This window comes from Ylistrum balloti, unplaced genomic scaffold (genome assembly GCF_031769215.1).
Source record: "Ylistrum balloti isolate Yb309-2 unplaced genomic scaffold, AGI_CSIRO_Ybal_v1 Utg369772, whole genome shotgun sequence".
Taxonomy (NCBI): domain Eukaryota; kingdom Metazoa; phylum Mollusca; class Bivalvia; order Pectinida; family Pectinidae; genus Ylistrum; species Ylistrum balloti.
In genome coordinates, this window is record NW_026781965.1 from 3678466 (window position 1) to 3733451 (window position 54986).

The 54986-nt window shown below is 36.9% G+C and overlaps 7 protein-coding genes across 7 annotated transcripts; 1 reads left to right on the forward strand and 6 right to left on the reverse strand.

Annotated features, from left to right (window-relative positions):
• Positions 1-3488: 3488 nt before the first annotated feature.
• On the forward strand, positions 3489-4643 carry LOC132543999 (neuronal acetylcholine receptor subunit beta-3-like). Its single transcript, XM_060207557.1, has one exon. It carries the CDS (start codon positions 3489-3491, stop codon positions 4641-4643), a length of 1155 nt encoding a protein of 384 aa, XP_060063540.1.
• Positions 4644-18505: 13862 nt separating this feature from the next.
• On the reverse strand, positions 18506-20224 carry LOC132544000 (neuronal acetylcholine receptor subunit alpha-9-like; the record flags this gene model as incomplete). Its single annotated transcript, XM_060207558.1, has 2 exons — positions 18506-19243; positions 19667-20224. Coding segments are annotated over 2 exons (1296 nt in total), but the record flags the coding sequence as incomplete, so codon positions are not given.
• A 3634-nt stretch (positions 20225-23858) lies between these two features.
• On the reverse strand, positions 23859-26240 carry LOC132544001 (neuronal acetylcholine receptor subunit alpha-9-like). The gene is made up of 2 exons (XM_060207560.1): positions 25692-26240; positions 23859-24650 (listed from the first exon to the last, which is right to left on the reverse strand). Exons 1-2 carry the CDS (start codon positions 26238-26240, stop codon positions 23859-23861), a joined length of 1341 nt encoding a protein of 446 aa, XP_060063543.1.
• Positions 26241-27981: 1741 nt separating this feature from the next.
• LOC132544002 (neuronal acetylcholine receptor subunit beta-2-like) lies at positions 27982-29019 on the reverse strand. The gene has a single exon (XM_060207561.1). The coding sequence runs from the start codon at positions 29017-29019 to the stop codon at positions 27982-27984; it is 1038 nt and encodes a 345-aa protein (XP_060063544.1).
• Positions 29020-33483: 4464 nt separating this feature from the next.
• On the reverse strand, positions 33484-34974 carry LOC132544003 (neuronal acetylcholine receptor subunit alpha-10-like). Its single transcript, XM_060207562.1, has one exon. The coding sequence runs from the start codon at positions 34972-34974 to the stop codon at positions 33484-33486; it is 1491 nt and encodes a 496-aa protein (XP_060063545.1).
• Positions 34975-39631: 4657 nt separating this feature from the next.
• LOC132544004 (acetylcholine receptor subunit beta-like) lies at positions 39632-40984 on the reverse strand. Its single transcript, XM_060207563.1, has one exon. It carries the CDS (start codon positions 40982-40984, stop codon positions 39632-39634), a length of 1353 nt encoding a protein of 450 aa, XP_060063546.1.
• A 2833-nt stretch (positions 40985-43817) lies between these two features.
• Positions 43818-45194, reverse strand: LOC132544005 (neuronal acetylcholine receptor subunit beta-3-like). Its single transcript, XM_060207564.1, has one exon. The coding sequence runs from the start codon at positions 45192-45194 to the stop codon at positions 43818-43820; it is 1377 nt and encodes a 458-aa protein (XP_060063547.1).
• Positions 45195-54986: the final 9792 nt, after the last annotated feature.

Consider the following 54986-nt stretch of genomic DNA (forward strand, 5'->3'; position numbering starts at 1 on the left):
AAAAAAACGCGGACGCTGTGGGGTGTCTAATACTGACTTATTTATAAAAAAAAACACGCGGACGCTGTGGGGTGTTGAATACTTACTTATTTATAAAAAAAACGCGGACGCTGTGGGGTGTTGAATACTGACTTATTTATAAAAAACGCGGACGCTGAGGGGTGTCGGATACTGACTTATTTATAAAAAAAACATGGACGATGTGGGGTGTCGAATACTGACTTATTTATAAAAAAAAAACGCGGACGCTGTGGGGTGTCGAATACTGACTTATTTATAAAAAAACATGGACGCTGTGGGGTGTCGAATACTGACTTATTTATAAAAAAACACGAACGCTGTGGGGTGTCGAATACTGATTTATTTATAAAAAAAAACACGGACGCTGTGGGGTGTCGAATACTGACTTATTTATAAAAAAAAAAACATGCGGACGCTGTGGGGTGTCGAATACTGACTTATTTATAAAAAAAACGCGGACGCTGTGGGGTGTCGAATACTGACTTATTTATAAAAAAAAACACGAGGACACTGTGGGGTGTCGAATACTGACTTATTTATAAAAAAAACATGGACGCTGTTGGGTGTCGAATACTATTTATTTATACTGACTTATTTATAAAAAAAGGGTCTCTGTGGTGTGTCTGATTCTGACTTATTTATAAAAAAACATGGACGCTGTGGGGTGTCGAATACTGACTTATTTATAAAAAAAAACACGCGGACGCTGTGGGGTGTCTAATACTGACTTATTTATAAAAAAAACGCGGACGCTGTGGGGTGTCGAATACTGACTTTTTTCTAAAAAAACGCGGACGCTGTGGGGTGTCTAATACTGACTTTTTTCTAAAAAAACGCGGACGCTGTGGGGTGTCTAATACTGACTTATTTATAAAAAAACACGCGGACGCTGTGTGGTGTCGAATACTGATTTATTGATAAAAAAAACCACGGACGCTGTGGGGTGTTGAATACTGACTTATTTATAAAAACACGCGGACGCTGTGGGGTGTCGAATATTGACTTTTTTCTAAAAAAACGCGGACGCTGTGGGGTGTCTAATACTGACTTATTGATAAAAAAAACACGCGGACGCTGTGGGGTGTCGAATACTGACTTATTTATAAAAAAAAACACGCGGACGCTGTGGGGTGTCGAATACTGACTTATTTATAAAAAAAAACACGCGGACGCTGTGGGGTGTCGAATACTGACTTATTTATAAAAAAAAAAACACGCGGACGCTGTGGGGTGTCGAATACTGACTTATTTATAAAAAAAACGCGGACGCTGTGGGGTGTCTAATACTTATTTATTTGGGGTGTCGAATTGACTTATTTATAAAAAAACACGGACGCTGTGGGGTGTCGAATACTGACTTATTTATAAAAAAAAACGCGGACGCTGTGGGGTGTCGAATACTGACTTATTTCTAAAAAAAACGCGGACGCTGTGGGGTGTCTAATACTGACTTATTTATAAAAAAAACCACGGACGCGGTGGGGTGTTGAATACTGACTTATTTATAAAAACACGCGGACGCTGTGGGGTGTCTAATACTGACTTATTTATAAAAAAAAACACGCGGACGCTGTGGGGTGTCGAATACTGACTTATTTATAAAAAAAAACATGGACGCTGTGGGGTGTCGAATACTGACTTATTTATAAAAAAAACACGCGGACGCTGTGGGGTGTCGAATACTGACTTATTTATAAAAAAAAACACACGGACGCTGTGGGGTGTCGAATACTGACTTATTTATAAAAAAAACGCGGACGCTGTGGGGTGTCGAATACTGACTTATTTCTAAAAAAAACGCGGACGCTGTGGGGTGTCTAATACTGACTTATTTATAAAAAAAATGGACGCTGTGGGGTGTCGAATACTGACTTATTTATAAAAAAACATGGACGCTGTGGGGTGTCGAATACTGACTTATTTATAAAAAAAAAACACGGACGCTGTGGGGTGTCGAATACTGACTTATTTATAAAAAAAACGCGGACGCTGTGGGGTGTCTAATACTGACTTATTTATAAAAAAAACACGCGGACGCTGTGGGGTGTCGAATACTGACTTATTTATAAAAAAAAACACGCGGACGCTGTGGGGTGTCGAATACTGACTTATTTATAAAAAAAAACGCGGACGCTGTGGGGTGTCGAATACTGACTTACGCTGTGGGGTGTCTAATACTGACTTATTTATAAAAAAAAACACGAACGCTGTGGGGTGTCGAATACTGATTTATTGATAAAAAAAAACACGGACGCGGTGGGGTGTTGAATACTGACTTATTTATAAAAACACGCGGACGCTGTGGGGTGTCTAATACTGACTTATTTATAAAAAAAAAACGCGGACGCTGTGGGGTGTCGAATACTGATTTATTTATAAAAAAAAACACGGACGCTGTGGGGTGTCGAATACTGACTTATTTATAAAAAAAAACACGAACGCTGTGGGGTGTCGAATACTGATTTATTGATAAAAAAACACGGACGCGGTGGGGTGTTGAATACTGACTTATTTATAAAAAAAAATGGACGCTGTGGGGTGTCGAATACTGACTTGCTCATCGAAAAACCATAAATGATGACTGTTTAGAATTCTTGTTTATTTAATTAAATGATAAACGCGGACGTGTTTTTTTCGAAAGCTAATTTAATATGACCACTGACTAACTTTTGTAGTACACATACACTTTTCTCATAAACAACATCAGCAACCAACTTTTTTCGCAGATTGATTCACACAGCCTGTCGTTTATGATGACTTCTACAGAATTTAATCACTTATGTCAACAATACACTAAGCTAACTTGGAGACAATTGCTGTATTTCCGACTATGATCAGGGCATAGTGTCATGTATTGATATAGTTATTTTATTGATAAAGATGGGGATTGGATAACGGGTGTCAACTTTGTCAATGCTCTCCTGAATATTGTGTATTGACAATCTGTCTCTTTGGCAAACAGAAGTAATATATTGCCGCTTGTGTTTTACACATTAAAGCATCCTGAGGCAAAGTTCGAATTATATCTGTCCAGAAAAACAACATATTGCATCTGAAGGCAAATGTGGGAGGGCAGCATAAGCTGTAGGTCTTCTATCTGGGAAAGACAGTCAGCGATTGAATGAGTCACGCTGATGATGTGAGACCAACAGCAGGTTGAGGAGTCAATTGATGGAAGTTTTATCGCTATCTGATTACCAGAGGACATACTGTACATTTCGTTCTCCTCCAGTCGGACGGTCCATTGATGCTCTTCATTGGCTGTTGAAGCTAAAGTTTTTTTCAACGACTCAACAATGCACGGAAAGCTCACTTGTTTTGTATACTTATTTTGGCTTGCTGGAAGAAATGTGACTTCTGTTATGCTTCCAGAAACACAAAAGCTGTACAAACAGTTGTTTCGGAACTACACCGTGGAGCTCCGGCCAGTTCTTAACCAGAGTAAACCCGTGGAGGTCCGAGTTTCAATGGGAATAATGTCAATCAACGACTTGGATGAACTGTCAGGTACAATTACTCTGACTGTGATATTCCATTCAATATGGAAAGAAGAAAGATTTACGTGGAATCCTGAACTATTGGGCGGTCTGAAATCACTAACCCTTCCTCAGGAATCCGTGTGGTTGCCGGAAATGGTTCTCACCACTGCAGCAGACGACACAGTGCATATCTCTACAAAGGGCAATTTCAAGGTGCGCGTGGATTTCACGGGTCTTATGAACTGGTGGAGGATTGGAATCATCAAGTCAGCATGTGTAGCGGATGTGACGTATTTTCCGTACGATTTCCAAAAGTGCCATGTAGTTCTGTCGCCTTTTGGGTACCAGACGGAAGAGATAAGCATAGTTGCCATAAGGGATACGATTTCGTTTGATCACTTCTCTAACAATGGTCAATGGAAAGTAAAATCGTCGTCGGTCAAGGTCAATTCCCTACCCATGACGAAGGACAAGATAGAAGACAGTGTAGTATTTGCTAACTTTACGCTAGAAATTGAGAGAAAGTCGTTGTACTTTGTCGTGTCCGTGATAATCCCAATAGCATTACTTGCTCTACTCAACCCATGTGTGTTCGCTCTCCCTATAGAATCTGGCGAACGGGTATCCTTCGCTATAACCGTATTGTTGTCATTCGCGGTATTTGAGTCTATGGTCAGCGATTACATGCCTCAGGGGTCGGACCCAATGTCGTTGCTCTCTCTATTCTTGGTAATAACACTGTTGAACAGCACACTTATCACAATAACAACCATCCTGCTTCATGCTATGTACCACAAGGATGATACCGACGCCGTACCGGAATGGTTGGTTCAAATGCATCTTTTTATTCGACAATGTACACCATCACGAAAAATAAATCCAGCGTACCCGAGACCTGAAGACAAGGAAACCATCTCCGAAATGTCCGACTCGGACAGAAAGTCACAATACGGGCACACGGAAAAATCAGAATCCAAAATGGCTACCAGTATCAACGACGTGGACACGGGTATGAGGTCAGCCTCCGAAGATTCGGCTATAAATTGGAGACAAATAACGGAAACGTTTGATCGTATATTCCTTGTAGTGTTTCTCTTGTTCAATTTTCTTTTTTGTTTAGTGTTTTTCTTGTATATATCTTAGAAATACAAATTGTTCAATATATCAGACGACGATGAAATTTCAAAGATGTGAAACAAAGCCTTTTGTGGAACATATTTCAGATTTCGGATAGTGCCCTTGTTGTGTGTGAAGACTAACGTTTTCGTGAACGTCGTAGTTTTATACAAAGCACACCATCTGTAGACGTTTGTAAACTGTCATTAAAAAAGTAAGTGTATGCGAACGAAATGAAATGTACTATCAGTGACTTTGATGTTTTTGCTACTGGATGTTTTGTAAATATCCCGTTAAAGACAAACGATCTTATAGGAGACAGGTGTACATTCATCAACTCAAAGACATAATGATTAGCAGTGTTCCTTGGAATAATGGTCTCCATAACCTAAGATATATTAGTGAAGTGTGTAAATACTTTAATGATAAATTCTGTGAGGCTGTCAAGAAATGTTTCCCACCCAATGAAATGTTAGTGCGATAAGGTGACAAACCCTGGAGGATTGGAATTGATATTAAACACGGAGAGAGGCTTTAAAAAAGACGGTGTTAATTACAAAATCCTTTAATTACTTTCAAATTCCCGTCTTATTATCAATCATATTTAATCATTTTTGTATATATCATGATTGTTAGAGAATTACCCATGTTATGTCTGTATTAAAACATAGAGATGCAAGTACTTCCTCAGGTTTTATTTTTAAACTGTGGGCTATTGACCACGTGATTTAAAAGCACGTGCATACTTCTTTTGTTGAGAATGGATTTATTAATAAATATCAGACAGTGTTTTTATCGAATCATTCTACTGTTTATCTTATTGAAGTTCACCATTCAATAATGACTGTGGGAAAATATGAGCTTAATATTGTAACATTCTGTGATTTCTCAAATGCATTTTATCTTGCGTGGCATAAAAGTCTTCTCCACAAACTGGAGAATGACGTCATTACAAACACGGAATGTCTTACCACGTCATATCGTATGATTTGTTGATTGTGTCCATTTGACACTAGTACGTCGAAGTTAAATTGGCATTCATTGAAAGAAAAATCTGGGTAAAATGGAGACACTTGTTGGAGACGTCCTGTTATTTTAGTTTATTAAATAGAAACAATTTCAGTATTCGACAAGTTTTTCTTGGTCAAAGCAGCCGACGTTTTTGAAAATGTTCATTTTTCTATCCATTTTCCTTCATTTATTTCTTTTCCTCCACCACCAGTTCACGAGGACCTGTACCGCCAGACGTCGTGTTTTCTTTTTAGGTATTACTACACAGAGGTAGGTCAACTTTGTTTTGAAAAGAATAATATATATGTAAATTTAGCCACACTACATATATATATACTGTAAATAATAACGAAATCGTGACATATGCTATTTGATAACAATTTCTTTTCTGAGGTATACAGTTGTTTTGACATTAAACCGTCAGATCGTTTAACCACAGGTGATTAAAGGTACACACATATAGTATAAAAATAGATGTATCCTTACTGTCTCGTTCATCACACGGTTACCTCGCCTTATCCGTGTGTCACAGAAGTGGAACTATGGTTTTAAATTGTTAACAACATACGACCTCTAGCTCTTGACGTAATAAAGGGCAAATATTTGCGGGTAAATTAAGGATATCGTGGTGTTTTGCGTGCCATAATGAGGACAAAATGACAAAATTAATTGTTAGGGGACCGCTTAAATGACAGAGATGTGTCGTCAGAAGAATCACTTAATTGATTTTTTTAGTCGTTTTATGAACATCAACTGAAATTAGAAACATCGTTTTTACAGCATAGACCTATAACGTACAACTAAACAAGAAAACCGTGTTCTACTCTGTATTAATCCATACAAAATTTCTTCTAGGAGATTCGATTCACTTCAGGTTTTGTGGATTTATTTTAACGTGAATTCTAACACCACCTCAAAACATGGATTTTATGTTGATTGTACTTGATTGATCTCTATAATTAAGATATTATCTTCACAAAATCATGCTTAAATCATAACACAAATATATTTTTCGCTGCCCCATGGTCTGGAATTTGTCCAATTTGACAACGGATTGGTGTAGTTTACGCCGACCCTGAGTTTGATGATTACATGTATTCTAAATCAAAATGCGTCATTAGTAACTTACTGGTTTGATGTTTTTAAATGTCACGTTCAGATTCAAGATTTAAGTTCAAATCACAATGGTCATGTGGAGATAGTATCTAACGGTTGGGCACGGCAAATTCAGAGTCCAGATATGTCATTGTTTCCACGGTACAAAACCATTAACAATAACCGAGGTTAAACAAACTTTCCGGATTTGGGTCCAACATTTGTTTTGAATTCTGATCCCAATTAAAGTCAGTTATCTTGGCATCTAGGGCGACACGTAGAGGTAGCCCTAAACCATGTTTATAACGTTAATTGTACTTAGTGGCGCAGTAGGTCAGTGGTTGTTTCCAGAATATAAGATAAGTGTCTTCAGTATATGAGATACACTATGTGTAAATAACCAAAAAGGGCGTTTTCAAATATGTACAAAAGACCGAAATGATTTGAACTCAGATATTAATTCATGCACATTTACGTCAGAACTGGTATTAGGCGAGGTGAAATAGTTTATACATACGGCCAATCTGTCTTTGATGTTGATGATAGACATTTTTCACTGCACATCTTATCGTCCATATCTGTAGTATTCTAGTCAAAATCGTGACCCAACTTCAAGTTCTTTATTACATAAAGTCGACTGACTCATCAGATACAGGAAAGTAACAACATAATACATAACAATATACAAACACATGACTACAGACACAATATATATATAACAATATACAAACACATGACTACAGACACAATATATATATAACAATATACAAACACATTATTACAGACACAATATATATATATAGCAATATACAAACACATGACTACAGACACAATATATATATATATATAACAATATACAAACACATTATTACTGACACAATATATATATATAACAATATACAAACACATTATTACAGACACAATACTTATATATAACAATATACAAACACATTATTACAGACACAATACTTATATATAACAATATACAAACACATTATTACAGACACAATATATATATATAACAATATACAAACACATGACTACAGACACAATATATATATAACAATATACAAACACATGACTACAGACACAATATATATATAACAATATACAAACACATGACTACAGACACAATATATATATATAACAATATACAAACACATTATTACAGACACAATATATATATATAACAATATACAAACACATTATTACAGACACAATATATATATATAACAATATACAAACACATGACACAATATATATATAACAATATACAGACACAATATATATATATAACAATATACAAACACATTACAGACACAATATATATATATAACAATATACAAACACATGACTACAGACACAATATATATATATATAACACATGACTACAGACACAATATATATATATATACAAACACATTATTACAGACACAATATATATATATAACAATATACAAACACATTATTACAGACACAATATATATATATAACAATATACAAACACATTATTACAGACACAATATATATATATATAACAATATACAAACACATTATTACAGACACAATACATATATAACAATATACAAACACATTACTGACACAATATATATATAACAATATACAAACACATGACTACAGACACAATATATATATATAACAATATAAAAACACATTATTACAGACACAATATATATATATACAATATACAAACACATTACTGACACATATATATATATAACAATATACAAACACATTACTACAGACACAATATATATATAACAATATACAAACACATTATTACAGACACAATATATATATATATATAACAATATACAAACACATTATTACAGACACATATATATATATATAACAATATACAACACATATGACTACAGACACATATATATATATATATAACAATATACAAACACATTATTACAGACACAATATATATATAACAATATACAAACACATTATTACAGACACAATATATATATATATAACAATATACAAACACATTATTACAGACACAATATATATATATATATATATATATATAACAATATACAAACACATATATTACAGACACAATATATATATATATATATAACAATATACATATAACAATATACACACATATTACAGACACAATATATATATATATAACACATATACAAACAATATATATACATACAAACACATACAGACACAATATATATATAACAATATACAAACACATGACTACAGACACAATATATATATATAACAATATACAAACACATGACTACAGACACAATATATATATATAACAATATACAAACACATCATTATAGCCACAATATATATATATAACAATATATATATATACAAACACATGACTACAGACACATATATATATATAACAATATACAAACACATGACTACAGACACATATATATATATATAACAATATATATATAAACATATACAAACACATTACAGACACAATATATATATAACAATATACAAACATATCATTACAGACACAATATATATATAACACATATACAAACATATATATAACAATATACAGACACAATATATATATATAACAATATACAAACACATTATTACAGACACATATATATATATATAACAATATACAAACACATTATTACAGACACAATATATATATAACAATATAAAAACACATTACAGACACAATATATATATAACAATATACAAACACATGACTACAGACACAATATATATATATAACAATATACAAACACATATATATATAGACACAATATATATATATATAACACATTATATATATATATAACAATATACAAACACATATTACAGACACAATATATATATATAACAATATATATATATACACAATATATATATATATAACAATATACAAACACATTATTACAGACACATATATATATATATAACAATATACAAACACATTATTACAGACGATATATATATATATATAACACATATACAAACACAATATATATATAACAATATACTGACACAATATATATATAACAATATACAAACACATGACTACAGACACAATATATATATATAACAATATACAAACACATTATTACAGACACAATATATATATAACAATATACAAACACATTACTGACACAATATATATATATATATAACACATATACAAACACAATATATATATGATATACAGACACAATATATATATAACAATATACAAACACATTATTACAGACACAATATATATATATAACAATATACAAACAATATATATATATATACAGACACAATATATATATATAACAATATACAAACACATGACTACAGACACATATATATATATATATATATAACAATATATATATATATACAAACACATAATTACAGACACATATATATATATAATATATACAAACACATATATATACAAACACAATATATATATATATATAACAATATACAAACACATTATTACAGACACAATATATATATATATATATATATATATAACAATATACAAACACATGATTACAGACACAATATATATATAACAATATACAAACACATTACTGACACAATATATATATAACAATATACAAACACATGACTACAGACACAAGATATATATAACAATATACAAACACATGACTACAGACACAATATATATATAACAATATACAAACACATGACTACAGACACAAGATATATATAACAATATACAAACACATCATTACAGACACATATATATATATAACAATATACAAACACATGACTACAGACACAATATATATATATATATATATATATAACAATATACAAACAATATATATATATATATGACTACAGACACATATATATATATAACAATATACAAACATATCATTACAGACACAATATATATATAACAATATACAAACATATCATTACAGACACAATACATATATAACAATATACAAACACATGACTACAGACACAATATATATATATAACAATATACAAACACATTATTACAGACACAATACATATATATAACAATATACAAACACATCATTACAAACACAATATATATATAACAATATAAAAACACATTATTACAGACACAATATATATATATATATATATAACAATATACAAACACATGACTACAGACACAATATATATATATAACAATATACAAACACATTATTACAGACACAATATATATATATATAACAATATACAAACACATTATTACAGACACAATACATATATAACAATATACAAACACATCATTACAGACACAATACATATATAACAATATACAAACACATCATTACAGACACAATACATATATAACAATATACAAACACCTGTTTACAGACACAATTCAGACCCGGAGAGAACAAACTATTGTCTCTACTGATCTCTTAAAACGTAAGCAGCCTTTATATTGAAAGGTTCTACTAGTTAAAATAGTACCTTATCAAAAACTTCTTTCCCAGGTCCATGTAACAAGGACATTTCAATATAAGATGAAAATCATCTTCTGTATCATTTAAATCACAAATGGTACGTACTCGTAAACTTCTCGGTATATATCTATATCGGCCCTTTTCGACTTTTGATTTTTGGGATGAAAGTCTTATTTTTGTAATTTCTTTCAAATATTCCTTAGGTATTGCTTTTTTCAGATAGTCTTATAAATCGGGGTCATGATGAAGATGGGTATAAATATGTCCTTTCGATGAAGTTCTAATTTTCTCTTTCCAGTCTTGTCTAAATATTTTACTGTGTATCTACATTGTTTTCTGAATATAGCCTAAACCTAGTTGATACAATTCGTTTTTAATGTTTAAAACCCATTTATCATTTTTCTCCAACATATCATCATAGCATGATTGTACAGGCTTTTTTGTACAGCTTACGATTCCGTAGCACCTGGTCTTCATTATCTGATATCTTACTTCTTTGAGGTTGTATGATAAGTCTGGACAGATATTACAATTGACGTGGTTCATTCAGTAATCATTTACTTACTATTTCCAATTGTTTTCGGATTCGATAATCAAGTAACAAGTGCGATGAATTAGGAAAAAAACAGCCGAGAAATCCTAATTTAATTGGAAGATCTTTAATAGAAAGAGATCGTTTAAAATCAAAGAGATCAAAAAGATTAAAATAAAATTCATAACATTCAAAATGAATTCAACCTTTGGGGTGAACATCTATTACACGATACACATATGCAAATAACATACTGAAATGTCTATTGGTGGCTGGGAACAGCGATCACAAGAGACAGAAATCTGGAGAGGGAAATGAGGAAGAGAGAAAGAAGACGACAAGAGGAACTACATCAACGGGAAAGAGGAAACCGATGAGAGGCATGACGTCAAATGACAAATGACTAGAGGCATGACGTGAAAAGACAAGAGAAAGACAAAAAGGCGATGACGACAGACATGACGTCAAAAGGAAAGACAAAGGGTCGTGACGAAAGAGAGAAAGAGAGACTAGTAAGCGCTTGCCCCCAAGAGGGAATATACTCAGTAAAGGCAATGGCTAGAAGTGTGACGTCAAGAGAAAATGTGATGACTAGAGGCGCGACATGAAGAAAGAGATAGGCGATGAGTAAAGATGTGACGTCAAGGGAAAGGCGGTAACTAGAGGGGCGACATGAAGAAAGAGATAGGCGATGAGTAAAGATGTGACGTCAAGGGAAAGGCGGTAACTAGAGGCGCGACATGAAGAAAGAGATAGGCGACGAATAAAGATGTGACGTCAAGCGAAAGGCGATGACTAGAGGCGCGGCATCAAAGAGAAAGAAAGGCGACGAATAAAGATGTGACGTCAAGCAAAAGGCGATGACTAGAGGCGTGACATCAAAAAAAAAAAAAAAAAAAAAGGCGATGAGTAAAGATGTGACGTCAAGCGAAAGGCGATGACTAGAGGCACGACATCAAAGAAAAAGAAAGGCAACGAATATAGATGTGGCGTCGAAAGAAAGGCGATGACTAGAGGCGTATCACCAGGAGAAATATTTGAATTACATTACTTTCGTGTACATAAAAAATTTGCTATAAGAAACTTGGCGTCCATAGACAGAGAAGAGTGATGACAAGTGATGTGACGCCAAGAAAAAGAGAAAGGCGATGATTATAGGCGTGCCGCTAACGGAAAAAGGAAAAAAGTAGAAACAAGTACGTTTACAACGAGAAAAGATAACATGAATATTTTGTCTAATATCAACGAAACCTTCTTCCATGTCACCGGTTTATTCTTCCGGTCCTGATCTTTACTGTTTATTTTTTTCTTGTTAGGCTGGACAGCTTTCTGTATTTGACAAAGACCGGGCTTTTCTATTGTGATGTCTGGTATCACTACAGAGTTGTGCACATGTTTGTTTCGGTGCTGACTTTCAGAACGAAACTTGATACTAGATGTCTGCCATTGTTTATCATTAGTTAAACCATTGACCTCGTTTTTTAATTTATTACCGTTGCTTGGTTTGCTCCAGTGGCCATTCAGTTGACTGGACCTACCCCCGTCACTGGCGTTTGATATTTTCCTTACACTTTCATCTAGCTTGAAAGAGTCGTTTTCCAATTTTACTTTACACATATCTATAGGATTGTCCTCACAAAGAAGTACAGGGGAAACCTTCCTTCCGCGTTTTACATTTGAGTTGTTCGAAGAGACTAAGGAACAGCTTGTCTGCCTCTCTATAACCACAGATTGACTCTCAATAATTTGTTCTGAATCCTCCTTTGTGATTTCCGATTTGAGGGAAAGTTGGCGGTTAATTTCCGGATACATATACCTTATCTCTGAAGCATTGCTGTCTGGACAAGAAGGACTCCTTTGGGGGTCAATGACTACGTTAGTACTAGACACCGACATCTTGTCTGGGGGAACCACCGTTATATGTCTTATATGTTGAGTTTGTTTCTTTCTCTTGGTTTTGTTCACAAAACATGATGTAAGCTTTTGTAAAAATATTGGAATGTTTTTGTTATCAGACCTGAAATAGAGAAATATTGAGAAAATAGCGGAGATAGAGACTAGTACACTGTATATCATCTGCCACATGAAGAAGTACCCGAGATAAGTCATTCTGTCCGAGGCCTTCGGTAGAAACGATATGGAATGGATGAAGTAAAACGATAAGGTTATGAATCCTATGGAGACTAATTGTCCGCGACCTTCCTCAGCAGGAAGCATAAAAGAACACGTGATCAGTATCGTTATCAGTAGGACAGGAAGGAGCAGGTTGATGACGAAATACACAGGTTTACGTGACATCGTTATCTCAAAATGTACATTTGAACTTTGACTCGAAAACGTACCGTATACATTTGACTGGTCGACGTTCCATTCTGTGTTTGTGTTTAGGGAACTGATGTCAATATTTTTTCCGCTTTCCATGATACCAAGTTTTACTTCACTTGGACTGTATCCCACAATACCAAACGAAACATTACATATTTGGACGTCAAAGGGAAAATATTGAACGTTTGTCCTGCATAAAGATTGTATCGTTATCCTTGGCTTCCAAATGATGTCACCGCTATTGTTAATCAGAATAATATCACTGCCGGTATGTATCCCACTTATATCATCAAATGGGTTAGCGACAACGACCGGTGGTACCCACACGTCTGAAGCACGCATGCGAACAGTCTTTGTGTCCTTAAAAATATCTGAATAGTTTTTCCAAGATAAAAGTTGGTCCGTCCATCTGACTTCTAAATTACCGACGGTATGAAGGACGCCTAATACACAGTCCAGTTTTGCGATGGAGCGAAGAGTTAAACTTGCTCGTACGTCCACTCTATCTTCTAAATGTCTGACCGGACGAATATATTTACTATAGTTCAAAAAAATATCAGAATCAAATAGCATTTGCATGGTTTGGCTTGTCACTGTTGTGAGATTTCCGACAGAAATGTATGTACTGAGGACAAAACATGTCAACAGCATTGGCGAGTACAGCACAGAAGGCATCGGGGGCCCGTGTAGTTCTCCTCCAAAACTCAGCATGCTATTATGGCAAAACATTTAGAGGACACCCATAGGGTGACGTCATTTCAAATTCCGTCTTCGATATGATTACATGAGCATTGAGATTGTTCTTTGTAAATAAAAAGGTCGGACAGAAGTTCGAAGCCATAATTGCCGGCTATCAATGGTGTCCGTTACAGGTGTAAGACCCAACACCCTACTGATCCTCCGTGTTTACAAAACTCCAGGCATATACTATTATGTGACGTCACATTAACACCTTTCTCCTGCTGCGTCCTACCGTTAAACCTGCCAGGTGAGGCGTGCGTAATGTCTCCTGATCTACAGGTAGGTATTGTTGATAAAAACCTACCGGGTCAACAAAGGTCGATAAAAATGAAAGATACGGAGTTATCATTTCATCACCGGGCGTTTCGGGTATAATTAATGCATTTTTGATCCCAGAGAAAAATCTAGATCTCCGTTATGATACGCATTTTGACGCATTACACACAAATATGTACGGCTGAACAATGAAAGGAGAAAATCGAACACGAAGCTTGAACCATTCAATATGCTTTTCTTAAACCACGGAGTACACTAAGAGACAACTCCTAATAAAAAGATAGTTTGACATATCGATTTACATATTCATGAATAAATGAAATAATGGTGTTATGTAGACTAATGGTGATATATAGACTAATGGCGATATATAGACTAATATTGATGTGTAGACTAATGGTGATATGTCGACTAATATTGATGTGTAGACTAATGGTGATATGTCGACTAATGGTGATGTGTAGACTAATGGTGATATGTAGACTAATGGTGATGTGTAGACTAATGGTGATGTGTAGACTAATGGTGATGTGTGGACTAATGGTGATATGTCGACTAATATTGATGTGTAGACTAATGGTGATATGTCGACTAATGGTGATGTGTAGACTAATGATGATATGTAGACTAATGTTGATATGTAGACTAATGGTGATGTGTAGACTAATGGTGATATGTAGACTAATGGTGATATGTAGACTAATGGTGATGTGTAGACTAATGGTGATGTGTAGACTAATGGTGATGTGTAGACTAATGGTGATATATAGACTAATGGTGATATGTAGACTAATGGTGATGTGTAGACTAATGGTGATGTGTAGACTAATGGTGATATATAGACTAATGTTGATATGTAGACTAATGGTGATGTGTAGACTAATGTTGATGTGTAGACTAATGGTGATATATAGACTAATGGTGATATGTAGACTAATGGTGATGTGTAGACTAATGGTGATATATAGACTAATGGTGATATATAGACTAATGGTGATATATAGACTAATGGTGATGTGTAGACTAATGGTGATGTGTAGACTAATGGTGATATATAGACTAATGGTGATGTGTAGACTAATGGTGATATATAGACTAATGGTGATATATAGACTAATGGTGATGTGTAGACTAATGGTGATATGTAGACTAATGGTGATAAATAGACTAATGGTGATGTGTGGACTAATGGTGATATATAGACTAATGGTGATATATAGACTAATGTTGATATGTAGACTAATGGTGATGTGTAGACTAATGGTGATGTGTAGACTAATGGTGATATGTAGACTAATGGTGATATGTAGATAATGTAGACTAATGGTGATGTGATATATAGACTAATGGTGATATATAGACTAATGGTGATGACTAATGGTGATATATAGACTAATGGTGATATGTAGACTAATGGTGATGTGTAGACTAATGGTGATATATAGACTAATGGTGATATATAGACTAATGGTGATATATAGACTAACTTTTATATGTAGACTAATGGTGATGTGTAGACTAATGGTGATATGTAGACTAATGGTGATATATAGACTAATGGTGATGTGTAGACTAATGGTGATATGTAGACTAATGGTGACTAATGGTGATATAGACTATAGACTAATGGTGATATATAGACTAATGGTGATATGTAGACTAATGTGATATATGATATGATATATAGACTAATGTTGATATATAGACTAATGTTGATATGTAGACTAATGTTGATATATAGACTAATGGTGATGTGTAGACTAATGGTGATATATAGACTAATGGTGATATATAGACTAATGGTGATATATAGACTAATGGTGATATGTAGACTAATGGTGATGTGTAGACTAATGGTGATATATAGACTAATGGTGATATGTAGACTAATGGTGATATGTAGACTAATGGTGATGTGTAGACTAATGGTGATGTGTAGACTAATGATATGATATATGGTGATATGTAGACTAATGGTGATATATAGACTAATGGTGATATGTAGACTATATGGTGATATATAGACTAATGTGTGGTGATATATAGACTAATGGTGATATATAGACTAATGGTGATATGTAGACTAATGGTGATATGTAGACTAATGGTGATATATAGACTAATGTTGATATATAGACTAATGTTGATATGTAGACTAATGTTGATATATAGACTAATGGTGATGTGTAGACTAATGATGTGTAGACTAATGGTGATATATAGACTAATGGTGATATATAGACTAATGGTGATATATAGACTAATGGTGATATGTAGACTAATGGTGATATGTAGACTAATGGTGATATATAGACTAATGGTGATATGTAGACTAATGGTGATATATAGACTAATGGTGATATGTAGACTAATGGTGATATATAGACTAATGGTGATGTGTAGACTAATGGTGATATATAGACTAATGGTGATATGTAGACTAATGGTGATATGTAGACAAATGGTGATATGTCGACTAATGGTGATATATAGACTAATGGTGATGTGTAGACTAATGGTGATATATAGACTAATGGTGATATATAGACTAATGGTGATGTGTAGACTAATTGTGATATGTAGACTAATATATAGACTAATGATATATAGACTAATGGTGATATGTAGACTAATGGGTGACTAATGGTGATATATGGTGATATATAGACTAATGGTGATATGTAGACTAATTTGATATGTAGACTATGTGTAGACTAATGATATGTAGACTAATGGTGATACTAATAGACTAATGGTGATATGTAGACTAATGGTGATGTGTAGACTAATGGTGATATGTAGACTAATGGTGATGTGTAGACTAATGGTGATATATAGACTAATGGTGATATGTAGACTAATGGTGATGTGTAGACTAATGGTGATATGTAGACTAATGGTGATGTGTTGTCTTCTGTCCCTATTGATATACATATACAGACCTTCACTTTTCCTCATGTCCTCTGCTTTCCTGCTTGACTATACACATTAAATTGTTATTGATATAGCTATAAGGACGGCTTTGATGAAGATGTCATGTATAATCAGGACAAATAACCACCACAAGGAAGACTTTTACACATTTATTTAATCAATAACGTACCGCGGCATGTACAGGTTGAATGACACGACGGTATTGTAGTGTAACAGGAGGCGGGGGATAGTCTAAAGTCTCTCTCTGGTGACAATTCAAGCTGATATCCGGGAACACGATTCATACTTTTCAGTTCGAAACATTAATTCTGTAAAATATTCATAAGATATCTTTAGATTCTAAGTTAGCTTGCTAGCATGGAACGAGTCCTTCCGGAAAACGTAATCAGATAAGTAAAGTCTTTGATATTGATCTTCCCACCTCCAAGATGTACCAGAGGTTGTTCTCAAAATATCACGTCTGTGTTCGATATGTTACAGAGCACTACACACAGATGTTTGTACTTCTAACCCTCTAGTCCGGCTACAACAAGCGGGTACATGAAGAAAACCGTGATACCCAGCGACAGGAAGAAAAAGAATATAAAAGAGAATCCGTCCAAAGCCCCGCCCACCATCCTCCATGTAATTCCTCTAATGTCTCTATCATCTACTGGCGCCTGGATACTGTCAACTTCGGCGTCGCTGTTGTCATCCTCATCGTCGTTATCGATAATGTCTGTCACTGCGTTCCTACTCGCCTTCTTTTTGCTGCACCATTTTTTACATTTTCGGCATGTCATGAATGCAACGAGATGACGTACTCCCTCTGGGGGTGTGGCCTCCTCGTCCTGATGGTAAACTCTTAATATCAGAATCGTTGCTATTGTAATGAGGGAACTGACGAATAACATCAGAGTGAGGAAGTAACAGAGCAGCGACATTGGTTCAGAGGCTTTGGGCAAGTTTTCTGCCACCATCGTCAGAAACACAGCGAAAGTCAAGAACGCCGTAATGGCGTAACCGACACGTTCGCCACAGTCAGCCGGAAGTAGAAATACCAAACCATTGAGGAGTCCAATAATAAGGATTGGAATGATCATGTTGACTAGGAAATAACCCGGCTTCCGGGAGAGATTTAGAGTGAAGACGACATACGACACGTCCGCGATAACGGTACTCATCACAGAAGTCGTATCCAAGCTCCATTCAACATTCTCCATGTAAAGGGACATGTCAATTTCGTTTGATGAATTCAGGACAATCTAAACAAAAAAAGGTAGTAATAACAATGTAAACCAGCGCAATAAGTTAGCATCAACAGAAACTCGTCATCCGAGTATAAATTATTTCATATCCGTGGAGAAATTAACCAAATGATTATCGTTCTTTATTGAACAGTTTTATCGTCTACTTTTAAAATGACGAGGGAGATGAAGTATGCCGTTAATGATAACTGTGATTGGTTGAGATCTTACCTCGGGCTTGGGGTTGATATTGTGTTCTAACCTTACACTGACCAGTTGTTAGATGGAAATATGTTACAAGGAAATTTAATGTAATCTCATTCTTACAGTTCATCCAGAAAGAGGCCAAATGTCAAAAACGTAGGATTAAGAACCCCCCAGTTAATTGGCCAGATTTATTTGGCCCTTTCTATGGAGGGATATGACGTAACTGTCTTTTACCTGATCCTTCACGTAGCCCAGCGCCGCAAATGTGACATTGCATGACTGTTTGTCGAAAGGATAGAGTGTGACGTCAACGCCACATGACGTTCGTGCGACTAAGCCGACATTCCAGATAGCATTACCCTCATAGTCGATCCGAATTTTGTATGCTGAGTCCCCAAGTTCCGTTAGGGAGTCGACAGAGTTGGTGAGAGTGACCGGGGGTTTCCAGAATGTTTCCTGCGGTAACAACAGGTTCTCCATTGGATTGTCATCTACTAGGTTCCACGTTAGAAGTTCATTCCTCCACCGTATCACAGCTAATCCCACTATAGCCAAGTTTCCGTTCAACTCATCAAAGTCCGTCACTCCGACCAATGTAAACTCAATGTCAACGTCTAAATGTTCAATTTGGTATATCTTTGGAAATATTTTGCTATTGTAGCTCCTAAACGGTTCATTGTCCAAGAATTCTTTGAAGTTTGTACTTGTAGCAGAGAAAACACTTTCAATATTCCATAAACTAACACAAAGAACGACCACAATCCAGTGACTCGCCATTTTGAATTCGCTAACCAAATATCATGACGTAGAATGAATGTTTGAAAATGTGTTTTACGTGAAATAAGACAATCGACTTCTCTAATGCAGAGACTATATTGCCATACGCGGTTAACATTAGCAAATATGACGATTTTGCGCATGCGTGCGACCTAATTAAATGTTGTAAAGTATATGTACCCATCTGACAATGATATCATTTACGGGTTGTATATAAATCTATGATACCTATCTAACGAACAAAGGCGGTCGTGATACGGAACGCTAGACTCGCCTTGCAATAACACCACTAGGCTTTGGTCAAAGCACCAAGTCTATAACCTTAAATATATACTCATTTAAAACAGTTATGAAAATGGCTGCATTGTGATTCTTAAATGAAGACCTACTTGTACAAAATCAGTGAAAAATCGGTTGTATTTTTCATTTTTTTTCAGTAAAGGGCCTACAAAATTAAGAAGTGTGACCCGGGTTTGACGTACATATGCTACTGACGGCGATAAACAATACTATGAAATCATATATTTCGTGGTGTTTGATTTTCGCGGTGTTTTAAAAACTTTTTCGTGGACTCTTGATTTTTCTGTGGATATATGAATTCGCGAGTTGAGAATCTCCTATGACAAATAGTAATTTTACAAAGGAACAGAACCCTAAACAACAAACTAGAATTTTACTACAAATGCTTAATAAAGCCTTGAAAATATGTATATCAATATCGTGGAAGTAAACTTCTTATCTTGTGGCTTTAACTGACTATTGAGGAAATAAACGCAACATTACACGAGAGCGTACACATAGGTGTATTTATATATATAGCGTTACACGATAGTGTACACATAGGTTAAGATATATACAACGTTACACGATAGTGTACACATAGGTTAAGATATATACAACGTTACACGATAGTGTACACATAGGTGTAGATATATACAGCGCTACACGAGAGTGTACACATAGGTGTAGATATATACAGCGTTACACGATAGTGTACACATAGGTGTAGATATATACAACGTTACACGATAGTGTACACATAGGTGTAGATATACACAGCGTTACACGACTGTAGTGAACAGAGATACACTGTAGTGAACAGAGACACACTGTAGTGACAGAGACACACTGTAGTGAACAGAGACATACTGTAGTGAACAGAGATACACTGTAGTGAACAGAGATACACTGTAGTGAACAGAGACACACTGTAGTGAACAGAGATACACTGTAGTGAACAGAGATACACTGTAGTGAACAGAGACACACTGTAGTGAACAGAGACACACTGTAGTGAACAGAGACATACTGCAGAGACACACTGTAGTGAACAGAGACACACTGTAGTGAACAGAGATACACTGTAGTGAACATTGTACAGAGATACACTGTAGTGAACAGAGATACACTGTAGTGAACATGTACAGAAATACACTGTAGTGAACAGAGATACACTGTAGTGAACATTGTACAGAGATACACTGTAGTGAACAGAGATACACTGTAGTGAACAGAGACACACTGTAGTGAACAGAGATACACTGTAGTGAACAGATATACACGGTAGTGAACAGAGACACACTGTAGTGACAGAGACACACTGTAGTGAACAGAAATACACTGTAGTGAACAGAGACATACTACAGAGACACACTGTAGTGAACAGAGACACACTGTAGTGAACAGAGATACACTGTAGTGAACATTGTACAGAGATACACTGTAGTGAACAGAGATACACTGTAGTGACAGAGACACACTGTAGTGAACAGAGATACACTGTAGTGAACAGAGATACACGGTAGTGAACAGAGACACACTGTAGTGAACAGAGATACACTGTAGTGAACAGAGATACACTGTAGTGAACAGAGACACACTGTAGTGAACAGAGACACACTGTAGTGAACAGAGACACACTGTAGTGAACAGAGACACACTGTAGTGAACAGAGACACACTGTAGTGAACAGAGACACACTGTAGTGAACAGAGACACACTGTAGTGAACAGAGACACACTGTAGTGAACAGAGACACACTGTAGTGAACAGAGATACACTGTAATGAACATTGTACAGAGATACACTGTAGTGAACAGAGATACACTGTAGTGTACATGTACAGAGATACACTGTAGTGAACAGAGATACACTGTAGTGTACATGTACAGAGATACACTGTAGTGAACAGAGATACACTGTAGTGAACATTGTACAGAGATACACCGTAGTGAACATTGTACAGAGATACACTGTAGTGAACAGAGATACACCGTAGTGAACATTGTACAGAGATACACTGTACACTGTACACTGTACACTGAATGTGTAAATATAATAATAATTCTTGATAATGAAGTATTTGTTTAGAGATCGTAAGATTTGTTGATGAAATGTTATAGGTTATTCTAAAGATATTTGAGAAACGATCACAAGTCATAAATTACATATAAGTGGTGTGACCACCGGATTTCGAAAGTTTTAGCTTATTTTTGTGAAATCTGATACTTATTTTGTAAAAGAAAAAAACCCCACAAAAACTGTACTTTTCACTCGATCATACAATGCGTTCGTTCCCTCTTGAAAACCGAGCGATATCACTTTCTAAATTACACTTCGCCTTTAGTAGTCATTTCATGTAATTAATCAACAAATATGTGCTATTCTGTATCCCATTCTAGATTTGTAGTGATAGGTGCTTTTCACGTGCGAGTCTTTTAAAGACATTTCGAATACAAGTAAGTAAACAACGAAAGGCAAAGACAATCATCGGCGTATAGGATGTGATGAGCCATTCACTGTTCAACATTCTTTTATTGGACTGCATCGACCTTCTGTCTATTCGAGAATTTTTTTTTTCGTAAAGTTACAAGTCTGAATACCCCTTTTCAAACTGATAAAATATATAAAACTTTTGGTTATCTGAAAGATGTTGGTCTATATTATAGAATCCGACTTACCATTTTAATCTTTAAAGTGATAATATAATCATTTTAGACTTCAAGCATTTGTCGTTTACTTTTTAGTTAGTTTCATGTTATTTCCTTTTGGATCGCTGTGTCTTTCACCAGTTGGTGGTCCTAATGACCTTTTACGTGTTCACGGGCCATAAAGATTGTAATAACAATAATAATATTTTTTGTGCCAGTCAACTTTCTGAGATTAACAAAGACAGGGTATTGGTATACAGAAAAGCTTCCCGTCCTTTTTTCCTCTATAATATTTTCTAATTCCGTAAATATTTTAGACATCTGAAATTACAAGTTATTTAAACAAGAGATATCTATTTTATATTTTGACATGAAAATATTTTTTCTTTTTTTTTCTCCGTTCGGATTTCCTTTGTCAGCTTTCATTATATAGAAATATGAAGTAAGAACTTGATGACACAAATAGAGAAAACCAAAAATGAAACAACAGAAAAAACATTTAATTGACTTTCTCAATAGTACAAATCACAGTTTATCATTGTTTATAATCGATTCAAAGTATGCACGTGTCATTATGTCATTGACCCGATGGGTTTATCCTTTATATAGAATATCATGTTCCTTTCACGGTCAACTGGTACTCATTGTTACGTATAATGAGAAACACGCATTTGAGCGATCCAAAGTCACTGATATTTCCAGAGCTGAGCTCCTTCTTATTATTCTTCATCGGAGGAAGAGGAGGTCGCAGCTACGGCGAGAGGAATCAAGAACACACATGAAATGACGACGGTCCCGAAAACGAACAACGAGAAGAAAAATCCGTCCAGTGTGCCCCCGACCACCCGCCATGTTATACCTTTTATATCAGCATTGTTTGGCTTGGCTTTTTTCACCTCCGTCTTCCGTTTCCCTTCATCGTCTGAATCTTCCTCCTCTTCCTCCTCCGACGACGATTCTTCTTCCTCTACTTCCTGTCCCGGTTTGGGTTCTTCTATAGCCTCCAGCTTTTGTCCACACCACTTCTTACACTTTCTGCAGGTAATGAATGCCACCACGTGTTTTAGCCACATGGGTACTGGGCTGTCATCATCCTGGTGATACACTCGTAGTGTCATGATAGTAATCACGGTCGATAAGGCGCTCATAATCAACATCAACGTCAGGAAGAAGCATAGCAGAGACATTGGTTCAGAAGATTTGGGAAGGTTATCAGACACCATGGTCAAAAACACAGCAAATGTGAGGAAAGCGGTGATAGCATACCCAACGCGTTCACCGGAATCAGCCGGGAGAAGGAATACCAGACCGTTAAGCATACCGAGGATAAGAATGGGAATGATCATGTTAACCAGAAAGTAGCCCGGTTTCCGAGCCAGATTAAGGGAGTAATCGAGGTAGGAGGCCGAGGCGGAGGAGAGCGCTTCCACGGTGGTGCTAGTCAAAGTCCATTCCACGTTCGGCATGAAAAGATCGGTGTTCATACCTGTACTGGTAGTGTTTAGTCGAACCTGAAACAGTTAACATTATTAATAAGTACCCCGACCCTAGTTGATGCTGTATGTCATACGTGTAACAGTAACGAGCCTAATTAGGACTCAAAGTTAATATTAACGAACAGCCGTAAATGTACACTAGCCAAAAGAATACCCCGAGTTGATGCTAATTTTGTCACACCTGTTATCATAAATAAATGTACTTGATGCTAATTTTGTCACACCTGTTATCATAAAAAAGAATACCCCGAGTTGATGCTAATTTTGTCACACCTGTTATCATAAATGAGCCAAGATGATACCCCGACTTGATGCTAATTTTGTCACACCTGTTATCATAAATGAGCCAAGATGATACCCCGACTTGATGCTAATTTTGTCACACCTGTTATCATAAATGAGCCAAGATGATACCCCGAGTTGATACTAATTTTGTCACACCTGTTATCATAAATGAGCCAAGATGATACCCAGACTTGATGCTAATTTTGTCACACCTGTTATCATAAATGAGCCAAGATGATACCCCGACTTGATGCTAATTTTGTCACACCTGTTATCATAAATGAGCCAAGATGATACCCAGACTTGATGCTAATTTTGTCACACCTGTTATAATAAATGAGCCAAGATGATACCCCGAGTTGATGCTAATTTTGTCACACCTGTTATCATAAATGAGCCTAGATAATACCCCGAGTTGATGCTGATTTTGTCACACCTGTTATCATAAATGAGCCAAGATGATACCCCGACTTGATGCTAATTTTGTCACACCTGTTATCATAAATGAGCCAAGATGATACCCGGACTTGATGCTAATTTTGTCACACCTGTTATCATAAATGAGCCAAGATGATACCCCGAATTGATGTTAATTTTGTCACATCTGTTATCATACATGAGCCAAGATAATACCCCGAGTTGATGCTAATTTTGTCACACCTGTTATCATAAATGAGCCTAGATAATATCCCGAGTTGATGCTAATTTTCTCACATCTATAACGCTTTCTGAGAGGCACAAAGAAGAGGTAGTGTTATTTAGTTTAGTTACCTGTGTGTCTGTGTATCCCCAAGGTGTAAAGGAAATCTTGCAAACTTGTTTGTCGAAGGGGTAGTAAGACACGTCTACGGAACAGGCCGACTTGGACACGACGCCAATCTGCCATTCACAAACGCCATCTTTATTAATCCGTATTTTATAGGAATTGTCGCCCATTTCAGTGAGAGATTCGACAGAGTTTGAAAGAACCAGAGATGGCCTCCAGAAATTATTCTGTCCCAAAATCACCTCCTGCATCGCGTTGATGGAGCTATTCCACATCAGAAGTTCATTCGTCCATGTCAGCACCGTATATCCCACAAGATCTAGGTATCCGTTCAGTTCATTCAACTGTGTAATTGCTACAAGATAAAACTGCATGTCTACTTCCACTTTATCTGTTTGTGCATTCCGCGGAAAAATCTTCAAGTTGTATGTACTAAAGGGAGGACTGTCTATCCATGATCGATAATCTGTGGCTGTCTGGGCGTTTAGTAGGTCTACAGTAAACAGAATAGTCACCCAAAACATCATACACTGTATCAGTCGCAACGAACCCATATCGTATGTTATCGGAATAACACGAAACAAGAAATATCCATCAGAATTCCTTTTCTGTTAGTTTCTCATTTGAAATATGGCGTAGGTGATGTGATTTAAAGTATAGTTGGTCGGGTGCTCTCCTGTTAGGTTGAAACAATGTCTTTGAGAGGCAACAGTGCGTGTCAACCAACCTTAAATTAAACATGCGCATTGACGACTATATTGTTTTAATAGGACACGATTTAAATAGCTTATACCAAGACGCACATAACCGGTCAGTCGATATTACAATAACACTGATTACGTCCGTGTGTGACCGGTCAGTCGATATTACAATAACACTGATTACGTCCGTGTGTGATCGGTCAGTCGATATTACAATAACACTGATTACGTCCGTGTGTGAACGGTCAGTCGATATTACAATAACACTGATTACGTCCGTGTGAGACCGGTCAGTCGATATTACAACAACACTGATTACGTCCGTGTGTGACCGGTCAGTCGATATTACAACAACACTGATTACGTCCGTGTGTGACCGGTAAATCGAATAGATAATAACACTGATTACGTCCGTGTGTGAACGGTCAGTCGATATTACAATAACACTGATTACGTCCGTGTGTGACCGGTAAATCGAATAGATAATAACACTGATTACGTCCGTGTGTGAACGGTCAGTCGATATTACAATAACACTGATTACGTCCGTGTGAGACCGGTAAATCGAATAGACAATAACACTGATTACGTCCGTGTGTGACCGGTAAATCGAATAGATAATAACATACTATGCCGAAAAGAAACAGACGTCGTATATGACCGTTAAATCATAATAAACAGTTTGTGATCGTCAAATCTTAAGAAGATTGTCAAATCAAAATGACGCCTGTTTGTGATCGATAAATCACACGACGTCTGTTTGTGATCGATAAATCACACGACGTCTGTTTGTGATCGATAAATCACACGACGTCTGTTTGTGATCGATAAATCACACGACGTCTGTTTGTGATCGATAAATCACACGACGTCTGTTTGTGATCGATAAATCACACGACGTCTGTTTGTGATCGATAAATCACACGACGTCTGTTTGTGATCGATAAATCACACGACGTCTGTTTGTGATCGATAAATCACACGACGTCTGTTTGTGATCGATAAATCACACGACGTCTGTTTGTGATCTATAAATCACACGACGTCTGTTTGTGATCGATAAATCACACGACGTCTGTTTGTGATCGATAAATCACACGACGTCTGTTTGTGATCAATAAATCACACGACGTCTGTTTGTGATCTATAAATCACACGACGTCTGTTTGTGATCTATAAATCACACGACGTCTGTTTGTGATCTATAAATCACACGACGTCTGTTTGTGATCTATAAATCACACGACGTCTGTTTGTGATCAATACATTACATGACGTCTGTTGGTGATCTATACATCACACGACGTCTGTTTGTGATCGATAAATCACACGACGTCTGTTTGTGATCTATAAATCACACGACGTCTGTTTGTGATCTATACATCACACGACGTCTGTTTGTGATCGATAAATCACACGACGTCTGTTTGTGATCTATAAATCACACGACGTCTGTTTGTGATCGATAAATCACACGACGTCTGTTTGTGATCTATAAATCACACGACGTCTGTTTGTGATCGATACACCCCACGACGTCTGTTTGTGATCGATAAATCTCGTTTTTTGTGATCTGTAGGTCACACGGATACAATTAATTAGAAACTTGTTGCACTTTGATGTAAAAGACAAGTGACACACATAAATAGATTATCCAATAAGTCATAAAGAAGATCTTGTCCAACGCTTTCCCGATCATTTCCCCATCATATTCATTTACAGACTTGTCACCAGTCCGGTCTTCACTACTCGCGGTGCCGGATTCTCTATTGGTCACAGACATTTTTCCTATTTCGACATCTTTTTTAGGACCGCTGAAATACCCAAACCGACTACAATTTGTTATGTCCACCAGTGTTTTTAAGTACTTTGGTACTGGTAAATTTCTTTTTTCGAAATGAAACCTTAAATTGAACACAGTGGCAAAAGTTATTGTAGAACTCAGAAGTAACATAATCAGCATATAGTAGGAAAGAAGAGGCATCGGGAACGAGGCTTGAGGTAAGCTTGCACTCATCAAGCTGAGGAAGACGGCAAATGTGAGGAAGGCAGCAATAGCATAGCCTACTCGTTCACCGGTATTCGATGGTAACAGAAACACAAGTGTGTTCAGAATCGCCAACAGAAAAATAGGCAGTGCCATGTTTATCATGAAAAATGTTGGTTTTCGAGCAAGTGAAATTGTAAATAACAAGAAGGCTTGTCTTCTTACGACCCTCATGCTGACTTCCGTTTCCGTTACATTCCACTCTTCACTGCCGACAAATTCATCTGTCAGAAAGCCCGATTCGTGCATGTTGAAATCTATTTCGGTATTGATGTAACTCATTGGAGTTAAAATCAAGGTGCATTTCTGAACGTCAAATGGGTAGTTTGTAGCATCAACGGCGCACCCCGTCCTACTCACCATCCCGAATGCCCATGTTACGTCTCCAGAAGTCATGTCAATGCGAACATTATGGAAACCCTGTCCCAAGGTCGATGCCATTGAATCCACGGAATTGAATATGGAAATTGTTGGAGTCCAAATAAATTCCGATGGAAACGAGAGTTGTTGAAATATATGATGAGATTTGTTGAATGTTGCGGTGACAAGTTCGTCGTTCCAGTGCATTTGAATGTTACCAACCATGTTTAGATGTCCAGTTATCTCGTCAAAGTGGGTAATGGCGGCTATGCTGAAGGACAGCGCTATCTCTACTGGGCGCGACTGGTTATGACGGGGGAATACATTATTACTATACGGACATAAAGAACAAAACGTTCGGTTTACAAAGTCCAGGACGGTGTCCGTCGTTTGTCCGATACACGGGACTGTACACAGGTATATCAATAGAAGCATATACATGTTTCTGTTTCAGCTGCTGCTGACGATGATGAGTATGATGCAGATGGATGTATTTTCGACTTTTTGAAACTGCACTTGAAGTTCTCATTCACCGTGGTAAGAATGCGCCATGCATTTCACACCATCACACAAAGTGATAAATTTCTCTCTGTTTCACGTATTGTCCGTTAAACTTCCCCTTTACAATCAGCTATTTATTTGTTCACATTTCAAGTAGAAAATAAATGCCTCTAAATAAAAAGGGAGATTTAAGATTAAATTCTGGAGAAATAAGTGTACCGGAATGATTCGGCTGTGACTGCGTCTGAACAATGAGCTAATCGTTTATTAATGTAATCTGACAGTCGTTCATTCAGTGCACCCAATTTCTTATCTAACTGGAGAAATTTTATATGTTTACGTCAAGTCATTAAACAAGGGTAATAAATATCAAATGTTACTGGAAATATTGAAATCAACGACTACATCTTACCTGTTAAATGACGTCCGCTTCATTTCGTCTTTTCTGATTGGGTGGCCTTACCTGAATATCCCATCCAGTCGAAGTTACCTATGGAAGACTTCTACACACGTTTGTTATATATCCAACATCACATCCATCAACATATACACTGTTCATGTTTCACCGTACAGTAAATTATAACGAACACGGCTACAGCTAATGTACGCTTAGTACGAAGTCGTGTCGTTTTTCCGGTCAAATGACTATTATGCTCATTGTAAATTTTTTAGAATAAAACGAATTTGGATATAACGAATTCCAATGTTTAGGTCCGCTGGAGCAAAATCTCTCACAAACCTTTCTGATTAGTACGAGCTGTCATCATAAACTCCCGGTCGGTATAATATTAGGACTCAACGTGGAAATCAAACGAAATACTAGCGGATTGTTTTAAGTTGCAGTATCTATGTCGTATATATAGTACATTGTACATGCAGTATAACTTTGTATAGAAATTCAATTGTTTTATGATATATATATATGTTTTAATTTGAGAAATGTTAGAAGCTACATTGTGTGCATAATATCATTATAGATACCTTTGCATATGTTTGTGTTCAAAACGTCATCCATTCTGTAAGAAGGCGGGTGGGGAGGGGTTGTAAGGGATAAAATTCTTACAAATTAATACAGATATTAACGTCCTATTAATTGATTTTGTGATATTTTGCTTATTACGAATTTTCAAATGCTTTTAGCAATAATTCGTAATAACGTTATTGCAAACTACAGTTATGGTTCTCAGAGATTCGTTATAACCGTGTATTACTGTGCTTGTTAACCATCAATATGTGTTACATGTGTGAACAATAATCTGTGTGTAAAATGTTGATACGTTACCTTGTAAAATGTTACTGTACACACGTTTTACATGTTATGTACCTGTATACTGTACACACGTTTTACATGTAACGTACCTGTATACTGTACACACGTTTTACATGTAACGTACCTGTATACTGTACACACGTTTTACATGTAACGTACCTGTATACTGTACACATGTTTTACATGTAACGTACCTGTATACTGTACACATGCATTACATGTAACGTACCTGTATACTGTACAGGTTTTACATGTAACGTACCTGTATACTGTACACACGTTTTACATGTAACGTGCCTGTATACTGTACACACGTTTTACATGTAACGTACCTGTATACTGTACACACGTTTTACATGTTATGTACCTGTATACTGTACACAGGTTTTACATGTAACGTACCTGTATACTGTACACATGTTTTACATGTAACGTACCTGTATACTGTACACATGCATTACATGTAACGTACCTGTATACTGTACAGGTTTTACATGTAACGTATCTGTATACTGTACACACGTTTTACATGTAACGTACCTGTATACTGTACACATGTTTTACATGTAACGTACCTGTATACTGTACACACGTTTTAAATGTAACGTACCTGTATACTGTACACATGTTTTACATGTAACGTGCCTGTATACTGTACACGTGTTTTACATATAACGTACCTGTATACTGTGCAGGTTTTACATGTAAAGTACCTGTATACTGTACACACGTTTTACATGTAACGTACCTGTATACTGTACACGTTTTACATGTAACGTACCCGTATACTGTAAACATGTATTACATGTAACGTACCTGTATACTGTACACACGTTTTACATGTAACGTACCTGTATACTGTGCACGTTTTACATGTAACGTACCTGTATACTGTACACACGTTTTACATGTAACGTACCTGTATACTGTACACGTTTTACATGTAACGTACCTGTATACTGTACACACGTTTTACATGGAACGTACCTGTATACTGTACACACGTTTTACATGTTATGTATCTGTATACTGTACACATGTTTTACATGTAACGTACCTGTATACTGTACACACGTTTTACATGGAACGTACCTGTATACTGTACACACGTTTTACATGTAACGTACCTGTATACTGTACACACGTTTTACATGGAACGTACCTGTATACTGTACACACGTTTTACATGTAACGTACCTGTATACTGTACACACGTTTTACATGGAACGTACCTGTATACTGTACACACGTTTTACATGTAACGTACCTGTATACTGTACACGTTTTACATGTAACGTACCTGTATACTGTACACACGTTTTACATGGAACGTACCTGTATACTGTACACACGTTTTACATGTTATGTATCTGTATACTGTACACATGTTTTACATGTAACGTACCTGTATACTGTACACGTTTTACATGTAACGTACCCGTATACTGTACACATGTATTACATGTAACGTACCTGTATACTGTACACGTGTTTTACATATAACGTATCTGTATACTGTACACACGTTTTACATGGAACGTACCTGTATACTGTACACACGTTTTACATGTTATGTATCTGTATACTGTACACATGTTTTACATGTAACGTACCTGTATACTGTACACGTTTTACATGGAACGTACCTGTATACTGTACACACGTTTTACATATTATGTATCTGTATACTGTACACATGTTTTACATGTAACGTACCTGTATACTGTACACACGTTTTACATGTAACGTACCTGTATACTGTGCACGTTTTACATGTTATGTACCTGTATACTGTACACACGTTTTACATGTAACGTACCTGTATACTGTACCAACGTTTTACATGTTATGTATCTGTATACTGTACACGTTTTACATGTTATGTACCTGTATACTGTACACACGTTTTACATGTAACGTACCTGTATACTGTACACGTGTATTACATGTTACGTTCCTATGTTCTGTACACATGTTTTTTACCGATTTTCAGTATACATTTAGTTTTAACTTTTAACTATTAGCTTTTCCCACGTGTATATCTTGTTTTGACTGTTTTCGTCACCTAAATCGGATGTGTCCTTACACTAGGGTAGGATTCTATAAATCACAGAACTCATTTTCATTACAAGAGAAAATTCAAATCTATTTCTCTGTGAGACAGCCGAACAAGACATTTTCCATTGGCATTTGACGTCATTAAGTTTATACTCCTCGTGACACTGGGTAATTTCAATATAGGTTATTACAGACCAGGCATGCTAAGTGATAGATATAGAGGTAGAAATGTATTTATATAATGTTCAACCTTTTAAACTTTTAAACATGAAAGGGATTTTGTATTTTGTGTAGGGTGTTACATTAAAGTTGTGTTATGAAATATATGCAAGATTTCAGCATTAAGGTTCTTACATGCCTGGTTGAAGTGATTCTGTCTTCAACAAATAACAAGTCTACACTCAAAGTATGTACAAAACGACTAGTTTATTGTAAATCATTTAATGTTATCTGTATTGAGTTAACTGGAAGTACTCGGCATTGTTTACAGTGAAACCACAGTCCAGGGGTACCATACATATTTACCATATTTATATTTATCACAACGACGTCGTTTTTGGCGTGTTACAAGTCTTTATACTTCAGTCCCACCAATAGTCTCGTGTAGTTACAAGTCTTTATACTCCAGTCCCACTAATAGTCTCGTGTAGTTACAAGTCTTTATACTCCAGTCCCACTAATAGTCTCGTGTAGTTACAAGTCTTTATACTCCAGTCCCACCAATAGTTCGTGTAGTTACAAGCCATCATACTCCAGTCCCACCAATATTTTCGTGTAGTTACAAGGCTTTATACTTCAGTCACAAAATATTCTCGAGTACAGATCCTGTAGTCAAAGAATTTTCCGGAAGTACAATGAAATTATGCTCTGGAGAAGAGAGGAACAAGAAACACACTTGAAAGCGCTATACTTCCGATAGTAAAGACAACAAAGAAAAACTTGTCTAAAGTTTGCGCCACGATTTTCCACGTAACACCATATCTAATTTCCGGTTGTTGATCTTCCTCTTCCTCGTCACTTTCGTCATCTACGACGACCGCCTGTGTTGGTTGTGACGGCGGTTTCTTAACCTCGTCTAAAGGGTCCAATGCCATCCCTAATCGACTCGGACCGGCGACCCCTTCCATCCCCAATCGACTCGGAGCGGCGCTGGGGCCCAGGCTCGAGGGCGGACGACTTTTCTCTTCCGGCCCCGCAGCCACTGGCTTTGGTTTCGGTGGCGGAGCTTTAGGTTCGGGTTTTTCCGGATTTCTGTATTTTTCTTTACATATACGGAAAGTCATTGTAGCCACAAGGGCAGCAACGTAAAATGGAACAGTAGAATCTTCGTCCTTGTCATGTATCCGGAGAGTAAAAATTGTAACAAGAGTCGACATGCTGCTCATGGCCAACATAGAGGAGAGGTAATAACTCAACATGGCTAATGGTGCAGAAGTCTTTGGTAAATTCTCTGCCAGAATCGTTAAAAATACGGCAAATGTTAAAAACACATTCACAGCAAAGCCTATTCTTTCTCCAGCATCGGCAGGTAACACGAAAACGAGACTGTTGAGCAGCCCGACTAGAACTAGAGGACTAATCATGTTCACAATGAAAAACACTGGCCTCCTTTTCAAATTCAGTACATACCTTCTAAACGGTTTGTTAGATGAGTTATATGTACTCACTGTTGACCCCTGCAAATCCCACTCCTCGTTTTCATCGTAGTACTCAATGTCCAGTTCGGTGGCCGAATTGTCAAACATGACTTCCTCTGCGTTGTAGTCCCACATGGTAAGAACAAGTTCACAAGCCTGACTATCGAATGGGTAGTAGGTAGCATCGACCGAACATCCGGTGGCAGTGGTCACTCCGGCTCGCCAATAGTTCTTGGCAGCGGCCAGAATGGTCTTAACGTGATAATTCTTGTCATAGATTGGTTTCAGAGCATTCACAGAGTTAAAGATGGTGATGGTTGGGTACCATACGTCTGACTGCAAGGAGTCCATCTCATACGGTACATGGTGACCTGGGATGTACCTCTGGGTTAGGTACTCGTCCTTCCAGATCACAGTTAGCTTGGCCATTAAGTTCATCACACCTGATACCTCGTCCAGATCGGTAATTTTGTACAACTGAAAAGTGACGTCAACGAATATTGTCTCGTTCTGCATCAAACGAGGGAAAACTCGCCTATCGTAGATTGTGGAGTCAAACAGATCCGCTAACATAGTGGCAAAGTCCGAGGCTGTTGGAACGGGAATGGTCTGACACAGTGAACAGTTGGACTCGATGAGGAACGACCCCCCAGACACACCGGAGATGGCCGTTCCCACCAGCAGCAGCAGCAGCCTTAAGTACATACTGCTCATGTCGTCGGAGTAAACGAGACGACGTTCCTCTGTCTATATAAATTGGTTTGTTCTCCGACGCAGATGACGGATTGCACGTACTCGCGGAGTCAATGGCACGTAACTAGATTTAAATTGATATGAATGCGTCCTTTGTTCATTTGAACTTAATATAGGGTCAAACTCAACGTGTTTTGGATTTAAATCTTTGCGAACATACATTCATTTTGAAATAGTCTTTTGTGTGTATTTGATATAATGCTAACCATTTATTTTCCTGGCAGATGTCCTATCAACATTTATATATCCAAAATTGTGTTGTAGAGACATTATATACCTTGTTGGAATTATTTTTTTTTCTTTCTCTCTCTTTATCTTTTTAACAACTCATTATGAAAAATATGAAATTTATTAATTAAATAACGACAGTTAATCAAATACCTAAACCATTACCAGGATGTTGCTTTCATTCATTGAAAGGTATATAATATCAATATTCTTGTGTTAAACTAGTAAAACATATCTGGGTAGGCAATTAACGAGTATATGGGAGGGTTAATACATGAGGGATAGAGAGTATAACAAGTGTCTGAGAGAGGGTTAATACTTTAGGGGTAGACAGTATAACACGTGTCTGAGAGAGGGTTAATACATATGGGGTGGACAGTATAACAAGTGTCTGAGAGAGGGTTAATACATATGGGGTGGACAGTATAACACGTGTCTGAGAGAGGGTTAATACATATGGGGTGGACACTATAACACGTGTCTGAGAGAGGGTTAATACATGTGGGGTGGACAGTATAACACGTGTCTGAGAGAGGGTTAATACATATGGGGTGGACAGTATAACACGTGTCTGAGAGAGGGTTAATACATATGAGGTGGACAGTATAACAAGTGTCTGAGAGAGGGTTAATACATGTGTGACATGTGTGTTTGATGGAAAATTTCTAAATATTCAAATACTTATTCGTAATTAAATTCAAACAAATATGTTAAATACATCCAGATATTGCCGTTTTAAAGAGGCTGATTCGTGGAAGAAACGATGTATTTGTCGTTCACAGAAAGTGATGAAAGTTTCTTAACCTGTAACTGGAACCCAGGTACACCGGAGAGGAAGCGTGTTCTTATCTTGATTGTTTAAGTTTGTAATTCTTCAACTTGTTTATGTGCATTTCAAAACATCAATGTATATATTTGTTAAATTTATTTGAATTATTTAAGACTTTTAGTATGATTTCATTTTTACATGAAAGATTGAAAAGACCATTCTCAACACCGAGCGAAGCTTATATGCCACCAGTTGAGAGAAAATAGAAAATAAAACACTAATAAATTTAGTTTAATTAATTCTTGAAGAAAATTTGGTTTGCTTGTGTATATGATGTTGGTCGGCGTCACACCAGATACATTTAATCTTAATTAAAAAAATTTCATTTGTGTAAAATGATCTTTATCTTTAGTAAAAGGATAAAAGGAATTCAGGAAAGCGAAAATGTTGTAATAGTAGCTTTGATTAACATTAGTTACGGGTAAAGTGCAGAGCACCTATTCTCCATACTATTCATTTCCGGAAGATTTTTTTCTCGCATGGAAAGTTTTCTTAATTTAAAAAAAAAAATCGCCGATTTACACGTTTTCATATTAAAATCACCATCAGTTTACAAATTAATTTAAAATCCGTTTTATGTGTGTTCTGTAATAGATAAGCATGGAACTATTCGCTTCAATGCGCATGCGAGTTGTTTTTTTCATTTTTACTGCGGCTATCCTGTCATACACACGCAGAAGATATCCTTGTATTACCCTTGATAGTTAACACATTCCACGGGTAGAAATGGGAGAAAATAATATACCGTTATAACACAGTTCTATATCATCCTTGGGTGGGGGGAAATATCGAACCAGGACTGGTCTATATTGCCCTGGGATGAGGGTTTATACTGTACCAGGACTGACCTATATTGTCCTGGGGTAAAGGTTTATACTGTACCAGGACTGGTCTATATTGTCCTGGAATGAGGGTTTATACTGTACCAGGACTGACCTATATTGTCCTGGGGTGAAGGTTTATACTGTACCAGCACTGACCTATATATTCCCGGGATGAAGGTTTATACTGTACCAGGACCGGTCTATATTGGCCTAAGGTGAATGTTTACACTGTACCAAGACTGACCTATATTGTCCCGGGGTGAAGGTTTATACTGTACCAGGACAGGTCTATATTGTCCTGGGGTGAAGGTTTATACTGTACCAGGACTGGCCTATATTGTCCTGAGGTGAAGGTTTATACTGTACCAGGACTGGTCTATATTGTCCTGGTGTAAAGGTTTATACTGTACCAGGACTGACCTATATTGTCCTTGGATGAAGGTTTATACTGTACAAGGACTGACCTATATTGTCTTGGGGTGAAGATTTATACTGTACCAGCACTGACCTATATTGTCTTGGGGTGAAGGTTTATTCTGTACCAGGACAGGTCTATATTGGCCTACGGTGAATGTTTATTATGTACCAGGACTGGTCTATATTGTCCCGGGGTGAAGGTTTATACTGTACCAGGACTGACCTATATTGTCCTGGGGTAAAGGTTTATACTGTACCAGGACTGGTCTATATTGTCCTGGGGTGAAGATTTATACTGTACCAGGACTGGTCTATATTGTCCTGAGGTGAAGGTTTATACTGTACCAGGACAGGTCTATATTGGCCTAAGGTGAATGTTTATTATGTACCAGGACTGGTCTATATTGTCCTGAGGTGAAGGTTTATACTGTACAAGGACTGACCTATATTGTCCTGGGGTAAAGGTTTATACTGTACAAGGACTGACAAGGACTGACCTATATTGTCCCTACAAGGACTGACCTATATTAGGTAAAGGTTTATACTGTACCAGGACTGGTCTATATTGTCCTGGGGTGAAGGTTTATACTGTACCAGCACTGACTAATATTGTCTTGGGGTGAAGGTTTATACTGTACCAGGACAGGTCTATATTGCCCTGGGATGAGGGTTTATACTGTACCAGCACTGACCTATATTGTCTTGGGGTGAAGGTTTATACTGTACCAGGTTTATACTGTACCAGGACTGGTCTATATTGTCCTGAGGTGAACGTTTATACTGTACCAGGACTGGTCTATATTGTCCTTGGATGAAGGTTTATACTGTACAAGGACTGACCTATATTGTCCTTGGATGAAGGTTTATACTGTACAAGGACTGACCTATATTGTCCTGGGGTGAAGATTTATACTGTACCAGCACTGACCTATACTGTCTTGGGGTGAAGATTTATACTGTACCAGCACTGACCTATATTGTCTTGGGGTGAAGATTTATACTGTACCAGCACTGACCTATATTGTCTTGGGGTGAAGGTTTATACTGTACCAGGACTGGTCTATATTGCCCTGAGTTGAAGGCTTATACTGTACCAGGACTGGCCTATATTGTCCTGGAATGAAGGTTTATACTGTACCAGGACTGGCCTATATTGTCCTGGGGTGAAGGTTTATACTGTACCAGGACAGGTCTATATTGTCCTGGTGTAAAGGTTTATACTGTACCAGGACTGGCCTATATTGTCCTGGTGTAAAGGTTTATACTGTACCAGGACTGACCTATATTGTCTTGGGGTGAAGGTTTATACTGTACCAGGACTGGTCTATATTGCCCTGAGTTGAAGGCTTATACTGTACCAGGACTGGCCTATATTGTCCTGGAATGAAGGTTTATACCACACCATCACTGGTCAATATTGCCCTGAGTTGAAGGCTTATACTGTACCAGGACTGACCTATATTGTCCTGGAATGAAGGTTTATACCACACCATCACTGGTCAATGTTTCAAGGATTTCAAAAATCCAACTTTGTTTCCCTATTGTGTCCTGCTTTCAAGCCTTCAAAGGCTAAGTCAAATCGTGTATACAAAATTAAACTCCATTCACCTTAAGTATAGAAAAAAAACTTTCATCCAAACAAGGATTTTTATAGATTTTCTGACATTGAGTTCTCGCCAAAGGATGCTCTAGACCATTTGGTAAAAATCTCCTCAGTCGTACGGTGTTTACTAAGTTGAGTGATTGTTTTGTGTTCATATCAGTTGCCTTACATAATCTCCCTTTACCTTATTATCATGTAGAATCACATCATACTTCATCAGTGTTCCCTGTGTGTGTCGCTTCCATCACTACGTGAAGTTCTGTACAGGTTACAATATTTCTTAGAATCTTTATTTAAAATTACCAATTTAATAAAACAATTACTCGTACAACAAAAATACGATAACAGTAATTTATTGATTTGATTATACAACGTAAATCTGTCTACTTCTGCTGTGGACATCAGAGTGTAAACATGAGGCGGTACAAGGGTTCTATATACATACCAATATGTTTGTCTAAGGTTAGGAAGCTACTCCTAAACGTAGGAGGTAATTAATCGTGTACGCCGACGAATATTACTATTATTCAGTAAACTTAATAAACACAACAAAGTTAACACGTTGTATAACAGAATATTTTGATGTCCGCCTTAAAAACGATGACTTCCTTTAACATGGCTCTTTAATAACCAATCAGCATCATTGCCAGGAGTAAAGAAAGTCGTTACATATAAATTTCCACGGAAGACATAACTGTTCTCTCATGGTCCTTGATTTTACATTGTGGCTGCTAACGGTACGAGGAAGAAGAAAGTGATGAGAGCATTCCCAGCCACAAATACGAGGAAGAATAAAAAGTCCAGAGTGGCCGAAATAAGCTTCCAATCTACACCGTATTTACCTTTCACGATTTCTTTTTCTTCATTTTCCTCGTCATCTACAGCCTCGTCGTCGTCGTCCGGTAACGGCGCCTTTTCGTTGTCACCAAGGTCGGCCCCAGGGTCAACCATATCTAATGGTGCATTTTTAGAATCTAGAGGATCTGGCGTTTTTATAGCAAATATCTCCATTTCGTCGTCGTCGTCATCTTCGTCCTTACATATTTTGCAATTTAAGACGGCGACGATGGTGGCCAGTCTGTCCGGTATTTTCTCTTCCTCCTCTGTGTGAAAAACCCGGAGCGTTGTGATTGTGAAAAGTGCAGTTCCAGCGCTAATACAGGTCATAATCATGAGATACACACATAGGATGGACAACGGCTCCGACGTCCGCGGCAAGTTCTCAGAAGTCAAAGTCAAATACACTGCAAAGGACATGAAAGCTGTGATAGAATAAGAGATTCTTTCTCCTGTCGCTGGCGGAAGTAGAAAGACAATAGCGTTAAGGAGACTCAGAATAAGGATTGGAAACACCAAATTCGCGAGAAAGAAGAGAGAACGTCTGGCCAGAGTCAGGGTAAATGTGGCATAATTGATGCTGTTGACGTCTTCTGTCTCCAGGACAGTTTTCTCAATACTCCATTCTTCGTTATCTCGGTAATTATCCAAATTTACTTCGTTAGACGAGATAGCAAAACGCACCTCTGTATTCCTGTATCCCCAATTTGTAAAAGTTACCTTACACTCTTGTTTGTCAAACGGAAAGTTAGAGGCGTCGACATTGCATCCTGTCTTCAGCACGATTCCGGGCCACCACTCCATCGCACCAGTAACCTGGTTACAGCGAATCTTGTTGGTTACGTCTCCGACCACTTTAATCTTGGAGACGGAGTTAAATACGGTGACGGTAGGGACCCATATATTGGAGGAAGAGATGAGAATATCACTGATGTTTCCGTGTATTGCCCAGTTGTACTGGTCTCCTATCAGCTGGTCAGTCCATGTTATCTTTAGGATACCGATTAACTCAAGCGTCCCTGCAACCTCGTCGAATTCTTTAATGGACGAAAGATAGAATATCATATCAACGTTTATAACATCAGCCTGGGTATCCCGCGGGAAAACCTTGCTATTGTAAGCGCCACTTGTGATGGTCGCGGAATAGAAATCCAAAAGCTGTGTGTAATTTGCTCCCAAAGTCCCGTGAACTATGAGAAACAACAAAGTGACTATCTTGTTCACGGCATCCATACTTTCATCTTATTCTCACGTCTGTAGAGGTATTATTTGGAACGTATTTTTGTGATATACAAACTGGCCGATACTTGACCACAGTGAGGCTCATCCAAAACGAGACTCTAGTGGTTTATTTGTAAGGCTTTGTAATAAACCCCCGGCATGTTTCGTCTGATGAACTTAAACAAAAGCCACGATCAGAGGACCACAGCAATGGGTTAAAACATTTGATATGTAAACTGCCCTGATGTTGTATATCGATAAGATTGTGCTATTAAATTCAAGATCTCGATAAAAAGATACCTATGTACATGACTTGAGATTGTTAACGAAGATCGTACCCCGCCTTTATAACCGTACATGTCCATTGTTTTATCATGGTAGTACATATATATTTTTCATTTGAAATATTGAATGAGGTCAATAGGCAATTAAGCAAACGGACTTACACGTGGCTTTTAGATATTTATGGAATATATACAGCACGTCTCTATAATGTTATAATTACGGTTTTAGAATGACAAATATTTGAAAGGTAATTGGCTATTACCGACATGCTTACAAAGCCCTGTGTAACCCAGTATATTATGCTGACCTTGTGTGTGATGCTGCAACGGTGTGAAGTGGTGGCCCTAATTGTAATATATTGGTCCTGTGTGTAATGGCGATCCTCTTAGCAATGGTGACTCAATGTGTAGTGTTGTCCCTGTGTGTGATGGCGATCCTCTTAGCAATGGTGCCTCAATGTGTAGTGTTGTCCCTGTGTGTGATGGCGATCCTCTTAGCAATGGTGACTCAATGTGTAGTGTTGTCCCTGTGTGTGATGGCGACCCTCTTAGCAATGGTGACTCAATGTGTAGTGTTGTCCCTGTGTGTGATGGCGATCCTCTTAGCAATGGTGACTCAATGTGTAGTGTTGTCCCTGTGTGTGATGGCGACCCTCTTAGCAATGGTGACTCAATGTGTAGTGTTGTCCCTGTGTGTGATGAATGGCCCTTTCTGAAATATTGACCAAATGTACAAGGTTGACCGTATGTGTAATGTTAAGCAGGTAATGCTGACCATGTATTTTTAATGTTAACTCTTTGTGTAACGATGGCCTTGTCTGTAATGAATTTATGAAATATTGTAATGATGGCCATGTGTGACGTTGATACTGAGTGTAACATTGACCTGGTGTGTTATGTTGACCCTATGGTAAATGGTTATGCTGTGTGAAATGTCGATCTTGTGTGAAAAGTCGATTTTGTGATGGTGATCATTTGTGTAATGTTGACCCTGTGCGTAATGTTGACCCTGTTTGTAATGTTGACCATGTGTGTAATGTTGATACTGTGTGTAACATTGACCTTGTGTGTTATGTTGACCCTATGTTTAATGGTTATGCTGTGTGCAATGTCGATCTTATGATGGTGACCATTTGTGTAATGTTGATCCTGTGTGTAATGGTGACCATTTGCGTAATGTTGATCCTGTGTGTGATATTGACCCTGTGTGTTACATTGACCTGGTGTGTTATGTTGACCCTATGTGCGATGTTGACCCTATGTGCGATGTTGACCCTATGTGTAATGTTGACCCTGTGTGTAATGTTGACCATGTGTAAATAGTTATGCTGTGTGCAATGTCGATCTTGTGATGGTGTCCCTTTGTTAAGTGTTAAACCTGTGGTGATCACGTGTATAATGTTGACCCTGTGTATCATGTCACCCTTTCCCTTGTGTTGACCTGTTATGTTTTCTTTACATTAATCCTGTCTGACAGCTTGACCTCTACCTTGTTATACTAGCAATACTATTTTTACCTTTTCCTTGATTGTCATTCTGACCTTTATCTTTCGTTTCCTGATGAAGTCTACTTTGTGTGTTATATTGACACTTTCCAGGTGTTTGATGGTAGATAAGTGTAACATGTGTGTAAAATTCCCTCCGGATTTGTGTGAAAGTTGACATTGTTGATATCTATAATGTCGTGTTAGGTTTAAAGACTGTGTATCAAGCTGACCTTTACCCTATTTGCGATTTTGTCCATTGACCTTGTGAATCATGTTGACCTTTCCCTTGTAAGTAAGGTTTCTAGTACCTCTAGTATTTGATATTTACCTTATATATTAGGTGTAAAGTACTTATGTGTGTGCTGTGTTGATATTAACCTGGTATATTAGGTGTAAAGTACTTATGTGTGTGTTATGTTGAGATTAACCTGGTATATTAGGTTTTAAGTACTTATGTGTATGGGTTTTGTTGACCTTGATTTTTTTTGTCATCTTGACCTTGAATGTCATGTCAGATTATCAATTTGGCCTGTCTGAGGATGACCATTCACACATACATTTTTACACATGAATATGACCTTTTGACCATATCGTCATTTATAATTTCATACAAAACACAGTGATTATGAATATGTGTACCGTAAGATATCCCATCAGATATCCTAGCAGCTCGACCGACAACGATTACAATTGTGTGTATATACATAAACAACTAGATATCTATTGAAATATAACAATGTACGTTAATCTGCTGTATGTTTATTTACTAACATGAAGAAACAATGTTGTAACTTGATAAAATTGACAAATATTACCAAAACAGTTAATTTGATGTCTCCAATGAGCGTTGGTTAAATGGTCTTACAAAACTTTTACAATGATAGAATTGTTTTCTCTGTGTTTGATAACTGCCATTTGTTTAGTGATTTAGGTAATAAAACACGTTTAGGAACTAAAATGTACAATTTGTACAACCTTTACATAAAACATTCATTTTTTTTATTACTTTTCTGTAATAGTTCTCATTGGCTACACGAAATCACTGAAAGTACTTTGCAGTGTCACAGAGGCCTCTCAGTAATATTGGACAACCAGAGGGACAATGAAAATAGCCAGTAGAGCTATTTGACCACCAAGGAAGAGAACGAAAAAGAAATGATCAAGCGTCCTTGCCACTGTAACCCAGCTAACTTTGGGTACATAACAAAGTTCACTAAAATCCATGTCAACTTCCTCCTCCTCTTCGATCGTTTTCCATTTCTGGTTGGGAGCTCCAAATTTGATGCCTTGTGGAAGTTGATCCAGAGCCTTCATTTCAAACGTGTTTCCGTGTATGTTTATCCACGTGTGTGGATCTTTCTGCTTAAGTGACTGTTTGGCGGGATGCACCTTCAGGTTTTTGTTCGGATTCTGACACACTTTACAGCACAGACAAGCTACAAACGTCATTACAATGTGCGGCACGGGAATCTCGTCGTCTTTGATATGCCAACGGACCGTGAAGATGGTGACCATTGTTGTCAGGCCTCCGAAGGCCACCTCGCACACAACATACCATGACAACAGAGACATGGGGTCAGAAGATTTCGGAATATTGTCTCCTATTAGAATCAAAAACACGGAAAATGTCAGGAAAGCTGTCATCGCGTAGCCCACGCGTCCCTCGGGAACGGGAATGTAAAAGGAGAAGACGGTGAGAACTCCGAGCAAAAGTACGGGTACAATCATCACAATAATGTACCACATAGGTCGACGCAGAAGGTCGACTTTAAAACTGATCATAGATTTACCGTCAATGGTAGATGATTCTATGGTAGTCGTTACCAAGTTCCACACCAAGTTTTCCTCGTAAAGAGTAGTATCGATGTCCGTTCTGGAGGTAACTAACAAGATCTCGTTCAATTGAAAGTCCCATGGTATTATATCGATTGAACAGTTCTGGGAATCAAACGGATAGTTCAGTACATTGACAGAACAGCCAGCCTTGAGGATGACCGGTGGAGACCAGGTCGTCCGACCATCGTACATGACGGTCACTTTGTTGTACTTGTGACCCAGAACCTTTAGCGCATCGACAGCGTTATAGAGGGTGATTGGCGGATGCCACACATCCTCTCTGTTCATGATGAACCGATCAACTCCATCATAGTCGTTTGGGTTCCATGTGAGTTGACTTGTCCAGCTGACGTCCAAGACACCCACAGTGGCTAGAGTTCCGGCCAACTCGTCAAACTCTGTGATGGCTCTAATAGAGTAGTCTATGGTCACCGTAAGGACATTACTAGTATCATCTGTAGGTATCACATCGTCTTGATAAGACGCCAGAACTGCCGTATACCAAGTTTTCACCTGGGTGGCGGATACATTGAGAGTGCCTACACCATACGTTGTACCGACGAGGCTAATCCACATCAAACACATCAAAAACTGCTTTAACATAATCCCTGCCATTCTTAGTCCGTTTCAAACCGAAATGTCGTCCATATTGGGGCAGCCGCCGTGTACTGATATACGGGAACTGGTTAAGGTGTCCTTTGTTTCAGCGCTATTCGTTCCGTTGAATAGTTAGCTTTGTGACGTGTTTGCTCCTCCTAAATATGTAGTTAGTATACCCGAGTAGGTTAATATTGTAATCAAATGGTAGTCAGACCCTAATTATTATGTAAAGGAATTATTTAAATATATCTGTTTTGCTTTGAAAAATTGGGATGAAAGTTCATTACAATCGCCCGAATGTCCAATCTGCGCAACAACGTAATATCGTAGGAATCTAACGGTATAAGCTTAAAATTTAGGTCATTATTGTTTTTATTTTACTATCAATATACGGGTATTTTATTAGCTATGTTAGATATCTGTTAAATATCTGACTAAATAATCCCGAAATACATGGATTGTCTGTGCAATACTTTAACATTTCGGCTTTAAAGAACCATCTTGACACAAATAAGTAACAGTTTATTTTATGTGAGATTGGGAGACATGACGTGTTTTTACAAATATCAATGGAATAGTCTAGGAGGTTATTCAAATTACAATTCATGGAACGCAGGCTTACCATATACCGCTTAATGTCACCTCTCTTTTTCTAGCTCCTTCTATGGATATGGAACAGCCAATAGATGAGATACAAGTCCCCCCTCCCCCTCCAGTACGACAATATAAGCCCTTCCTCGCCCCCCACCCCCCACTCCTACTTATGTCTAATAAGACAGTTTTAAGTCCTTCCCCGTCGTTCCCCTCCTAGTAAGACATATTTCAGTTTTTCCTGTCGTTCCCTTTCCATTTGGACAGATATTAGTCCCATTTCTTACAATTTGTACTTGTATTCAAAGTCCCGTTCTCCTGTCTGCAGTGCTACGCCGACGCTTAAAGGTAGATAACTCCTGTAGGTGATATATGAATTATTGATTTATGGAAACAGAGTGAAAATTCGACTTTATCAAATAAATGAAATATTTATTGCATGTAAACTTTGACGATTTATCTTAACGACTTTTTTTACAGTTGGATACACACAAGTTGGTAATTTATCAGTTGGAGCATTAAAAATGGAAAGAAAGAAAAAAAAAAGAGAAAAAAAATGTTGAAAAAAGTTTTGTCTTGACAACCGTCAATCATAAGTTTATTATCGAACTAATTAATTGCAACATAATTCCTTCTTTGTTTTTCACAACGATTAGTTTATATTTAATGGCAAGAAAGAGTCATACAAAGCAGCCTTGGAAAAGTGTCTTTATACCTCAAAGTGTGACCAATAAGTATAACTGTTTTCTAGTGCAATTATCTACCTTTCGTGTCAAACTGGATAATAAAAATGAGTATTGGAAGACCAATCCATTTATAATACAATTTATTTACAAATGAACGAAATATTACATTAAAAATATACATAGATTAAAACACACACACACACACATATATATATATATACAAAATAACACTTACATAGAATCCCTAATATGGATGATAAACAATGGATTTTAAATGTTTATGCTTACACATTCATTCCTGAATTCAACAACAAAAGTCCTCTAAAAATTTGCGTAAATATTATCTATTTTAAGATCATTCTTTATACTGGAAAACTCGGGAGTGAACAGTGCACTTGAGTTAACATCATAGTGCACTAGAGTTGATACTGTAGTGCATCGAAGTAACCACCGTTGTTGCAATGGAGTGCACTACAATGTTTGCTCTGGAGCACTTACCTGTTCACTCACGTGCACTACAAAGAACTCTAGATACCAACTTTAATTTGTTCCCAGCTGCAGCATCATGAGGCATTCGAATGACAAACATACTGGTTTTGTTGCCTTTTAAAGACAATAGTAATCACTATTAATACTAGCTTACAACTCGTGCAAAGAAATAGGTGTACATTAAGTTTTCTTGAATCAATCATGATAACTTTGTGTAATGAAAGAAGTAAGGTTAATCAAAACCTTACGTCACGGAGATGTGATTGAAACGTACAAAATCAATTGGTTAAACGAAAGTTCTTATAAAGATATCTAGGTGAATGGACCATACCTTGGTATTTTGTACCAGCACTTAATTATGTACCAGTTCATTTGTATCGGGATGTATCAAATGTACGTGTGTTGGAATGTTTCTTGCGTGCTCGAATATTGTCCTCTAATGAATCTGATTTTATAGTGGGCGTGTCATTTCTTATATATGATGTCATATAAGATAATAAAGTCACGATTTTTACTTTATATAACCTTGGTGATTAAAATGTTTAAGACGATTGTGATTTCAATAGTAATAGTTCACCAAGTCCACACTGACACTGAGGTGAACAATTTATTCATTCGTTTTATTGACTTTAGATCTTGCGGCCCATCACTACATATGACTGAGCTTACAATATACAGTGAAAACTTTCGTAACTGACAAAACTGACATAATTTACATGATGTTCCAAGTAAGCTTATACAATGAACACAATGCACGTGTGATCACATGATTTTATAGGAATTTTTATTTTTACGACTTAATTATTGCAAAATTAGACAAATTAATAGTATTTGGTATACGTAGTATTAATCTATGAATGATATCATACACTGAACCAAACTGAAGAGAAAATTGGTACGCGTGGAATTTATACATTATACAATAGGAAGAGTACACGGCTATATGGAAGATTAGAATGTTAGAATAGAGAGCAATGCCATTGGATAACTATCTCAGCCACACATATCTAAAGTCCGATTCAAATATATGTTTTATAGATACAAGTCAAGTGAGGTTACTATTTTGTTACCCGTTACCATATAAAGAAATTAATTACCGTCTTTAGTATACAATTATCAGACTTTAACAACTTAAACCAATTTCAATTCACTTTATTCCATTTGCAAATAGCATATAGAATTACATATTAAAACAAAATTTTGTACAATATATATATATATCTAACTAACAGGTAAACAGACAATAGGTGTATACACACTAACAAGTAAACAGACAATAGGTGTATACACACTAACATGTAAACAGACAATAGGTGTATACTCACTAACCTGTAAACAGACAATAGGTGTATACACACTAACAGGTAAACAGACAGTAGGTATGTACACACTAACAGGTAAACAGACAGTAGGTGTATACACACTAACAGGTAAACAGACAATAGATGTATACACATTAACAGGTAAACAGACAATAGATGTTTACACATTAACAGGTAAACAGTCAATAGGTGTATACACACTAACAGGTAAACAGTCAACAGGTGTATACACACTAACAGGTAAACAGTCAATAGATGTGTGCACTCTAACAGGTAAACAGTCAATAGGTGTATACACACTAACAGGTAAACAGACAATAGGTGTATACACACTTACAGGTAAACAGACAATAGGTGTATACACACTAACAGGTAAACAGACAATAGATGTATACACATTAACCGGTAAACAGACAATAGATGTATACACATTAACAGGTAAACAGACAATAGGTGTATGCACATTAACAGGTAAACAGACGGTAGGTGTAAACACACTAACAGGTAAACAGACAATAGATGTATACACATTAACAGGTAAACAGACAATAGATGTATACACATTAACAGGTAAACAGACAATAGGTGTATACACATAAACAGGTAAACAGACAATAGGTGTGTACACATTAACAGGTAAACAGACAATAGGTGTATACACACTAACAGGTAAACAGACAATAGGTGTATACACACTAACATGTAAACAGACAAAAGGTGTATACACACTAACAGGTAAACAGTCAATAGGTGTATACACACTAACAGGTAAACAGACAATAGATGTATACACATTAACAGGTAAACAGACAATAGGTGTATACACACTAACATGTAAACAGACAATAGGTGTATACACACTAACAGGTAAACAGACAATAGATGTATACACATTAACCGGTAAACAGACAATAGATGTATACACATTAACAGGTAAACAGACAATAGGTGTATGCACATTAACAGGTAAACAGTCAATAGGTGTATACACACTAACAGGTAAACAGACAATAGGTGTATACACATTAACAGGTAAACAGACAATAGGTGTATACACACTTACAGGTAAACAGACAATAGATGTATACACATTAACAGGTAAACAGACAATAGATGTTTACACATTAACAGGTAAACAGTCAATAGGTGTATACACACTAACTGGTAAACAGTCAACAGGTGTATACACACTAACAGGTAAACACAATAGATGTGTGCAAACAGGTCAATAGGTGTATACACACTAACAGGTAAACAGACAATAGGTATATACACACACAGGTAAACAGACAATAGGTGTATACACACTAACAGGTAAACAGACAATAGATGTACACATTAACAGACAATAGATGTATACACATTAACAGGTAAACAGACAATATGTGTATGCACATTAACAGGTAAACAGACGGTAGGTGTAAACACACTAACAGGTAAACAACATGTATACACATTAACAGGTAAACAGACAATAGATGTATACACATTAACAGGTAAACAGACAATAGGTGTGTACACATTAACAGGTAAACAGACAATAGGTGTATACACACTAACAGGTAAACAGTCAATAGGTGTATACACACTAACATGTAAACAGACAACAGGTGTATACACACAGGTAAACAGTCAATAGGTGTATACACACTAACAGGTAAACAGTCAATAGGTGTCTATAACTAACAGGTAAACAGACAATAGGTGTATACACATTAACAGGTAAACAGACAATCGGTGTATACACATCAACAGGTAAACAGACAATAGGTAAACAGACAATAGGATGTATACACATTAACAGGTAAACAGACAATAGATGTATACACATTAACAGGTAAACAGACATTAACAGGTAGGTGTATACACACACACTAACAGTGTACAACAGACAATAGGTGTATACACATTAACAGGTAAACAACATGTATACACAGGTGTGTAGGTATACAGACAGTAGGTGTATACACATTAACAGGTAAACAGACAATAGTGTATACACATTAACCGGTAAATACACACTAACAGGTAAACAGACACATAGACAATAGTATACACATTAACAGGTAAACAGACAATAGGTGTATACACATTAACAGGTAAACAGACAATAGATGTATACACATGTATACACATAACTAACAGGTAAACAGACAATAGGTGTATACACATTAACAGGTAAACAGACAATCGGTGTATACACATTAACAGGTAAACAGACAATAGGTGTATACACACTAACAGGTAAACAGACAATAGGTGTATACACACTAACATGTAAACAGACAATAGATGTATACACATTAACAGGTAAACAGACAATAGGTGTATGCACATTAACAGGTAAACAGACGGTAGGTGTAAACACACTAACAGGTAAACAGACTATAGATGTATACACATTAACAGGTATAGATGTATACACATTAACAGGTAAACAGACAATAGATGTATACACATTAACAGGTAAACAGACAATAGGTGTATACACACTAACAGGTAAACAGACAATAGGTGTGTACACATTAACAGGTAAACAGACAATAGGTGTATACACACTAACAGGTAAACAGACAATAGGTGTATACACACTAACATGTAAACAGACAAAAGGTGTATACACACTAACATGTAAACAGACAACAGGTGTATACACACTAACAGGTAAACAGTCAATAGGTGTATACACACTACCAGGTAAACACTCAATAGGTGTATGCACATTAACAGGTAAACAGACAATAGGTGTATACACACTTACAGGTAAACAGACAATAGATGTATACACATTAACATTGTCTGTTTACAATAGGTGTATACACATTAACAGGTATACAGACAGTAGGTGTGTACACACTAACAGGTAAACAGACAATAGGTGTATACGCATTAACAGGTAAACAGACAATAGGTGTATACACATTAACCGGTAAACAGACAATAGGTGTCTATAACTAACAGGTAAACAGACAATAGGTGTATACTCATTAACAGGTAAACAGACAATAGTTGAATACACATTAACAGGTAAACAGACAGTAGGTGGTTACACACTAACAGGTAAACAGACAATAGGTGTATACGCATTAACAGGTAAACAGACAATAGATGTATACACATTAACCGGTAAACAGACAATAGGTGTCTATAACTAACAGGTAAACAGACAATAGGTGTATACACATTAACAGGTAAACAGACAATCGGTGTATACACATTAACAGGTAAACAGACATTAGTTGTTTGCACACTAACAGGTAAACAGACAATAAGGTGTGTACACTCTAACAGCTCAACAAACGAAGGATGTATACACACTAACAGGTTAGTGATGTATCGGATGGTGCAGTACGGTAAGTGGAAAGATTGGCTGGTAACAGCAAGGGCAAGCTGTTGCACGGCTGCCACTGCAATGAGATAGAAGTGTAATTAGGTGTCACATTGATTTTATGATTACATCGCACAGGGTCACAGCAAGGCCTGTACATCTGCAGTGTTACACTGGACGACGGGGCCGTGGTGTGTGTGTCAACACCGACTGCTGCATAAATTACAGCATTTAGGAGAAAATCGGGTTTGTGTGATTGTGAGTCTGCAAGACGTCGGCCCCGATTCCAGTGACTGTCCGTCTCGCCAACCTCGGCGACATCGATCGAACATCAATACCGACAAATCGCAGTCATGTCGTCAACATGGTGGACGAAGGTAGGTAGCGAGCTTTTTCCTCCTTTCCGCCGTGTTTTATGTGAAGGATTCTTGGTGTCACCAATAGTGCCATTAACACACTGTAGCCTTGTAAATGGACGGTTTATTTTCGTCAAAAACAACCAGTAATCAATCATACACACACGCAATATGGAGACCTCAGTTCGTATCGACGATAGATCTAAGGTGAGGGAGAGGGGGTGTGATGGCGAGTGGGGCCGACATATGACACAGTTGAGACTATATATATGTCTGATACAATGCATGGGTAAAATGGCCATGTATCTTCTAACAAAGACGACATCGCATTTCTACTGGTGTTTAGTTGCTGTCATCTGATAATTAATTCTGTTTACTTAATTGAATAACAGGTTAATGTCAACTCTTTCCTTGTCAGTTAAGTATGTTTTCTAGCTTACTATTGTGAAATAATGATGCCATATTAGACGTTTTAACACGTGTTTGTTAGAATTAAGCTGGTGATACTGCGTTTGACCCCTTTTACTTGTTTATGCTAATTTGTCTTCATCTGATAGATAAATATTGAGCATGCGTACACGAAATCAAGCACGCTGGTGGTCGACCACTTGTGAGAGTCTAGTGACAATATTTTCGATCGGAAGATCTACAGAATCCAGGGATTATCATCGAAATCCAATACGCATAGTTGAGATCATTCCTATTTGTCTGATATTACATAGAATAATAACAGGATGTGCTCGCATCACAGTTTTGTCCAGCTTTGATCAAATTCAGAAAAAAACAACTTTCGTTCGAAAATGTGAGAAATCGAAGTTTTTCAAATGTCTACAGATATGACACCATTAACTACCGCGTCGTTAAACAAGATAATTATGATTAAAATGTGATATTTATGTTTCATTGGTATACCTGCTGTCAATTTAGAATGTATTACTGGTATGCACATTGGTATACCGGCTGTCAATTTAGAATGTATTACTGGTATGCACATTGGTATACCGGCTGTCAATTTAGAATGTATTACTGGTATGCACATTGGTATACCGGCTGTCAATTTAGAATGTATTACTGGTATGCACATTGGTATACCGGCTGTCAATTTAGAATGTATTACTGGTATGCACATTGGTATACCGGCTGTCAATTTAGAATGTATTACTGGTATGCACATTGGTATACCGGCTGTCAATTTAGAATGTATTACTGGTATGCACATTGGTATACCGGCTGTCAATTTAGAATGTATTACTGGTATGCACATTGGTATACCGGCTGTCAATTTAGAATGTATTACTGGTATGCACATTGGTATACCGGCTGTCAATTTAGAATGTATTACTGGTATGCACATTGGTATACCGGCTGTCAATTTGGTATACCGGCTGTCAATTTAGAATGTATTACTGGTATGCACATTGGTATACCGGCTGTCAATTTAGAATGTATTACTGGTATGCACATTGGTATACCGGCTGTCAATTTAGAATGTATTACTGGTATGCACATTGGTATACCGGCTGTCAATTTAGAATGTATTACTGGTATGCACATTGGTATACCGGCTGTCAATTTAGAATGTATTACTGGTATGCACATTGGTATACCGGCTGTCAATTTAGAATGTATTACTGGTATGCACATTGGTATACCGGCTGTCAATTTAGAATGTATTACTGGTATGCACATTGGTATACCGGCTGTCAATTTAGAATGTATTACTGGTATGCACATTGGTATACCGGCTGTCAATTTAGAATGTATTACTGGTATGCACATTGGTATACCGGCTGTCAATTTAGAATGTATTACTGGTATGCACATTGGTATACCGGCTGTCAATTTAGAATGTATTACTGGTATGCACATTGGTATACCGGCTGTCAATTTAGAATGTATTACTGGTATGCACATTGGTATACCGGCTGTCAATTTAGAATGTATTACTGGTATGCACATTGGTATACCGGCTGTCAATTTAGAATGTATTACTGGTATGCACATTGGTATACCGGCTGTCAATTTAGAATGTATTACTGGTATGCACATTGGTATACCGGCTGTCAATTTAGAATGTATTACTGGTATGCACATTGGTATACCGGCTGTCAATTTAGAATGTATTACTGGTATGCACATTGGTATACCGGCTGTCAATTTAGAATGTATTACTGGTATGCACATTGGTATACCGGCTGTCAATTTAGAATGTATTACTGGTATGCACATTGGTATACCGGCTGTCAATTTAGAATGTATTACTGGTATGCACATTGGTATACCGGCTGTCAATTTAGAATGTATTACTGGTATGCACATTGGTATACCGGCTGTCAATTTAGAATGTATTACTGGTATGCACATTGGTATACCGGCTGTCAATTTAGAATGTATTACTGGTATGCACATTGGTATACCGGCTGTCAATTTAGAATGTATTACTGGTATGCACATTGGTATACCGGCTGTCAATTTAGAATGTATTACTGGTATGCACATTGGTATACCGGCTGTCAATTTAGAATGTATTACTGGTATGCACATTGGTATACCGGCTGTCAATTTAGAATGTATTACTGGTATGCACATTGGTATACCGGCTGTCAATTTAGAATGTATTACTGGTATGCACATTGGTATACCGGCTGTCAATTTAGAATGTATTACTGGTATGCACATTGGTATACCGGCTGTCAATTTAGAATGTATTACTGGTATGCACATTGGTATACCGGCTGTCAATTTAGAATGTATTACTGGTATGCACATTGGTATACCGGCTGTCAATTTAGAATGTATTACTGGTATGCTGTCAATTTAGAATGTATTATAAATTGTATACCGGCTGTCAATTTAGAATGTATTACTGGTATGCACATTGGTATACCGGCTGTCAATTTAGAATGTATTACTGGTATGCACATTGGTATACCGGCTGTCAATTTAGAATGTATTACTGGTATGCACATTGGTATACCGGCTGTCAATTTAGAATGTATTACTGGTATGCACATTGGTATACCGGCTGTCAATTT

What these genes read in the sequence shown, in the direction of transcription:
- LOC132543999 (XM_060207557.1), top strand. Translation starts at nt 3,489, where the DNA reads ATGGGAATAATGTCAATCAACGACTTGGATGAACTGTCAGGTACAATT.
- LOC132544001 (XM_060207560.1), bottom strand. Translation starts at nt 26,240, where the DNA reads ATGGGTTCGTTGCGACTGATACAGTGTATGATGTTTTGGGTGACTATT. An exon ending in GGGGATACACAGACACACAG is followed by an intron (nt 24,651 to 25,691) that starts GTAACTAAACTA and finishes TAACTGTTTCAG; the next exon opens with GTTCGACTAAACACTACCAG.
- LOC132544002 (XM_060207561.1), bottom strand. Translation starts at nt 29,019, where the DNA reads ATGGTTGGTAACATTCAAATGCACTGGAACGACGAACTTGTCACCGCA.
- LOC132544003 (XM_060207562.1), bottom strand. Translation starts at nt 34,974, where the DNA reads ATGAGCAGTATGTACTTAAGGCTGCTGCTGCTGCTGGTGGGAACGGCC.
- LOC132544004 (XM_060207563.1), bottom strand. Translation starts at nt 40,984, where the DNA reads ATGGATGCCGTGAACAAGATAGTCACTTTGTTGTTTCTCATAGTTCAC.
- LOC132544005 (XM_060207564.1), bottom strand. Translation starts at nt 45,194, where the DNA reads ATGGCAGGGATTATGTTAAAGCAGTTTTTGATGTGTTTGATGTGGATT.